The following is a 72,089-nucleotide window of genomic DNA, read 5'->3' as shown; positions in this document are numbered from 1 at the left end:
GTCTGCTGGGCTCTCCAGTTGTGTCTCCAATACCTACGCGTTACAAAAGCAACGCACTAAGCAATTTTGCTTAGTGGTGCCAAATATAAAGAAATACACACTAAAATAAAGTAAATAAAGTGTTTACGAATTTGTAACATCGATATACTTTGCAGTTGCTGATTCTACTTTTATTTGCTAACATTTCAATATTTGCTAATTTTTGGTAGTGTTGTATGTCAGTAGACTGGATTTAGCTATTTGAATTTAATAATACTTGAATTACTGCCCGTGTAGCCTATATACTGACCAGACTAGATAAACGGATATACTGGCACTGGGTACCTAGTACCTCGGGTCGTCATACCATCAGTCACAAAGTGTCTCCCGGTGTGCAAATAGCATGGCTAAAAAGCCATTTAGTCAATCTAGCGATAAGCCAAGAATAAATACACAATATGTATAGCCGTAGGCTATTAAAGTCACAGTGCAGCATAATAAGCCATAAAAACACAGTATGGCATGAAGCCATTTACAGAACAGCTGTCAGAATCCTATTGGCATGCCAACCTATCCAAACTAATCAACTAGGCATACTAGGGCACATTATAAATTAATTGTTTAATTCTTCAATTTTTAGAGTTTACTAACTATTATGTAATTCATAAGTCAATGCATATGTTGACCTTTTTAGGTACTATGGATAAGTTGTTTCTAGCATCAACATGTCACATATTGTAATTCAATATGCTGCCAATATAGTGCAATTTACCATTTTTACAAGTTGTGCCAAATTTCTTCAAGCATCATTGTATGTAAATGTCAAATTCTCAATTTTTGGTGTGCTAGATTGGTCTAGCTTAAAGTCGTATTTCTCTTGGTTTTTAGTTTCTAGTCAAAGAAGCAAAATTGTAACTCTATGTCTTATTGCACGCAGGGCAAAATTTCAAGTCATTCCGAGTTGTATAGACCAAGATATGGTCAATTTACTAAAGCTAGACAGATTGCACCTTTAGTGCAAAATTTGGTCAATTTTAGGTCACTTTTAGTCCTGGCAGTTTTGGTACCCGAACTTGTGCAAGCTATTTGACTTGGTTCTTGTCATTTCTGGGCTTTGGTGTCTTCAGGGTCAGACTGGTACATCTTCTGCCCTTAGTAAGAAATTCAGAGATTCGCCTACTCAGAGTTTCAGTAGAGCACCAAGTCAGGGTCAGTCACAGAGGTATTACAAGGCCTTTGAGGTGCAACAACCTCTTGCAAGTAGCCTTGGAGTTCATCTTGGGCTTTTGATTTTAGGCTTGATCCGCTTTTAGGTCCATATTGCTCCATTTGTGCCTAGGAAGGCTTTTGAACTTCTTAATTGGCTTGTACTATTAATTATTAAAAATAATTAAAATTCTTTAATAAAAGTCCATACAATCAAAATATATAGGAAGAAAAATGAATAAATACAAAAATAAATAAATAAAGATAATTATTAAAAAACATTAAATTTAAATTAAAATAAAACTCATAAAAGAATAGAATTGATGCTTCTCTACAATTAGAATTTAGTTAGGAAAATTTTCCTTAGCCAAACTCATAATATTCTATCTCATCATTAACTCTTTTAGGTCTCCCAACTCATTCAAAATATGAAAAAACAAACAACTTAGCATTGAATTAGGAAATAAAAGAAACATATTCACACTAAAATAATTTAGCAAAAAAAAATGATAGAATTGGGCACTTAAAAAAATAAAAATTTTCAAACAATAAAACTATATTAGAAATTGTGGAAAATTTAATAGGGATTCTAGAAATGAAACAAAAAAATGGAAAAAAGAAACCAAAATTTGCATATTAAAATAACCTAGAAAAATCGTATACACACACACACAAAAAGCAAACTCACAAAATTTGCTAAAAATAGCAAAATTGTCTAGAAAATTATAACATTTTACCAGATGATAGCTAAAAGATCAAGTTAAAATATATAAAAAGAATATTATTTATTCATGTAAGATTTAATACAAAAAAAATAAAACAAGTAGTTTTATGGAAAACTAAATAGATTCTAGTAATAAATTGGTTAAACTTATTCCTATTAATCTATAATTAATTTGAAAAATCTAAAAACACAAGCCAAATGTAGACATCTTAAAGCATCTCAAAAAAATTAACAATTCAAAACATGCACTCTAAGACATGGAAATAAATTTTGAAAAATCAAGTTACACAAATAGACAATCAAACATTAACTGAAACTTTAAAAGTTCATAAAAAATTATAGAAAAAGACTTTTTTTAGGGCATTCAAAAGGCTATTGCACATGAAAAAAGCCAATGAATTCATTAAAATCATTAGATTAAGAAAACATTATCATCTGCATACTGAAAAATTGCAGAAACTAAATATTTATGAGAAAACCATGCAATGGAATTATTGGTACCTAATTAGAAACACGCTTTTTGTTTATTGTTTTCCTTGGAATAGTGAGTTCATCTTGATACCTTGGATGTCTAAGAATGGCAGAAACACGATAAAAGAAAATAATTTTGGTAATTTTTTAATTAATTAACCAAGAATTAGGAACTAGGTAATCTATGGTGATTAGTATGCAATTATATAGAGATTGATCAAATTTCTTTGGAATGAAAATAAAATCACTATGAAGTAGCTCTCTCCATAACAAAATATAGTAGAAAAAACTTTAACAATTTCCTAAAATGAATTTAGTTAACTAAAATTAAATTAGTTAACCAAAATGCATGTGCTAATTCTAAATTATTATATTTTATTAATATGCTTTCCATTCTATAGCCTCTTAAGTGTTATAGGATTCTTCACTATCTAGTGATATTTTCATCACAGGATTCTTTACTGCCTCTACAAAGCATGCATTCTAGGGATTAAAAATAGGCGTTTGCAATTTGCCCCTATTTTTACCAAATTTTGAAAACAGTACTAAAGGTACTTGTATTAAAAATTCATCAAAGTGTTCTAACTCATGTAACGTAAAGAAGTAAGGTTCAAGTCTACCACCTTATATGATATACTCATTGCCTGAGTTAGGTAAGGACTTTAACTATGCTTTATGCTCCTTTTGAGACTGACAGTTACAAAATTTATGGTAAAGTGTGTGATTTTGAAAATGTTTTAAGGCTTTGAACCTATAACATCCAAGCTTCCTATGTATCTCCTTTCAAGGAGAATCAAATCCTCTTATAGTTCGATAAATGCATCTTGATTTGAAAAAGTTGACTTAAGATTTTAGGCTTCACATCTTAGTGATACTTAGACTACCTATGTATCTCATTTTGAGGGAAAATCAAACTTAGCATAGTTCATCAAGTACAATTTGTTTGAGAAAACTTATTTGAGTTGAAAAATGCCATGATAGGAAAAAAATGCCATGATAGGAACTTAGGGATTCAAATTTAAGCACTATTTAAACTTCCTATGTGTCTCCTTTTTAAGGGAGAATCAGACCCTCGTGTAGTTTGGAAAATACAATGCTATGAAATGATATGTACTCACTTGAGTGACATTATGTCTTATGTATGCTTAGATGTATTGCTTGCTAGAGCAATTCCATTTGTTATGCTTGCTTAAGCTATTCCATTCCTCATACCTACTTCGGCATGTTGCTCACTCGAGCTATTCCATTTCTCATACTTGCTTAGGCATTTTGCTTGCTTGAGCTATTCCATTTCTTGTGTTTTATCCTCCATTCATTATAATCATAGTATAAAATGATTCAATATGATCCACAGGATGTACTACAATCTACTTGGATCCACTTAATCAACTCATTCCTCATGCTTGCTAAGTTGCTTAGGTCATTTGCTTGCTTGAGCAATCTCTGATCCTCTCTTGTCTTCTTATTCTTTTCTTATATCAGCACTTATCTAGCCAATCTTGTTGTTCTTCTGACATTTTCTTTTTCCCTCTATCTTCTTTTTTGGTTTTCTACTAAGGAATTTTTTTTCTTATTCTCCTTTCTCACTTTTATTTCACTCATTATTCGTTTGAACAATTTTTTTTCTCCATTCATCGCTTGCATAAGCATTTTCATCATTATGCTTGCTTAAGCATCTTTGCTTTCTTTTAATAACTGCTTAGGTAGTTTACTCGCTTTAAATAGCTTTGATATCTTTACCATACCTATTTGGGCCAGTTGATTGCTTGAGTGATTTCAATTCACATGCTTGCTTAAGCATTTTTTTTTTCTTACTACCTGTTTAGTAGTACATTTTCTCGCTAGCACTTTTCTTTTCCTCATTTTCAATTTTTTTTTGTGCAATTTTACATGATTACTAGATTAATCTTTGCATGCAATGCTAGCCTAACTAGACTCATTACTCTCTATATATGTGATACAAATGCACCTCTCTGTGGGTGATGGGTTTTTACTCCTTCCATTGGTTTAGCTCCTTCTTCCCATAATGCTACCATAGATCTTAGATATTAATGCCTAAAAAGGCAGAAGATTGACTAGAGTTACTACCTGGATGATAATCAGGACAAAATCAACATAAGGGATGTGGGCAACGACTCCATCTCTTGCAAAGGTCTATAACCCTTCTCTTGTCATTAGCCCAATAGCTTACATTTGGGATAGTGGGTACAGAAGAGAGAAGGTGTTTGGCACCCTTTTCACTTGCACTTACCTTAAAGAAGAGCAAACCTCCACTTGAATTTCTTGTAGCCTATCTTGTTATTTCCTTATTAAGGTATTTTATCATAGAATATGCAAATCTAAAAAACAACAATTTCATGTACACTTTATAGCCCTAAGTCATGCCTTGTTTCTATATTAACAATTGCTACCATATTTGTCGTATTACCCTAATTAACATGTTGTTAAGTTATTTACATGCTTCAGGTTTGTTTGCACATAATGAAGAATAATACCACCCACTAAGCATGCATCCCTTTTCTTTAGTATGCATCTCTTATTTTAATTTTACCAAGTTTCCCTGGGTTAATCACTAAATCTATGTACATCATAAGTTAGAAAGTGATAAAATAAAATATCTAAAGAAAGGATGGGAGGAGAAAAGATTACATTCCTTCTTCCCTTATCCTTAATATGCATATCTTATTTTAATTTACCCAAGTTTCCCTAGGTTAGTCACTAAATCTATTTACATGCATAAGTTAGAAGGCAATAAAATAAAATATCCAAAGAAAGTATGGAAGGCGAAAAGATTATATCCCTTTTAACCTACAATTAAAGAATAGAGGAAGGAAAAAAGATTATAACCCAAAATCTTAGAGGAAAGTTTTAAGTCCTATTACATTGCCCATTTGGCCTAATTCCCTATGCAAGAGGCCTTGGAGTCCTTATGCTATGGTCCACCTTTGTGCTCTTAAGGTTGCCATATTTTAGTGATTCTTCTAACCTTCTTATTGCTTATTTGCCTTATTTCAGGAAGGATCTTACTTACCATAGTTGGGGCACTTACCACGTTTTTTTACTTACCATATTTAAAAGTTACCCAAAAATAATAAACATAAACAAGGAAACAAAGAGAGGAATTAGGTAAGAAGAAAAAAAAGGAAGGGAAAATAATTGATGTAATTTTATGATAATATTCCAAGACATCATATAAAAACTTAAAAAAGGACCCGATTGAAAAGAACAATTGAAAAATTAAAATTGAATTTTAAAGCTACTACTTGTTAAATGTACCTAGATTATGCCTAATAATTTTGTAAAACAATTGCATACCAAATTTGAAAAAACTCAAAAATTGAAAAAGTTAGAGTACATCCCAAACTCAATTTTAGGCTCAAGAATCACACTAAAAGGTGACATCTTCATTAAGTTATGCCCCTGTAAAATTTGGATATATGCAGAATCTTGTATAATCAAGTATAAAACTTTGAAAAATCATAACCCATAAACCATAAGTCAGATCAAGATAAGCCAAACATGAAAGTTCCATGGCTAGGAAAAATACTTAGGGGACAAGAAAAATTACCTTAGGCTATCGCAACTTGCCCTTGAACCAAACACAGAGTATATAAGTTTACCTTCAAATTATGCTTAAACCAAATATGAACTATGACTCGAAGAAACTTATAAGTACACAAAAAAGATGGTATGAGATGTTCTACATGTTTATTCCATGTTTTTTTTATGAGTTCTTACCTTTGTAAACTAAAAAAAGAAAAAAAAAAGGTAGAATAATAGAGTAAAAAGAGATGTGCGGTGAGTGTTAAGAGAGGCTAGGCATGTGGTGACATTGTGCAAAATCCCACAAGTGCACGGATCACTAACAAGTAATAAAGTGATAGGTAAGTATCATTCCCATGTGGAATCCGATTTGAGTACCAAACTACACAGCAATTATAATTCTCTAAACTACTGAATTTGAAGGAAGAATTGTAAACAAAACAAATTATAGCTAGAAATTAAATAAGAGCAGACTAACAAAACTGAAGATATCAAATAGTAAAAGCATTCCAAAATTAGGTGCTCTGTGACACCCCTTATCCGTCTACAGTATAGCCGAGTAAGATATGTCACATAGTATACCGGAACACTATATTTTATTTCAATTATTTTTTTATCCTTCCTTAATTTATTTATTTACAGTTATGAAGTGAAATTTGTGAAATTTAACTCATTTAAGTCATTTATATAAATTATAAATTCATTTGAGGTTCCGAAAATTTTGTAAAAAATTCGGCAGAGTATCGGCTAAAAATAGCGAAAACAGTTCTTCGGAACCTGTGAAAAACACTTCCAATAATCATTTCCAATCATCCTCAAACTCCAATAACTATCAACATGGTCTCAACAATTCTCAACATTAGCAATCATCTCAAGTTCTCAACATTAATCCACAATTTCATTCAAATTCAAAATCAACTAAAATTTCATGAAGATATTCTCAAATTATATTAGTTAACAAAATTTTACAAAATATGTACATCAACATATGATTACATAAATTTACTATTTACATGAGTTCATAATTTACAAATCACAAACTGCTACCTATTACAAAATGCAAAAACATAATTTCAAAAGGGACCTGAAGGTCTTACCACTGATGCACTGTAGATGAGAGGTGACTCTGATTCTAGGTAGATCTGTGACTTCACCCAGTCTGTAGTATGCTAGGCTCTCTGTCTGTTTCTCCATAACCAACGCATGGCAAAAAGCGATGCGCTAAGCAATAATGCTTAGTGGTACCAATAATAAAATAAAAAAAAACTAAAATGAAATAAATATGCAGTGAGTGCATTGATGTCTCATGCAGACAAATTTTTTATAATTATTTATAGTCTTTATTTATTTAGTACTTGTTATATTAATTATTTCATTAAATTTATCAACTTTCATTTTTGGTTGCCCAAGTAACCTATACTGGATGACTGACTGGATAAATGGGTAAACTGGCACTGGGTATCAAGTACCTCAGGCCATCACACCATCGATCACATATGCATCTCCCGGTGTGCAACAGAACAGCTGATAAGCTTTATTAAACATTAGGCACAAGGCCAAGTATCATCATAACATCCAAATGGCTAAAAGCCATAAAATCACAGAATGGCATAATGCCATGTGCAGTACTGCTAATTGAACCTTATTGGCATGCCAACCTATCCAAACCAATCACTTTAGGCCTACTAGGGCATGTTACATTTTTAAATTTTACAATTCTTTGAAATTGAAGTTTATTTGTTACTATTCATTTCATTAGTCAACTAAAATGTTGACTTTTTCATAGACAATAAGTATATTGGTTCTAATATCCCCAACATACCACATTTTGCATTATAAAGTTGTTGGTATTGGTTGCCAATACCATTTTAAAGCTTAGTGTTAGTTATTTACAATTTTTAGATTTCAAGCACTAAGTTTACTATTTTATTGGTCATTTGTACAGTAGGAATTTGATAAAATTGTCTTCATAAAAGTTGTTCCTTTATGTTTCTTCTTTAATACCATTTTTGAATCACTCCATTTGGAGTTTTCTAACTTAAGATATGCCCTAAAAACCATAACTGGCCGGATTGAAAATTTTCCAGAATTTCTGGCCAGAACCAATTCTGCAGTTTTTGTACATTAACTGCAGGTTAGTTTTTGGACATGTTATGGTCAAAATTTGGGTTTGTTTTCTTCATGAAAGTTGTAGGGCTATGTCTCAGCTTTCTACTAGTAAAATTTCAGATCACTTGAACTTTTCTACACTGAGTAATGACCATTTGAACAAACACTGTTCATTTGGTCATTTTCCAGGGACAACATGTTGGTCACCCAGATTAGGGTAATTTTTAGGTCAACTTGGTTTGGTTTTCTTATTAGTAGTATGCCTTAGAGCATATCATTTAGTATGTATCTTGTGCATGTTTTTATTAATAAAAGGCATTTCCACTTTTCCATTTACATAATATATTTATGTGCAATAGAAAAGGTCCATTAATATTTTGTTAGAAATTCTATTCTTAAGTTGTTAAGAATATGAGTGACAGTATTTCTAGCATAAAGTATCATAAATAGGTTCACAATCGAGGATACTTCACAATAAGGACATGACTTATCCAGAAAGATTGTATTCATGTTTGTTCCCAAGTTATTTATATGAGATATAAATAAGATGGAATGGTGAGTCTCATGCCATATGACAAATATGATAGGCACTTATAAATGATAAGTAGGTCGAACCAGTGACACTTATGACAAACACATGGAGTTTACTCTTGTGAATGTATTGTCATAAATCATATTAGTGCATATAATCTTTAGACCTGAGATAGCACAGTTATCTTGTATATAGGTTGTTTGAGTTTGATACTGCTTTCATACTTGTACTATGTATGGGTATATGAGCATGTGTTGGCTCCTACTAGTTATATATGAAGGTAGGTGTTGATCAAGATGGAATCTGTTCCTCTAAGTAAATAGAGATAAAATTCAATGTTCATTTAATTATTCTTGATGTTTCAAGTTCCTAGCCAGGATAGATAGATTTAATCAGAAAAGAGTTTCTGATGAGAAAATCTTTTAATCAAGAACTAGAATTAAAAGAGAACATAATATTTATAGCAAATGGGGTTTGACATAAACCATGACACCAGCTTGAGTTGGGATTTTATAACAGAGAGGTTCTAGTGCATGGTAACATATGATTATAGGTTCATTTAAGGTAAACCTTATTACTGATTGGGTGGCCATGGCATGCTATGCTAGGTGTTAACCATGGTCTATGAGGTGCATAAAATGATTTAGAGAAATCATTTATGGTAAGAAAGAGTTCTGATGATATTAAGAGTTGATATCATGTCTAATTGCCAATTAGTGATGAGCCTAGTAAGTCACACACATACACAAGTAATCACCAAATTAAATATGATTTAATTAATTAATTAAAGAATTTAATTGATTAATTAAATAGGTTTGGTTTAAAATTAGATTGCAAAGTCCCTAGCATGGCTTGAAACAAAATCTAGATTATTGGATGTAAAGTATAAGTTAAATTTATATTTAAAGTGTTTAAATATGAATTTAATTAATGAGAAATTAATTAATAGAGATTAGTTAATTAATTTATATTTGATATAAATTGATTAAAAGAAGAGAAATAATTATTTTGGATTGAGAACTCAAAATTAAGACACAGGGGCATTTTGGTCATTTCACAGGGTGACATATGGCACCATGAGATGGTGACACATGGAACTACTCATAAGCTTGCCAAATGTCTTTTAATCATGTAAGATGATTAAAATTAAGATTAAATATAGGTTTGACACTTGGCACAATGTGATTGGGTCAATTAAACCTAGAACCAATCAGAAGGTGACATGTGGCAAGGGTTTTAAGTGGTGACCTAGCTATATAAGTGTTGTTATGAAAAGAAAAAATAACAATCAGCTACTGCCTCCTTTGTGCTGCCACCCTTGAAGCTCCCATTCTCTCTTCTTCATCATCTCTCGTTAGTTCCAAGAGATTAGCAAACAATCTCTTGAATTAAAAATACTAGAAATTATTTCTAGTGTCCTGTTTACATATTTAATCTCTTAAAAGGCAAAACTTGATTTTCTAATTAATAGAAAAAGCTTTAGAAGCTGTTCAAGGGCTGCCATAAGTGAACTTGGTGTGGACAAGCTAGAGGGACAACATCTAGTGTCCTAAAGATGCATCCCCAAAGGTGCCAAACACACTGCAGTGCATCAAGAGGTTAGTGCACTTGTTCTTGATCTAATCTAGGATTCTAAAATTAATCTGATTAATTCTAAAATCTTAAATGGTAAATAAAGATCCAAAAACATATTAAAAGAGTTTTAACATATTGTTTATCATTGAAATCAAATAGATAAAAATAAATCTTGCATGATGCATGTGACCCTAGATGAAAATTTTTGAATTCAATTATATAAACTTGTGTTTTTCATGCTTCCGCTCCTTCATTTCTAGGCAGGGTTTCTTCACCAAAGTTGTGCCATTATGTGTCTAGTTTCATGTCTAATTAGCCTTGCACCAATTGAACCTATACAACTCCAGTTATAGCTGCCCAAACCTGCTGGACTCACACCCAGTCCTACAGGTCACCAAGGGCAGCATGCCTAAGCTCAATTCCATTATCCTTACTCACTTCAATTCCTCCTCACACACATTCAAATGGTCACTAATTGACCATTACAATGTTAATATACTATTACGTGAGCAAACCCTAATGTTGTTCAAATGTCCAAGTTTTCAAGTTCCATTCATGCATTGCACTTGCATTACACTTACACTTACATGTTTAATCACTCATCTCATGCCAAGGGTAGCTCATAAACCACTTTGCTTCAAGTAAATTCATCAACCCTAACTATCCCTAAGCTGCCAAAATTATAGGGATGAACACACATAAATTTTATTTTGTTTTTCTTATAATTTCCACTTATTTCATGGCATTAAACATGAATTAAGTAAAAGAGGTAGGAGATTGGGCACTAACCTCAATTGATAACTCTTCCAAGTTTCCATAACTCCCTTTTTCCTTCTTCTTTTTGCTGGTTAGAGGTTGTTTAAGATGAAAGATCAATTTTTAGTGAAGCAAGTTAGTGGTTTTAGGGTGTTTTAGTGGGTTATTACAAGCTTGCTCAAGCTTCCATGGAGGTTGGGTTAGGGAGAGGGTTTTAGCTGGTTTAAAGGAGGAAGAAGCAGATTGCATTTTGATTTTTTTTGTCTCAATTATCCTCTTTTATTAGTTAATTAAGTGGCTATTAAATGTGATTCATGGAATTTTTTTAAATGACATCATAATGATGTCATAATTGGCATTTTCTTTTCTTTTCTTTTCTTTTCTTCTCTACTTATTTTCAATTTAATTTTTAGCATTATTTATTCATATTTTATGTCATAATAATTATTTACTTAACTGGACAAGTAGGCCAAAAATCATCTCTGAAGACGAAATAACCAAAATGCCCTCCTTTTGGCTTAACAGATTAAAATTGTTTGTACCGATTGAAAATTTTTTTCTAAGCATGTTCTTGGCATTCTAATGCCATAGAAACCTCAATGACTCTTCTCTGGAGTCCCAAAAATTATTTTATGAATTTTCTCCTGGGTTTCGGGCTCCTAGTTGCAAGGACCTCAACTTCCCACTAGGTTACCCATTGCTAGGGCACCGACTCATTTAACTTGGTTGTATTTTATTTCTAATTTTTTTTTATTATTAATATTTGAGTTAATTATGGTTCCTTATTTTAGTTTAAATATTTTTCCAGATGTTCTAGCTATCCGGACAGACACCGGTCACTCGAACAGTAGAATGTACAGAATTGCTACAGTGAGGGCGTTACAACTCTTCCCCTCTAATTTAAATTTTGTCCTCGAAATTTACCTGATGCAAACAGTTGAGGGAACTGTTGCCTCATCGTCTCTTGACTTTCCCAAGTTGCCTCCTCAGTGTTGTGGTGCCTCTAAAGCACTTTCACCAGTGGAATCTGCTTATTCCTTAACTCTTTCATTTCCCGAGCCAGGATCCGTATGGGTTCTTCTTCATATGTCAAATCTGGTTGTACTTCAATTTCTTCCATGGAGATGATATGTGAAGGATCTGAGCGGTATCTTCTTAGCATAGATACATGGAACACATTGTGGATCTTATCCAGCTCTGGTGGTAAAGCTAGCCTGTAGGCCACTAGACCCACACGTTCAATGACTTCATATGGGCCATTAAACCTAGGGCTTAACTTACATTTTCTCCCAAACCTTAGTACCTTCCTCCACGGTGACACCTTGAGGAACACTTTGTCACCAACTGCATATTCTATTTCTTTTCTCTTCAGGTTAACATAGGATTTTTATTTGTCTGAGGCAACCTTCAGATTATTTTTGATTAACTTTGCCTTCTCCTTAGTCTGTTTCACCAGGTCTGGCCTTACTAGTTTATCTTTGCCTAATTTAGTCCAACACACTGGAGTTCTACATTTCCTCCTATACAATGCTTCATACGGGGCCATTTGGATGCTAGCTTGGTAGCTATTGTTGTATGCAAATTCTGCCAGTGGGAGATATCTATCCCAACTTCCCTCAAACTCAATGACACAACTCCTCAGCATATCCTCAAGGACCTGACATATATGTCATGTTATTATTATCATTTTAGTTCAATATTTGTATTAGTTCGATTGGTTTTAATTGTTGACCTGGATTACTCTTTCTGATTGCCCATTTGTTTGAGGATGGAAAGTTGTGCTGAAGTGGAGTTGTGTACCCAAGGATTCATGCAACTTCTTCCAAAATCTTGATGTAAACCTTGGGTCTCGATCAGATATGATGGAAAGTGGAATTCCATGCAGTCTAACTATCTCACTGATATACAATTCTGCTAACTTCTCCAGTGAGTAGTTAGTCCTAATTGGCAGAATGTGTACTGACTTCGTCAATCTATCTACTATCACCCATACTGCATCTTGCTTCTTCTGGGTGAGAGGTAGACCACTTACAAAATCCATGGTGACCCGATCCCATTTCCATTTAGGTATGCGTAAAGGCTATAGCAAACCCAATGGAACTTGATGTTCGGCCTTGACTTACTGACATGTCAAGCATTTAGTCACATAGTTAGCTATGTCCTTTTTCATACCATGCCACCAATAATGAAGCTTCAGGTCATGATACATTTTTGCACTTCCTGGGTGCATAGCATAAACATTGGTGTGTGCCTCTTTTAGAATACTGGCCTTCAATTCCCCATCATATGGTACACACACTCTTCCTTTGTAGTACAAACACCCATCAACTTTCACCTCATATTCAGTTGCCTTTCCTTCTGAGATTTTTCTCATCATAGCCATTAGCTTCTCATCTACTTTCTGCCCATCTAAAATCTATTGTAGCAGGTTTGGTCTCACTTGCAACTCTGCCAAAAATAGCTCCATCTCGAGCCAAGGATAGACGGGCATTCAATGATCTCAAAGCTGTGATGGATTTTCTGCTCAAAGCATTTGCAACTACATTTGCCTTCCCAGGATGGTAGTCTATCACACAGTCATAGTCCTTTAGGAACTCAATCCATCACCTATGTCTAAGGTTAAGCTCCTTCTGGGTTGGCAAATATTTCAGACTTTTGTGCTCTATGTAAATGTAGCACTTTTCGCCATACAAGGAGTGCCTCTATATCTTTAGTGCAAAGATAATTGCTATAAGTTCTAGATCATGGGTAGGGTAGTTTTGTTCATGTGGCCTTAACTGCCTGGAAGCATAGGCTACCACCTTCCCTCTTGCATCAATACACACCCTAGCCCATTATGCGAGGCATCACTATAGACCACAAAGTCCTTTCCCGACACTGGCTGTGTTAACACTGGTGCCTCTATCAACATAGCCTTCAAGTTCTCAAAACTAGCCTGACACTTGTTATTCCAGTAAAATCTGACATTCTTGTGTAACAACTTGGTCATTGGGGCATCTATTAAAGAAAATCCCTTCACAAATCTTCTGTAATACCCAGCTAGCCCCAAGAAACTTCTGACCTCAGTAATATTTCTGGGAGGCTGTGTAACATCCTCCCAGTACGTGTTCTATACGTTCTGTTGCTCCAGTAGCCAAATAACAGTCTAGGCAAGTCAGGATATCTGGAACTACACTTCGGTGATAGTGAACAGACATATAATGATGAAATAAATAAAAATAAAATACAAGAAAAATCAAAGAAAAATGAAAGAGAGAAAATGAAGCTTAGTTAAACGAGCCGACACCGCAGCGATGGGTAACCGCACTGGGAAGGCCGTTGCTGACCCCAGGACCGCTGGGAACCCTCGAAATTTAATTTTGAGGCATAGATAAATGGTTATTGAAATGTAATTGACACTAGAAATATCAAAGAAAAACTAATAAATTAGTACAAAGAAAAATGAAAAATCGAGAAACAGACAAAAATCGGTGTTACAAAAAAATCGGGAATATAATCTGAAGTGGGGCATTTTGGTCATTTGATACCTAGAGTTGCCTTTTGACCTCAATTTTCATTAAAAATAAATGATATTACACTTATAAAATGTCATGAAAAATTAAATTGTGATACATTATAAGAATAGTGAAAAAAATGGGGGATAAAATCCAATTTATGAAACTTCGAATAATTAACATTAAAATCCAAGTTAGTGCCCCACTAACTCTTAATTTGGGACACTTATATATTCCTTTGGGACAGCAGAACCATCATCTTCCACCTTGAGAAATAACCAGCCAAGAGAAATGAAGTTCACCATGGAAATCACCATGGACGCCCCACATGCAACCTCCATGGGTGCATGATCAAGCCACCATTTCTACTTAGTTCCTTCATTAAAGCTTGCTTACTCACCTTGGGGAAGATATTGGCAATAAGAAAAATAAGATTTGGTGAAGTTTGAAGGAAGCTCTCAAGTGGTAGGTGTCCAAAACCTCTCCCTTGCTTTAGTAAACCTTGTGTTTAGGTTGAGGTGAGTATTTTGGTTAAGAAAAATGAAGAAAATCTTGAGAAATGAAATGGTCCATTTTCAGCAGCCATGAATATATGTTGTAGTTGAATTTTTCTTACCTCTAATGGATGGAAACTAAGGTTGAATAACTTAAATGGAGGAAGTAGTAAGTTAAAATCTAAGTATGTGCATGTAGTGCTTGAATTAAGGGTGTGTAATGGAACCTTAATGCTTTGGGCAAACTGCCATGTTTGGCAGCCTATTAAACCATAAATTTGTGTGTGAACATGTAGTTATTAATGAAATATGCTAATGTTAAAATGTGGGCAGCAAGTGTATGAAGGAACGGAAGCGTGAAAAACACAAGTTTATACCATTGAATTCAAAAATTTTCACCTAGGGTCACATGCATCATGCAAGATTTATTTTTATCTATTTGATTTCAATGATAAACAACATATTAAAACTCTTTTAATATGTTTTTGGATCTGTATTTGCCATTTAAGATTTTAAAATTAATTAGATTAATTTTAGAACCCTAGATTAAATCAAGAACGATTACACTAACCTCTTGATGCACTGCAGCGTGTCTGCGCCTTTGAGATTCGTCTTCAGGACACCAGATGTTGTCCCTCTAGCTTGTCCCCACCAAGAACACCTATGGCAGCCCTTGAACAGCTTCTAAAGCTTTTTCTATTAATTAGAAATTCAAGTTCTGCCTTTTAAGAGATTAGAGATGTAAACAGGACACTAGAAACAATTTCTAGTATTCTTAATTCAAGAGATTGATGGCTAATCTCTTTGAATTGATGAGAGATGAAGAAGAATAGATGAAAAGACTCAAAGTGGCGTGAAAAAGGAGAGGAGTGGCTGCTGGTTATTTTTCTTTTCATAACCACACTTAAATAGCTAGGTTAACACATTAAACCCTTGCCACATGTCACCCTTTGATTAGCTCTAGGTTTAAGTGACCCAATCACATTATGCCAAGTGTCAAACCTATATTTAATCTTAATTTTAATCATCTTACATGATTAAAAACATTTGGCAAGCTTATGTGTAATCCCATGTGTCACCATCTCATGGTGCCACGTGTCACCATCTCATGGTGCCACGTGTCACACTGTGAAATAACCAAAATGCCCCTGTGTTTTAATTTTGAGTTCTTAACCCAAAATAATTATTTTTCTTCTTCTAATTAATTTATATCAAATATAAATTAATTAATTAATCTCTATTAATTAATTTCTTATTAATTAAATTCATATTTAAACACTTTAAATATAAATTTAATTTATACTACACATCCAATAATCTAGATTTGGTTTCAAGTCATGCTAGGGACTTTGCAATTTAATTGAAAACCAAACCTATTTAATTAATCAATTAAACTCTTTAATTAATTAGTTAAATCATATTTAAATAGGTGATAACTTGTGTATGTGTGTGACTTACTAGGCTCATCACTAATTGGCAATGAGACATGATATCAACTCTTAATATCATCAGAACTCTTTCTTACCATAAATGATTTCTCTAAATCATTTTATGCACCTTATAGACCATGGTTAACACCTAGCATAGCATGCTATGGCCACCCAATTAGTAATAAGGTTTACCTTAAATGAACCTATAATCATATGTTACCATACACTAGAATCTCTCTGTTACAAAATCCCAACTCAAGCTGGAGTCATGGTTTATGTCAAACTCCATTTGCTATGAATATTATGTTCTCTTTTAATTCCAATTCTTGATTAAAAAGATTTTTCTCATCAAAAACTCTTTTCTGAATAAATCTATCTGTCCTGGCCAGGAACTTGAAACATCAAGAACAGCTTCTTTATCCAAATAGCTTCCTTTGTAGCATCTGATGCAGCAATATACTCAGCCTCTGTAGTGGAATCTGCAGTCGTGCTCTGTTTGGAACTCTTCCAACTGACTGCACCTCCATTACAAATGAACACATATCCAGAGGTAGACTTTCTATCATCGATATCTGATTGGAAATCAGAATCAGTATAACCATCCAATTGCAAGTCTCCACCTCCATAAATCAAGAATAAATCCTTAGTTCTTCTCAAGTATTTAAGGATATTCTTGACAGCTATCCAGTGTTCCAAACCTGGATTGGATTGATACCTGCTAGTCAAACTAACAGCATATGCGATATCCGGCCTAGTACACAACATTGCATACATTAAACTTCCAATAGCCGAAGCATATGGAATCCTGGCCATCTTATCTCTTTCTTCAGGTGTCTTTGGAGACATCTCTTTAGAAAGATGGATACCATGACTCACTGGTAACAATCATCTCTTGGAATCAAGCATGTTAAACCTTTTTAACACCTTTTCTAAGTATAGACTTTGGGATAAACTAATTATTCTTTTCGCTCTATCTCTATAAATGCGAATCCCAAGAATATAGGTTGCCTCCCCTAAGTCTTTCATGGAGAATCTATTTGACAACCATACCTTTATAGTTGTCAACATACCTGTGTCATTACCCATCAACAGTATGTCATCCACATATAAGACAAGGAAAGTGATAGCACTGTCACTAACCTTCTTATATATACATGGATCATCCTCATTTTTGATAAAACCAAAGGATTTAATGGCTTCATCAAAACGGATGTTCCAACTCCTCGAAGCTTGTTTCAACCCATAAATGGATCGCTTTAGCTTGCATACCTTGAACCATCTTGGAATTCAAAACCCCTAGGTTGTTCCATGAAAATGTTTTCTTCAATGTATCCATTGAGAAAAGCTGTTTTGACATCCATCTGCCAAATATCATAATCATAGTATGCAGCTATTGCTAATAAAATCCTAATTGATTTAAGTATGGCAACAGGCGAGAAAGTCTCCTCATAGTCGATTCCTTGCCTTTTGCGAAACCCTTTCGCTACTAGCCTTGCCTTATAGGTCTCTACCTTTCCATCAGAACCAATTTTCTTCTTGAAAACCCATTTGTTCCCTATAGGTACAATACCTTCAGGTGGGTCAACAAGATCCCAAACTTGATTCTTATACATGGAATCAATCTCGGATTTCATAGCATCAATCCATTTTGAAGAGTCTATATCTGATATAACTTCTTCATAAGTAAGTGGATCATCTCCATGATCTACTTCTTCATGAGTAGACAACTCTGGAATTGTGTACAATATATATATATATATATATATATATATGGAAGTGTTATTGATTGAGTATTAAAGTAATGAGGAGGAGAAGGAATATCAAATTGGAAGTGTATGTGCTTTGTGCAGGTTATGTATTGAAGGCAGTACCTAAATTAGGCCATAAGTGCCAAACTATGAACCCAATTGGTATGAGGCCAATGGGGGGTGAAACTAGACACCAAATAGGCCAACTTTCGTGTAGAGATGTTGCCAAAATTCTACCTAGAAACTGACCTTAAAAATGACCAAATCTGGATTAGCAACCTTGCAACCCAGATTTTTGACCATATGAACAGTAGTCCTTTGGATGACCATAACTTACTTAAAACAGGTCCAATTGACTTGAAATTTTTACCATGGTTAGTTTAGACAGAGATATACAATCCTTATGAAGACACCTAAGCCCAGAAATGGCCAGAACTAAGTCAAATGGGTTGCACAAGTTCGGGTACAAAAACTACTGAACCAAAAGTGACCTAAAATTGACCAAATTTTGCACTAAAGGTGCAATCTGTCCAGCTTTAGTAAATTGACCATAACTTGGTCTATACAACTCGGAATGACCTGAAATTTTGCCCCGCGTGCAATAAGACATAGAGCTACAATTTTGCTTCTTTGACTAGAAGCTAAAAACCAAGAGAAATAAGACTTTAAGCTAGACAAATCTAGCACACAAAAATTAAGAATTTGACATTTTACATACAATGATGCTTGAAGCATTTTGGCAATGAATGCCAACTTGTAAAAATGGTAAATTGCACTATATTGGAAGCATATTAAGATATAAATTGTGACATATTGATGCTAGAAACAACTTATCCATATTACCTAAAAAGGTCAACATATGCATTGACTTGTGAATTATATAATAGTTAGTGAACTCCAAAAATTGAAGAATTAAACAATTAATTTATAATGTGCCCTAGTTTGCCTAGTTGACTAGTATAGATAGGTTGGCATGCCAATAGGATTCTGACAGCTGTTCTGTAAATGACTTCATGCCATACTATGTTTCTACGGCTTATTATGCCGCACTATGACTTTAATAGCCTACGGCTATACATATTGTGTATTTATTCTTGGCTTATCGCCAGATTGACTATATGGCTTCTTAGCCGCACTATTTGCATACCGGGAGACACTTTGTGACCGATGGTGTGATGGCCCGACGTACTAGGTACCCAGTGCCAGTATATCCGTTTATCCAGTCTGGTCAGTATATAGGCTACATGGGCAGTAATTTAAGTACTATTAAATTCAAATAGCTAAATCTAGTCTACTGACATACAGCACCACCAAAAATTCGTAAACACTTTATTTACTTTATTTTAGTGTATATTTCTTTATATTTGGCACCACTAAGCAAAATTGCTTAGCGCGTTGCTTTTGTAACGCGTAGGTATCGGAGACACAGCTGGGAAGCCTAGCAGACCTACGACCAGATGAGACATCAGATCTACACAGGAGTCCAGAGTCATCTGCACTGCATTGCATACATGGTAGGACTTAGGATATCTTGTATTTTGTACTTTTATTATATTTTTGAAATTCGGCCTTGTATTTTGTAATATTATGAAAGTCCTAAAGTTTGTAATATCTTGTACATATTAAATAACATGGAGATTTTCTGGATATATTTAAATTATTATGGACTGTAATATGGAACTGTTTAATGACTGCAAAAGTCTATTGACTTTACTGAGAAATGGAGACTGTGAAATATTTGAGATTTTGATATTATCATATTGAACTGTTTTCAACAGGTTTGGAAGGACAGTTTGTTCGAAATACACACGGCACCTTACCAAATTTTTATTATCAATCTTGAAACACTGATTTTATCAAAGTATGAAAATAGTATCAGCATGATATGAATATTACATAAAAGACTTCTTAAAATTAAATTGAGCTCAGGAAATGAAATAATCACAGACTAGGTGTTTCGGCACGCCATGTAGCACGCCTTGCTCGGCTATTCTGTAGACGAGTGAGGGGTGTTACAGGCTGCCATTCCATCACTGCTTCTATTTTCTTGGGATCCACTCTAATCCCATCAGCTGATACTATGTGTCCAAGGAATGCAATCTCATTCAACTAGAAGTCACACTTAGATAACTTAGCATACAGCTTCTTTTCTCTCAGGGTTTGCAGAACAATCCTCAAATGCTCATCATGTTCTTCCCTGGTCTTGGAATACACCAAAATATCATCAATAAAGACCACTATGAACTGATCTAGGTATGGATGGAAGATACAATTCATAAGGTCCATGAATGTTGTTGGTGCATTTGTTAGGCCAAAGAGCATCACCAAGAACTCATAATGCCCATACCGGGTCCTTAATACAGTCTTTGGCACATCTGCATCCTTCACCCTTAACTGATAATACCCTGATCTGAGATCAATTTTAGAAAATACTTTTGCTCCCTTCAACTGATCAAACAGATCATCAATTCTAGGCAACAGATATTTGTTCTTCACAGTCACTTTATGCAACTGCCGGTAATCGATACATAACCTCAAAGTCCCATCCTTCTTCTTCACAAACAGCACTAGAGCTCCCCATGGTGATACACTGGGGTGTATGAACCCCTTATCTAGTAATTCCTGCAACTGGATTTTCAGCTCATTTAACTCAGTAGATACCATCCTATAAGGAGCAATAGAGATTGGTGCTGTACCCTGCAGTATCTCAATAGCAAATTCGACTTCCCTTTCTAGTGGCAAGCCAGGCAATTCTTCACGGAACACATCTGGGAAGTCTCTTATGTGGGTATGTCACACAGATTTGGCTTAGCTTACCTAGTATCCACCACATGTGCTAGGTAGGCTTCACAGCCTTTTCTCATCAGTTTTCTTACAACTGTGGCTGAGATGACATTAGACAAGAAATTTATCCTTTCCCCCACAACTGTAATCTCATTACCCTCAGGAGTTTTCAGGGAAATCCTCTTTAGTTTACAATCAACCATTGCCTGATGACATGAAAACCAGTCCATTCCCAAAATCACGTCAAACTCATGGAAAGGAAATTCAATCAGGTCTGCTAAGAATTCATACCCTTGAATCCTTAACGGGTAACCTTTGCACACCTTGTTCACCACTACACTGTGGCCCAATGGATTAGTGACTAGAATGTCTTGGTCACTCTCCCCTACTAGTATCCCTCTTTCTATGAGTAAGTTGATGCAAATGTATGCATGAGTGGATCTTGGATCCACCAATGCATGCACAGATGTATTGTAGAGGGAGAACGTACCCCTGATGATGTCCGGGGCATCTTGCTCCTCCTGAGCTCTTATAGTATAAGCTCTGGCCTCTTGGCTGGCTCGGATGCAGGTCTCAGTCATGGACCAAGTGCCTCAGATTTACTAGACTTCCTACCCCTTTGAGGTGTAGGAGCAGGTCTATCTACTTGTGTTGGAGCAGCTGTAACAGTTCTACGTGGACAGCTCCTTAACTAATGCTCTGTCGACCCACACCTTAGGTAGGCACCCGTCACTCTCCAACACTCTCCCTTTTGCCACTTCAGGCAGTGTGGACAAGCAGAAGATGTTGGGGTTAGTCCCCTGAACACTGTCCCTAGAGAGCTACCCACTGATAATGTGGACTAGCCTCTCCTAGGTGTAAACTGTGGCCTGCGCCCCTACGACTGACCCTGACCTTGAAGCTTACCTGAACTCTGTGCAGATGGACCTTTGAACTTCTTCCCAGGTGCAGGAGATGAGCTAGACTGACCCGGGCCCCTCTTCTGCTGTCTCTCTCTTCTGGTCTGCTCACTTATTCTGACTTTCTCAACTTTTATTGTAGCTTCCACTAACTTGGTGAAGTCTATAATTCGCAAGGCAGTGATCATTATCTTTATGTTGTCATTTAGCCCCTCTTCAAATCTTTTACACCTCTTGGCCTCATTAGGGACTATCTCCCTTCCATAACGGCTTAGTCTAATAAATTCCTTTTCATATTCTGCCACTGTCAGCTGTCTCTGCCTCAGGTTAATGAATTCTTTTCTTCTCTCTTTTAGATATACATTCCCTACATACTTCTTTTTGAACTCTGAGAGGAAGAAGTCCCAGGTTATTTATTCTGGCTACACTTCACTAGACACTGTATCCCACCATTGATAGGCATCATCTTGCAGTAGAGATACAACAGCTTCTAAGTTTTGCTTTGGGATGTAGTGGAGTTGTTTTAAAACTTTTTTTGTTCTGTTCAACCAGTTCTCAACTGCAACAAAATCATCTTCTCTCTTGCCAAAGAAATCCACTGCTCCAAATTTCCTCAATTTTTCCAGATGGGATTTCTGCTGTGGAAGTGGTGGTGGTGGTGGCATTACCCATACCATTTGTCTGAAAAACTTAGCCATTTGTTGGAATATGGCCTGTGGAGGCTGAGCAAGCTCTGCTGGAGTTGGCGGAGCAGGTTCTCCCCTACCCCCAGTCTCAGCTGCTACAGGTGAAGCATGACTCTCAACTTCCTCCTCAACTGCCCTCTGAGATGTGGGGTCCATATCCTAATCAAAATAACAAAGACAAAAAGATCTGCATTAGTGTTACCTTGACTCTTGCAAATGCAATGCATGGTATGGACTCGATCTAGACCAAGAAACGCCTAAACCATGCTCTGATACCACTAAATGTGACACCCCTTACTCGTCCACAGTATAACTAAGTAAGATATGTAAAACAGTGTACCGGAACACCATATTTTATTTCAATTATTTTTTTATCGTTCTTTAATTTATTTCATTATAGTTATGAAGTGTAATTTGTGAAATTTAACTTATTTAAGTCATTTATAGAAATTATAAATTCATTTGAGATTCTGAAAATTTTGTAGAAAATCCGACAGAGTACCGGCTAAAAATGGAGAAAACGGTTCTTCGAAACCTGTGAAAAACACTTCCAATAATCATTTCCAATCATCCTCAAACTCCAATAACCATCAACATCGTCTCAACAATTCTCAACATTAGCAATCATCTCAAGTTCTCAACATTAATTCACAATTCATTCAAATTCAGAATCAACTAAAATTTCATGAAGATATTCTCAAATTATATTAGTTAACAAAATTTTACAAAATATGTACATCAACATATGATTACATAACTTTACTATTTACATGAGTTCATAATTTACAAATCACAAACTACTACCTATTACAAAATGCAAAAACATAATTTCAAAAGGGACCTAAAGGTCTTACCACTGATGCACTGTAGATGAGAGGTGACTCTGACTCTAGGCAGATCTATGACCTCACCCAGTCTGTGGTCTGCTGGACTCTTTGTTTGTTTCTCCATAACCTACACGTGGCAAAAAGTGACGCGCTAAGCAATAATACTTAGTTATGCCAATAATAAAATAAAAAGAGCTAAAAGGAAATAAATATGCAGTGAGTGCATTGATGTCTCATGCAGACAATTTTTTTATAATTATTTGTAGTCTTATTTATTTGGTACTTGTTATATTCATTATTTCATTAAATTTATCAACTTTCATTTTTGGTTTCCCAAGTAACCTATACTGGATGACTGGACTGGATAAATGGGTAAACTGGCACTGGGTATCAACTTTCATTAACTATATCTCCCGGTGTGCAACAAAACAGCTAATAAGCTGTAATAAACATTAGGCACAAGGCCAAGTATCATCATAACATCCGAATGGCTAAAAGCCATAAAATCACAGAATGGCATAATACCATGTGCAGTACTGCTAACTGAACCCTATTGGCATGCCAACCTATCCAAACCAATCACATTAGGCATACTAGGGCATGTTACATTTTTAAATTTTACAATTCTTTGAAAATAAAGTTTAATTGTTATTATTCATTTCATTAGTCAACTAAAATGTTGACTTTTTCATAGACAATAGGTATATTGGTTCTAATATCCCCAACATACCACATTTTGCATTCTAAAGTTGTTGGTATTGGTTGCCAATACCATTTCAAAGCTTATTGTTGGTTATTTACAATTTTCATATTTCAAGCACTAAGTTTACTGTTCCATTGGTCATTTGTACAGTAGGAATTTGATAAAATTGTCTTCATGAAAGTTGTTCCTTTATGTGTCTTCTTTAATTCCCTTTTTGAATCACTCCATTCGGAGTTTTATAACTCAAGATATGCCCTAAACACCATAATTGGCTGGATTGAAATTTTTCCAGAATTTTTGGGCAGAACCAATTCTGCAGTTTTTGTATACTCAATGCAGGTCAGTTTTTGGACATGTTATGGTCAAAATTTGGGTTTGTTTTTTTCATGAAAGTTGTAGGGCTATGTCTCAGCTTTCTACTGGTCAATTGAACTTTTCTACACTGACTTATGACCATTAGAACAAAAATTGTTCATTTGGTCATTTTCCAGGTATAGCATGCTGGTCACCCAGATTAGGGTAATTTTTAGGTCAACTTGGTTTGGTTTTCTAGGTAGGGTTTCTTTATCAAAGTTGTGCCATTATGTGTCTAGTTTCATGTCCAATTGGCCATGCACCAATTGAACCTATACAACTCCAGTTATAGCTATCCAAACCTGTTAGACTCACACCCAGTCCTGCAGGTCACCAAAGGCAGCATGCCTAAGCTCAATTCCATTAGCCTTACTCACTTCAATTCCTCCTCACACACATTCAAATGGTCACTAATTGACCATTACAATGTTAATATACTATTACATGAGCAAACCCTAATGTTGTTCAAATGTCTAAGTTTTCAAGTTCCATTCATGCATTACACTTGTATTACACGTACACTTACATGTTCAATCACTCATCTCATGCCTAGGGCAGCTCATATACCACTTTGCTTCAAGTAAATTCATCAATCCTAACCATTTCTAAGCCCCTGAAATTATAGGGATGAACACACATAAATTTTATTTTGTTTTTCTTACAAGTTCCACTTATCTCATGGCATTAAACATGAATTAAGTAAAAGAGGTAGGAGATTGGACACTAACCTCAATTGATAACTCTTCTAAGTTTCCAAAACTCCCTTTTTCCTTCTTCTTTTTACTGGCTAGAGATTTTTTAAGATGCAAGATCAATTTTTAGTGGAGCAAGTTAGTGGTTTTAGGGTGTTTTAGTGGGTTGTCACAAGCTTGCTCAAGCTTCCATGGAGGTTGGGTTTGGGAGAGGGTTTCGGCTGGTTTGAGGGAGGAAGAAGCAGATTGCATTTTGATTTTTTTTTATCTCAATTATCCTATTTTATTAGTTAATTAAGTGGCTATTAAATGTGATTGGTGGAATTTTTTTAAATGACATCATAATGATGTCATAATTGGCATTTTATTTCATTTTCTTTTCTTTTCTTTTCTTCTCTACTCATTTTTAATTTAATTTTTATCAATATTTATTCACATTTTATGTCATAATAATTATTTACTTAGCTGGAGAAGTCGGCCAAAAATCATCTCTGAAGACGAAATGACCAAAATGCCCTCTGTTTGGCTTAACAGACTAAAATTGTTTTTACCGATTGAAAATTTTTTTCTAAGCATTTTCTTGGCATTCTAATGCCATAGAAACCTCAATAACTCTTCTCTGGAGTCCCAAAAATTATTTTATGAATTTTCTCCTGGGTTTAGGGCTCCTAGTTGCGAGGACCATAACTTTCCACTGGGTTACCCATCGCTAGGGCACCGGCTCATTTAACTTGGTTGTATTTTATTTTTAAAATTTTTTCTAAATTTTGTTTATTAATATTTGAGTTAATTATAGTTCCTTACTTTAGTTTAAATATTTTTCCAGATGTTTTAGCTGTCCGAACTGACACCGGTCACTCAAACAGTAGAATGTACAGAATTGCTACAGCGAGGGTGTTACAGACTCATACTTCAATTACTCACAAATTCAATCTAACCTATTTAATAAATTAGGAATTATACTTTGAAGGAAATTAATCCTAGGTTACCCTAAGTCCTCTCTTAAGGCACTTAAGTTATATCTTAATCATCTTAATCCCTACTTTTGTGGTGATTAAATTAACTAAAACTCATTAAGATCTTTGGTTAATTATAAATTCCATATAGAATCTTAGCCTATCTCTAATTCAAAAACCTTAAGTTCATAATCTTTTTTGTCCAATATTAATCTTTACCTTTTAGTCCTTCAATTAATACTTAGAATCAATACTAAGTGGAGCTCAACACATAGCATGCATTAAGAGCATAAAAAATTGAATCAAAGAATGAAATCCTAAATTTATTGAAATAGAATTAAATAAAATTCAAAATTGAATTGAAAGTGCTATTTCCCTAATTCCATAATAAAGAAAACTACACACTCATGGTGAGTTTTATAATCAAACTTAAAATAATAAAATAAAAGAAATAGATCATAAGAAATAGAGTGAAGAAACCTAGAATGAGAATTTTGCAGCCTTGAACTTTTATAACTTTAGCTGAGAATCTCTTCCAGAAATCTTACCAACGATCCATCCCGAGGTGGAATTGTTATGCTTGAATGTAAAGGAATTGATCCTTGCTTTGTTTCTAACTTCTTGCATTTATATCTAGTGTAAAAATACTCAATTTAGAGTCTTAGTAGTGTTAGAAGTTCTTTCGAGTCAAGCAGAAAAGAGGAAAAGTTGAATTGGGATTTTCTGCTGATATCTATTACACAGCCCATGTAGCATTGCACAAGGCAGGGCTGTGTAATTCTCTAGAATCCCTAACCTTGCATCTTATGAAGGAACAAAAGATTAAACAGGATGAGGATGGTTGCACAGTCATAGTACGCGACCCTTATCTTGGCATTATTCCATGGCTAAGTTGCACAGGTCATGCTTCACCATTGCACGGCCTATGTAATCCTTTCAGCTTTTTGACTTTTACTTTTTGACTTTCAAGCTCCTTCATACTTGTTCTAGGCATTAAGATTGCATCAAATCACCTGATATAACACAAAAATCAAGAAATTAAGTTATATCAACATAATTTCTAAAATATAATTAAATTAACTTAAAATTATGCAATTGACTAACCAAATTTGAATGAAATCCAATAAATACTACCCCTAAATACCTATATAATACAAGTGCACCAGGTGGCTATAGTGGAAGAGTGTGGCATGTAAGGAGGCTGCCCTAGGTGTTCTAAATGTGTGTTAGTTTGTGTAGATCTCTATTTAAGACTTAAAAGGGTATTTATAGGTATTTTGCTAATTAGAAAGATCAAATATTGGCCTAATTAGGAAGATATTTGACTTTTTGGTCATGCTTCCTATTTAGGTGATTTGACTTCCTAAAGAAAGAGATTCTTTCCCTTTCGCACTCTTCGTAATTCAACTACAAAGGATTTATTGCCCTACTTTTTTTTTCTTTATTTTTTTATTCTTTTATTTACTTCATATTTGGATTTGTTTTCTCCCTAAGACCAAAATTATGTATAGGTTCCCCCCTTATCTTCCTCCTCTGGCCAAATTGGACCTCAAGTAAGGTCCTATTAGGCCTTGCTTTGGTTGGCTTTTCTAGGAGCTCTTTCTAGTCCAGCTTAGTCTAGTGGTGTGCTGGGTTGGGTCTAATGAAGCATAGGAGCCCATGCTGTAACACCCCTCACCCGTCCACAGAATAGCCGGGCAAGGGGTGCTACACAGCGTGCCGGAACACCTAGTCTGTGATTATCTCATTTCTTGAACTCAATTTGATTTTAAGAAGTCATTTACATAATATTCATATCATATTGATACTATTGTCATACTTTGTTAAAATCAGTGTTTCAAGATTGGTAATAAAAATTTGGCAAGGTGCCGTCTATAATTAGGACAAACTGTCCTTCCAACCTGTTGAAAATAGTTTAATATTATGATATCAAAATCTCAAATATTTCACAGTCTCTATTTCTCAGTAAAGTCAATAGGCTTTTACAGTCATTAAACAGTTCCATAATACAGTCCATAATAATTTAAATATATACAGAAAATCTCCATGTTATTTAACATGTACAAAATATTACAAACTTTAAAGCTTTCATAATATTACAAAAACAAGGCCAAATTTCAAATATACAACAAAAGTACAAAATACAAGATATCCTAAGTCCTACCATGTATGCAATGCAGTGCAGATGACTCTGGACTCCTGTGCAGATCTGATGTCTCACCCGGTCGTAGGTCTGCTGGGCTCCCCAGCTGTATCTCCAATACCTACGCGTTACAAAAGCAACGCGCTAAGCAATTTTGCTTAGTGGTGCCAAATATATAAAGAAATATACACTAAAATAAAGTAAATAAATTTATGGCATCGGTGTTCTTCATAATTGTTGATTCTACCTTTATTTGCTAACATTTCAATATCTGCTAATTTTGGTAGTGTTGTATGTCAGAAGACTGAATTTATATATTTGAATTTTTAATAGTACTTGAATTACTACCTGTGTAGCCTATATACTGACCAGACTGGATAAACGGATATACTGACACTGGGTACCTAGTAACTCGGGCTGTAACCCCATCGGTCACAAAGTGTCTCCCGGTGTGCAAATAGTGTGGCTAAAAAGCCATATAGTCAATCTGGCGATAAGCCAAAAATAAATACACAATATGTATAGCCGTAGGCTATTAAAGTCACAAAGGCACAATAGGTCAGAAATACAAGATGGCATAAAGCCATTTACGTAATTGTCAGAATCCTATTGGCATGCCAACCTATCCGTACTAGTCAACTAGGCAAACTAGGGCACATTATAAATTAATTGTTTAATTCCTCAATCTTTGGAGTTTACTAACTATTATATAATTCACAAGTCAATGCATGTGTTGACCTTTTTAGGTAATATGGATAAGTTGTTTCTAGCATCAATATGTCACAATTTAAATCTCAATATGCTGCCAATATAGTGCAATTTACCATTTTTACAAGTTGGCATTCATTGCCAAAATGCTTCAAGCATCATTGTATGCAAAATGTCACATTCTCAATTTTTGTGTGCTAGATTGGTCTAGGTTAGAGTCCTATTTCCCTTGGTTTTTAGCTTCTGGTCAAAGAAGAAAAATTGTAGCTCTATGTATTATTGCACGCGGGGAAAAATTTCAGGTCTTTCCGAGTTGTGTAGAGCAAGATATGGTCAATTTGCTAAAGCTGGACAGATTGCACTTTTGGTGCACAATTTGATCAATTTTTAGGTCACTTTTGGTTCGGCAGTTTTTGTGCCCGAAATTGTGCAAGCCATTTGACTTGGTTCTGGTCATTTATAGGCTTTGGTGTCTTCATAAGACTTGTAGATATAGGTCTTAAATATTCATGGTCAAAATTTCAGGTCAATTGGACCTGTTTTGAGTGAGTTATGGCCTAAACACTAACTGCTGCCCAAATGGTCAGTTTTCAGGCCTCAAATGCACTAATCCGGATTTGGTCACTTTTTAAGGTCAGTTTCTAGGCAGAATTTTGGCAACCTTTCTACATGAAAGTTGGCCTATTTGGTGTCTAGTTTCATCCCATATTGGCCTCATACCAATTGGGTTCATAGTTTGGCACTTATGGCCTCATTTAGGTGCTGCCTTCAATACACAACCTGCACAAAGCTCATACACTTCCAATTTAATGTTCCTCCTCCTCCTCATTACTACAATATTCAATCAACAACACTTCTATACATATATTGTACACAATTCCAGCAAAAATTCTGGGTAGAATACTCAAGTCCACAAGGCACACAATACACCATTAAACTTCAATATTTACATCCACCCAAATTCAACAAACTTCAATGTTAATATTACACATATACTTCAACATATTCATACTTCAATATCATTTACACTTGCTGCCCACAAATTGATATTAACATATATCATTAATAACCATATATTCACACACAAATTCATGCTATTAAGGGCTGCCAAACATGGCAGTTTGCTCAAGGCTTCAAGGTTCCATTTCACTCCTTAAATCTAAACAATACATGTACATACTTATGCACAAACTTACTCTAACTTTCATTTGAATCAATCAACCTTCATTTTCATTTATTAGAAGTAAAAATAACTCAAGCACAACAAGGGTTCATGGCTGCCAAAAATGGACAGATTCATTTCTCACTATTTTTTTCATTTCTCTTCACCAAAACACTCACCTCAAACTAAACACAAGCTTTACTAAAGCAAGGGAGGGATTTTGGACACTTACAACTTTTGGAGCTTATCAAAACTTCACCAAATCTGGTTTTTCTTATTGCCAATATCTTCCCCAAGGTGAGTAGGCAAGCTTTAATGAAGGAAAGAAGTGGAAAGGATGGCTTGATCATGCACCTATGGAGGTTGCATGTGGGGTGGCCATGGTGATTTCCATGGTAGAATTCATTACGGCAAAGTAAAATGGGCTGATGAAGAAGATGATGGTGAGTGCTATCTGCTGTCCCAAGGCTGTGATAAGGGTCCCAATATCGAAGTTAGTGGAGCACTAACTTGGATTTTAATGTTAATTATTCAAAGTTTCATAAATTGGATTTTATCCCCCATTTCTTTCACTATTCTTATAATGTATCACAATTTAATTTTTTCATGACATTTTCTAAGTGTAATATTATTTATTTTTAATGGAGATTGAGGTCAAAAGGAAACATTATGTGTCAAATGACCAAAATACCCCACTTCGGTTTATATTCCTGATTTTTCGGTAACACCGATTTTTGTCTGTTTCTCGATTTTTCATTTTTCTTTGTACTAATTTATTAATTTTTCTTTGATATTTCTAGTGTCAATTACATTTCAATAAATCTTTATTTATGTCTCAAAATTATATTCAGAGGGTTCCCCACGGTTCTGGGGTCGGCAACGACCTTCCCGGTGTGGTCACCCATCGCTGTGGTGCCGGCTCGTTTAACTTAGCATCATTTTCTCTCTTTCATTTTTGTTTGATTTTTCTTGTATTTTCTTTTTATTTACTTTATCATTATATGTCTGTTTACTATCACCGAAGTGTAGTTCCAGACATACTGACTTGCCTGGACTGTTATTTAACTACTGGAGCAATAGAACGTACAAAATATGTACAGTGGGGATGTTACAACTCTTCCCCTCTAAATAAAAATTTCGTCCTCGAAATTTACCTAATGTGAAGAGCTGAGGGAACTGTTACCTCATTGTCTCCTCGCTCTCCCATGTTGCCTCTTCCGTGTTGTGGTGTCTCCATAGGATTTTCACTAGTGGAATTGTCTTATTTCTGAGCTATTTTATCTCTCGTGCCAAGATTTTAATTGGTTCTTCTTCATATGTCAGGTCAGGTTATACCATAATTTCTTCTGCTGAGATGACATGTGAAGGATCTGATCTGTATCTTCTGAGCATCGAGACATGGAACACATTATGTATCTTGTCCAGCTCAGGTGGTAAGGCTAATCGGTAGGCTACTGGTCCCACACGTTCAATAACTTCATATGGGCCAATAAACCTAGGGCTTAGTTTTCCCTTTTTTCCAAATCTCAACACTTTCTTCCACGGTGATACTTTGAGAAATACCTTCTCGCCAACTTCATACTCAATGTCTTTTCTCCTCAAGTCAGCATAAGATTTCTGTCGGTCTGAGGCAACTTTCAAATTGGCCTTTATCAGTTTCACCTTTTCCTCTGTCTGTTTTATCGTGTCCGCCCCACTAGCTTATCTTCACCCAATTCAGTCCAACATACAGGTGTTCTGCATTTTCTCCCATACAGTGCTTCATAGGGTGCCATTTGTATGCTAGCTTGATAACTATTGTTATATGCAAATTCTGCTAGTGGAAGGTATCTGTCCCAACTTCCCTTAAACTCAATAACACAACTTCTCAGCATATCCTCGAGGACCTATCACACATATGCAGTTATTACTATCATTATTATCATTATCAGTTTGATTTATTGTCTACAATAACTCAATGAGTTTCAAAATTTACCTGGATTATTCTTTCTGACTGTCCATCCGTCTGAGGATGAAAAGCCATACTAAAATGGAGTTGTGTGCCCAAGGATTCTTGTAATTTCTTCCAAAATCTAGATGTAAACCTCGGGTCTCTATCAGATATAATGGAAAGTGGAATTCCATGTAGTCTAACTATCTCACTGATGTACAATTCTGCTAGCTTTTCCAGTGAGTAGTCAGTTCTAACTGGCAGAAAATGTGATGATTTGGTTAACCTATCCACAATCACCCATACTGCATCATGCTTCTTCTGAGTGAGAGGTAGACCACTGACAAAGTCCATAGTGACTCGGTCCCACTTCCATTCAGGTATGTTTATGGGCTGTAACAAACCTGATGGAACTTGATGTTCTGCTTTGACTTGCTGACATGTCAAGCATCTAGTTACATAGTCAATTATGTCCTTCTTCATACCTGGCCACCAGTATTGGAGTTTCAAGTCATGGTACATTTTTGTGCTTCCTGGGTGCATAGCATACACACTATTATGTGCTTCTTTCAGAATACTGGTTTTCAACTCTTTATCATCTGGTACACATACTCTTTCTTTATAGTACAGGCACCCATTTTCCTTCACTTCATATTCAGTTTCCTTCCCCTCAGTGATTTTGCCCATAACAGCCATTAATTTCCCATCTGTCTTCTGCCCATCCTGTATCTGTTGTAACAGATTCAGCTTCACTTGCAACTCAGCCAAAATAACTCCATCATGAGTTAAGAATAGTTGGGCATTCAAAGATCTTAATGCTACAATAGATTTTCTGCTTAAAGCATCAGCGACTACATTTGCCTTCCCAGGGTGGTAGTCAATCACACAATCATAATCTTTCAGGAACTCAATCCATCGCCTCTGTCTCAAATTAAGTTCCTTTTGGGTTGGCAGATACTTCAGACTCTTATGGTCTGTGTATATGTAGCATTTTTCTCCATACAGGTAATGCCTCCATATCTTCAATGCGAAGATAATTGCTGCTAATTCCAAATCATGAGTAGGGTAATTCTTTTCATGTGGCCTTAACTGCCTGGAAGCATATGCGACCACTTTCCCTTCTTGCATGAGTACACACCCTAATCCATTGTTTGAGGCATCACTGTAGACTACAAAGTCTTTTCCAGACATTGGCTATGTTAACACTAGTGCCTCTGTCAACATAGCCTTCAGCCTCTCAAAACTGGCTTGACACTTGTCATTCCAGTCAAATTTCATATTCTTGTGTAGTAATTTGGTCATTGGAGCAGCTATCAGGGAAAATCCCTTTACAAATCTTCTATAATATCCAGCTAACCCCAAGAAACTTCTGATCTCAGTTGTATTTCTGGGAGGCTTCCATTCCATCACTGCTTCAATCTTCTTGGGATCCACTCTAATCCCTTCAGCTGATACTACATGTCCAAGGAATGCAATCTCATTCAACCAGAACTCACACATGGACAATTTAGCATACAGTTTCTTCTCTTTTAGAGTCTGCAGAACAATTCTCAAATGCTCATCATGTTCTGCTTTATCCTTCGAATACACCAGGATGTCATCAATGAAGACCACTACGAACCGATCTAAATATGGATGGAAGATACGGTTCATAAGGTCCATTAATGCTACTGGAGCGTTTGTTAACCCAAATGGCATCACTAGGAATTCATAATGCCCATACCGGGTTCTAAATGCAGTTTTAGGCACATCTGCATCCTTAACCCTTAGCTGATGATACCCTGATCTAAGATCAATCTTAAAAAACACACTGGCTCCCTTCAACTGATCAAACAAATCGTCAATTCTAGGCAATGGATACTTGTTCTTCACTGTTACTCTGTTTAGCTGCCGGTAGTCAACACATAACCTCAGTGTCCCATCTTTCTTCTTTACAAATAATACCGGAGCTCCCCACGGTGACACACTGGGGCGTATGAACCCCTTGTCTAGTAATTATTGTAGTTGGATTTTTAACTCTTTCAATTCAGCAGGTGCCATCATATATGGAGCAATTGAAATTGGAGCTGTACCCGGCATAATCTCAATAGCAAATTCAACTTCCCTTTCTGGTGGTAAACTAGGCAATTCCTCTGGAAACACCTCAAAGAAATCCCTTACTGTGAGTATGTCAGATAAGTTAAGTTTACCCTGCCTAGTGTCAACCACGTGCGCCAGATAGGCTTCACAGCCTTTTCTCAACCATCTCCTTGCAACTGTAGCTGAGATGACATTGGACAAGAAATCTGTCCTTTCACCCACAACTATTATTTCTTCATTCTCAGCAGTTTTCAGAGAGATTCTCTTCAATTTACAATCTACTATTGCCTGATGATGGGATAACTAGTCCATTCCCAAAATCACATCAAACTCATGGAAAGGCAATTCGATTAAGTCTGCTAAGAACTCTTTCCCTTGAATCTTCAATGGACAGCCCTTATACACCTTGTTTACTATCACACTGTGGCCTAGCGGATTTGTGACCAGGATGTCTTGGTCACTTTCCTCCACTAGTATTCCCTTTTCTACGGGCAGCTTGATACAAATATATGAATGAGTAGATCCAGGATCCACTAATGCATGCACAGAAGTATTATAAAGGAGGAACGTACCCTTGATAACATCTGGAGCATCCTATTCCTCCTGTGCCCTTATAGCATAGGCTTTGGCTGGTTTTCTGCCTTCTGCTCTCTCCACAGACTCTGACACAGGTTTCTGTGAAGTACCGGCTGCCTCAGCCTTACCCAGCCTTCTACCCCTTGGAGCTGGAGGGGCAGGCCTATCAGTTGATACCGGAGTGGATGTAGCAGTTCTGCGTGGACAATCTCGGACTAGGTGGTCTCAGAGATCCACACCGTAAACAAGCACTGTCATCCTCCAACATTCACCCTTATGCCATTTTTGGCAATGTGGGCAAGCAACAAAATCTTTGGGCTGGTCCTCAGACTGCTCCTCGGAGAGCTAGCCATTGAAGGGGTGGACTGCCTCTCCTTGGTGCAACCGAGATTTGGGCCTCGTGGATCGACCTGACTTGGTGCTCTCTTGAAACTCGAGTAGGCGAACCTCTGAATTTCTTGCTAGGGGAAGATGTACCGGTCGACCACGACCTCTTCTGTCTGCCTTCCTGCTCGCTCATTCATTCTAACTTTTTCAACCTTCAGTGCAGCTTCCACTAACTTGGCAAACTCTGTAATCCCCAAGGCTGTAATCATTACTTTAATGTTATCATTGAGTCCTTCCTCAAATCTCTTACATCTCTCTGCCTCATTAGGGACTATTTCCCGCCCATAGCGGCTCAGTCTGACAAATTCTCTTTCATATTCAGCCATTGTCAGCTGTCTCTGGCGTAGGGTAATAAACTCCCTTCTCTTCTCTTCCAAATATACACTGCCCACATACTTCTTTCTGAACTCAGTGAGAAAGAAATCCCAAGTTATCTGTTCTGGTGGCACTTCACTAGTTACTATATCCCACCACTGGTATGCATCATCTTGCAGTAGTGATACAGCAGCTTCCGACTCGCTCTGAGTACAATGAAGTTGTTTCAAGACTCTTCCATTCTGTCCAACCGTTTTCACCGTGATGTAATCATCTTCTCTGTTGCCCAGAAAGTCCACTGCTCCAAACTTCCTGAGTCTCTCCATATGAGATTTTTGATGTGGAGGTGGTGGTGGTGGCATAACTCCTGCCATCTGTCTAAAGAACTCAGCCATTTGCTGAAATGTGGCTGATGCATTTGGTACTGGTGGAACAGGTTCCCTCCTATCTCCTGGTTCCATCATAGATGGAGCATGACTTTCCACTTCCTCATCGACCGCTCTCTGCGATGTGGAGTCCATATTCTGATCAAAATAACAAAACAAATCAAAAGATCTGCATTAAAGTCATCTTAACACTTACAATGCAATGCATGATGTGCAATCTATCTAGGTCCAGAAATGCCTAAACCGTGCTCTGATACCACTAAATGTAACACCCCTCACCCGTCTACAGAATAGCCGAGCAAGGCGTGCTACACAGCGTGCCGGAACACCTAGTCTGTGATTATCTCATTTCTTGAACTCAATTTGATTTTAAGATGTCATTTACATAATATTCATATCATGTTGATACTATTGTCATACTTTGTTAAAATCAGTGTTTCAAGATTGGTAATAAAAATTTGGCAAGGTGCCGTCTATAATTAGGACAAACTGTCCTTCCAACCTATTGAAAACAGTTTAATATTATGATATCAAAATCTCAAATATTTCACAGTCTCTATTTCTCAGTAAAGTCAATAGGCTTTTACAGTCATTAAACAGTTCCATAATACAGTCCATAATAATTTAAATATATACAGAAAATCTCCATGTTATTTAATATGTACAAAATATTACAAACTTTAAAGCTTTCATAATATTACAAAAACAAGGCCAAATTTCAAATATACAACAAAAGTACAAAATACAAGATATCCTAAGTCCTACCATGTATGCAATGCAGTGCAGATGACTCTGGACTCCTGTGCAGATCTGATGTCTCACCCGGTCATAGGTCTGCTGGGCTCCCCAGCTGTATCTCCAATACCTACGCATTACAAAAGCAACGCGCTAAGCAATTTTGCTTAGTGGAGCCAAATATATAAAGAAATATACACTAAAATAAAGTAAATAAATTTATGGCATCAGTGTTCTTCATAATTGTTGATTCTACCTTTATTTGCTAACATTTCAATATCTGCTAATTTTGGTAGTGTTGTATGTCAGAAGACTGAATTTATGTATTTGAATTTTTAATAGTACTTGAATTACTGCCCGTGTAGCCTATATACTGACCAGACTGGATAAACGGATATACTGGCACTGGGTACCTAGTACCTCGGTGTTAGTAGTATGCCCTAGAGCATATCATTTGTATGTATCTTGTACATATTTTTATTAATAAAAGGCATTTCTACTTTTCCGTTTACATAATATATTTATGTGTAATAGAAAAGGTCCATTGATATTTTGTTAGAAATATTATTCTTAAGTTGTTAAGAATATGAGTGACAATATTTCTAGCACAAAGTATCATAAATAGGTTCACAATCGAGGATACTTCATAATAAGGACATTACTTATCCAGAAAGATTGTATTCATGTTTGTTCCCAAGTTATTTATATGAGATATAAATAAGATGGAATGGTGAGTCTCATGCCATATAACAAACATGATAGGCACTTATAAACGATAAGTAGGCCGAACCAGTGACACTTATGACAAGCACATGGAGTTTACTCTTGTCAATGTTTTGTCATAAATCATATCAGTGCATATAATCTTTAGACCTGAGATAGCACAGTTATCTTGTATATAGGTAGTTTGAGTTTGATACTGCTTTCATACTTGTACTATGTATGGGTATATGGGCATGTGTTGGCTCCTGCTAGTTATATATGGAGGTAGGTGTTGATCAAGATAGAATCTGTTCCTCTAAGTAAATAGAGATAAAATCCTATGTTCATTTAATTGTTCTTGATGTTTCAAGTTCCTGGCCAGGATAGATAGATTTATTCAGAAAAGAGTTTCTGATAAGAAAAATCTTTTTAATCAAGAACTGGAATTAAAAGAGAACATAATATTCATAGCAAATGGAGTTTGACATAAACCATGACTCCAGCTTGAGTTGGGATTTTGTAACAGAGAGATTCTAGTGCATGGTAACATATGATTATAGGTTCATTTAAGGTAAACCTTATTACTAATTGGGTGGCCATGGCATGCTATGCTAGGTGTTAACCATGGTCTATGAGGTTCATAAAATGATTTAGAGAAATCATTTATGGTAAGAAAGGGTTTTGATGATATTAAGAGTTGATATCATGTCTCATTGCCCAAAATTGAAGGAACGGAAGCGTGAAAAACACAAGATTATACCATTGAATTCAAAAAAAATTTTGCCTAGGGTCACATGCACCATGCAAGATTTATTTTAATATGTTGTTTATCATTGAAATCAAATAGATAAAAATAAATCTTGCATGGTGCATGTGACCCTAGGCGAAATTTTTTTTGAATTCAATGGTATAATCTTGTGTTTTTCACGCTTCCGATAATTAAATTGGTATCAGAGCCACTATATTTGCCATTTAGATTGTTGATTATATGATTTAATTGTGTGATTTGATCATGAGATGATTGATTCATTGCTGGTTGGATCAAGAGGTGTGGCGGCACACATGGTGAAGCCACCATTGGTGGCGGCAACAATGGTTCCATGGGTGGTTCAAGGTTTGGCTTTTAATTATGCAATTGTTGTATGATCTAAGGCCTATTCTTTGACTAATTAAAGTGTTTAATTAGTAGTTTTAATCACACAATTAAATTATGATTCAAATCAGAATTTTAAAAAATTGTTTGAATGTGATTCAAATCTGAATTTTAAAAGTTGTTTGAATGTGATTCAAATCTGATTTTTTAAAATTGATTCAATAAAATTCAGATCTGATTTTTTTAAAAAATATTTGAATGTGATTTAAATCTAATTTTTTAAAAAATGTTTGAATGTGATTCAAATCTGAATTTTTGAAGTTGTTTGAATGTGATTCAAATCTGAATTTTTAAATTTGTTTGAATGAGATTCAAATCTGAATTTTTAAATTTATTTGAATCATATTCAAATCTGGATTTTTAAGTTGAATATGAGATATTCAATTTAATTTAAGTATGTATATTTTATTTAATTGTTAAATAGTGATATGCATGATGGATGATCATGGACTATAAAAGACCAATGTGATTGGATTTATTTCTTTTATGTTTCTTTGGGATTGTAAATTAATTAATTTATTTTAATTTATTTTGGGCATGTATTATTAAGTTTGTAATATTTTTGGGTTGTAATTTCATTTATTTAAGTTCTTGTAAAATTCGCCTTGGTATGCCAAGGATTACTATGTAATATTGGATTGCAAGAAGTTCAAGGAGGTCAAGAGCATTGGTGGGACCAGTGGGAGGAATTCAATATCAAGTGTTGATTATGTACTCCTTCAGCAACTCTTGTAAAATGAATGAATGAAATGCACCTAGAATGCCCGATTCAATTCTCTGGCTCGAATTGAATCCCTTAGAAAGTCCATGATCATACCATATTTACTGCTTATCCATGAATGCATGAGATGTATGGGAATGTATGCAATTATATGATATATGCATGCTAAATGGATAATGTGCAAAGTGAGACCTTAATAGTAATAAGGATGGCTATAAAATCTTCCAAACAAATGATTAAGTTGGAAATGCTATAATTAAAGTAATTATAACATAAGCCCTCCATTGGGGCAATTATTTTAAGAAATTTTAAATAGTTGCATGAGATGCAATTAATTTAAGAGATTTTCTTAAGAATAATTGTTAAGCATGAGATGTTGTAAATATGTAAATGGTTTGGTGGCCAATATTGGATGTACTGAGGACATTAAAATTATTTGCATAATTATCGACTCAATGGGATCAACTTAACTAATGCAAGATAAGTCAATAATGGATGTACCGAGATTTTGAGCATTAGGGGCTAGGTAAAGGATTGAACCTCACATGAGATGTGATGGGCAAGGAGTTGCTCACTTATAGTTTATTGTAATTCCAATAATGAATGTACCTGAGGATGATCAATAGAATTATAAGAATTCAATCACCCACTAGAAATCCATCCAACTAGGATTTCCGTTTTCTACTCTGGAAGTGTAGGATTCGCTAAGTTAGTGGGAGGACCAATTTGATTAAAAGACCATAATCATTTTGGTTAATTACATGATACATTTACTAATTAATCTGGTTATTTTCTGCAGTTAATTTTTTGATAAAAATGAGCACAAAACAACCACCACCATCCAATATCCTTGCAAGCATACTTGATCACAACAGTTGACAGACCTAATCATGCGATTGGCTAAGAAATTTGAAACTTGTACTGAACCTTGAACATATAGGATATGTTCTAGATTCAAATGTTCCTGGTCCCTTACCTCCAGAGGCCACACAAGAGGAACATGAAACTTTGGACAAGTGGAAGGAGCATGATATGAGAGCTAAGTGTTACATGCTTGCTTCCATGAGTAATGAGTTACAGAAGCCACATGAGAACATGCAGAGTGCGAGTGAGATCCTGCTTCACCTACAAGAGTTGTATGGTGAGCACAATAGAATGCTAGGTATGAGATATCTAGACAGCTATTCCGTATGAGGATGTCCGAGGGATGTAATGTTGGGGATCATGTCCACAAGATGATTCGGCTGATTGAGCGGTTGGAACATCTTGACTTCAACATGGATTTCCAACTACAAACGGATTTGATCCTTCATCCTTCACGAGTCTTTTGGGAATTTTGTGACAAATTTCCATATGACTAAACAGGAATGCACCTTAGCTGGTTTACTCAACATGCTGGTTATTGCCCAAAAGAATATGCCAGGCAATAAAGGAAAAGAGGTAGCTTTGGTTGCATCTTCTTCTGCTGGAAAGTCCAACAAGAATAAGGGCAATAAGAAAAAGAAACCTCAGATTCCTGGTCCTTCCAAGAAAATAGCTAAACAGAAAGGGAAGACCAAAGCTAACAAAGGCAAAGGAAAGTGTTTCCACTGCCAATAGGAAAGTGTTTCCATTGGCAACAGGAAAGTGTTTCCATTGCCAGTAAGAAAGTGTTTCCACTGGCCAGAGTATAGCAATCTAAATAAATGCAATGCCATGGTGAAAACCAACTCAAGTTCAAAATATATTTGGCACTTAAGGTTATGTCATGTTGCAGAAGATAGGATTGCAAAATTGGAGAAAATGGGGATTCTATCCTCATTGGGCTCTAAGCCTACTCCAACTTGTGAATCTTGCCTTCAAGGCAAAATGACTAGATCACCCTTTGTTGGACAAGGGCTAAGAGCTGAAAATATTTTGGAGCTAATACATAGTGATGTATGTGGTCCATTTAAAGAAATGGCTAGAGGGGGTTTTCATTATTTTATTACCTTTACTGATGATAAATCAAGGTTTGGGTATTTGTATTTGATGAAATACAAACATGAATCTTTTGAAAAGTTCAAAGAATTTAAATCTGAAGTAGAAAATCAAACAGGAAAGAATATTAAAGCTCTTCGATCAGATCGTGGAGGTGAATATTTGAGTCTCGAATTTGATGAATACTTGAGAGAGCATAGCATTGTTTCTCACCGACTCCTCCAGAACGCCACAACCGAATGGTGTATCTGAAGGAGAAATCGTACCCTATTGGATATGGTACGTAGTATGATGAGCTATCTTGATATGCTAATCTTCTTTGGGGATTTGCATTAGAATCACTTTGTATATTCTGAATAGGATTCCATCAAAATCGCTTTCTTCCACACCTTATGAGATATGGCATGGAAGAAAACCAAGTCTAAAGCATGTTAAGATTTGGGGTTGTCTAGCTTATATCAAAAGTGAACACCGATAAATTGGAGACCAGATCGTAAAAGGTCGATTTGTTGGATATCCAAAAGATAGTTTTGGATATTATTTTTATTTGCCTACTTCACAAAAGGTTGTGATAAGTAGAGATGCCACATTTCTTGAACAACGGTTTGTTCAAGAAGGAGGCAAAGGAAGGCAAATAGAGTTAGAATTGGAGAATTCGACCAACCAATGCATCGATGGATATAAATCCATCTAGTCAACCTATACCCATTGATGAAACATCTACACTGTTCCTCGTAGAACAACCGTATCTCACCCACCGGTGAGATATGGTTTTCTTCATGAAGAAGAACAAGAGTTGTCTACTCATGAAGAAGTAGATCATGGAGATAATCCACTTACCTATGAAGAAGCTATATCGATATAGACTCTTCAAAATGGATTGATGCTATGAAATCCGAGATTGATTCCATGTATAAGAATCAAGTTTGGGATCTTGTTGACCCACCAAGGTATTGTACCTATAGGGAACAAATGGGTTTTCAAGAAGAAAATTGGTTACGATGGAAAGGTAGAGACCTATAAGGCAAGGCTAGTAGTGAAAAGGTTTCGCCAAAGGCAAGGAATAGACTATGAGGAGACTTTCTACTTTGTTGCCATGCTTAAATCAATTAGGATTTTATTAGCAATAGTGCATACTATGATTATGAGATTTGGCGGATGGATGTCAAAATGCTTTTCTCAATGGATACATTGAAGAAAACATTTTCATGGAACAACCTAGGGGATTTGAATCCCAAGATGGTTCCAAGGTATGCAAGCTAAAGCGATCCATTTATGGGTTGAAACAAGCTTCGAGGAGTTGGAACATCCGTTTTGATGAAGCCATTAAATCCTTTGGTTTTATCAAAAATGAGGATGAGCCATGTGTATATAAGAAGGTTAGTGACAGAGCTATCACTTTCCTTGTCTTATATGTGGATGACATACTGTTGATAGGTAATGACACAAGTATGTTGACAACTATAAAGGTATGGTTGTCAAATACATTCTCCATGAAAGACTTAGGGGAGGCAACCTATATTCTTGGGATTCGCATCTATAGAGATAGAGCGAAAAGAATAATAGGTTTATCCCAAAGTCTATACTTGGAAAAGGTGTTAAAGAGGTTTAACATGCTTGATTCCAAGAGAGGATTGTTACCAGTGAGACATGGTATCCATCTTTCTAAAGAGATGTCTTCAAAGACACCCGAAGAAAGAGATAAGATGGCCAGGATTCCATATGCTTCGACTATTGGAAGTTTAATGTATGCAATGTTGTGTACTAGGCTAGATATCGCATATGCTGTTAGTTTGACTAGCAGGTATCAATCCAATCCAGTTTAGAACATCGATAGCAGAATATCCTTAAGTACTTGAGAAGAACTAAGGATTTATTCTTGATTTATGGAGGTGGAGACTTGCAATTAGATGGTTATCTTGATTCGACTTCCAATCGATATTGATGATAGAAAGTCTACCTGGATATGTGTTCATTTGTAATGGAGGTGCATCGGTTGGAAGAGTTCCAAATAGAGCACGATTGCAGATTCCACTCATCGAGGTTGAGTATATTCTTTGCATCGAATCTTGCAAAGAAGTCGTTTGGATAAAGAAGTTCGTGATGTAACTTACAAGAGTTCCTTCCATTGAGTCAGCCCACTACTTTGTGACAATAATGGAGCATTCATACAAGCTAAGGAACTAAGGTCTAACCAAATTCCATACACATAGTAAGGCGCTAACACTTTATCAGAGATATAGTTGGGCAAGGCGATATAGCCATGCAGAAAAATAACATCAGCTGAAAAATCCAGCTGATCCATTCACTAACCTTTTGTCACAAGTTCAGTTAGACCGACATCTTGAGAAGATGGATCTAAGGTATTGTAATGAATGGCTCTAGTGCTAGTGGGAGATTGTTAGTAGTATGCCCTAGAGCATATCATTTAGTATGTATCTTGTACATATTTTTATTAATAAAAGGCATTTCCACTTTTCTGTTTACATAATATATTTATGTGTAATAGAAAAGGTCCATTGATATTTTGTTAGAAATATTATTCTTAAGTTGTTAAGAATATGAGTGACAATATTTCTAGCATAAAGTATCATAAATAGGTTCACAATCGAGGATACTTCATAATAAGGACATGACTTATCCAGAAAGATTGTATTCATGTTTGTTCCCAAGTTATTTATATGAGATATAAATAAGATGGAATGGTGAGTCTCATGCCATATAACAAACATGATAGGCACTTATAAATGATAAGTAGGCCGAACCAGTGACACTTATGACAAGCACATGGAGTTTACTCTTGTCAATGTTTTGTCATAAATCATATCAGGCATATAATCTTTAGACTGAGATAGCACAATTATCTTGTGTATAGGTAGTTTGAGTTTGATATCGCTTTCATCCTTGTACTATGTATGGGTATATGGGCATGTGTTGGCTCGCTAGTTATATATGGAGGTAGGTGTTGATCAAGATGGAATCTGTTCCTCTAAGTAAATAGAGATAAAATCCTATGTTCATTTAATTGTTCTTGATGTTTCAAGTTCTGCCAGACAGATAGATTTATTCAAAGAGTTTCGATGAGAAAAATCTTTTAATCAAGAACTGGAATTAAAAGAGAACATAATATTCATAGCAAATGGAGTTTGACATAAACCATGACTCACTTGAGTTGGGATTTTGTATGAGAGAGATTCTAGTGCATGGTAACATATGATTATAGGTTCATTTAAGGTAAACCTTATTACTAATTGGGTGGCCATGGCATGCTATGCTAGGTGTTAACCATGGTCTATGAGGTTCATAAAAAGATTTAGAGAAATCATTTATGGTAAGAAAGGGTTCTGATGATATTAAGAGTTAATATCATGTCTCATTGCCAATTAGTGATGAGCCTAGTAAGTCACACACATACACAAGTTATCACCTATTTAAATATGATTTAATTAATTAATTAAAGAGTTTAATTGATTAATTAAATAGGTTTGGTTTGCAATTAAATTGCAAAGTCCCTAGCATGACTTGAAACCAAATCTAGATTATTGGATGTGTAGTATAATTAAATTTATATTTAAAGTGTTTAAATATGAATTTAATTGATGAGAAATTAATTAATAGAGATTAATTAATTAATTTATATTTGATATAAATTAATTAGAAGAAGAAAAATAATTATTTTGGGTTGAGAACTCAAAATTAAGACACAGGGGCATTTTGGTCATTTCACAGTGTGACACGTGGCACCATGAGATGGTGACACATGGGATTATACATAAGCTTGCCAAATGTTTTTTTTTTAATTATGTAAGATGATTAAAATCAAGATTAAATATAGGTTTGACACTTGGCACAATATGATTGGGTCACTTAAACCTAGAGCTAATAAAAAGGTGACATGTGGCTAGGGTTTAATGTGTTAACCTAGCTATTTAAGTGTGGTTATGAAAAGAAAAAATAACCAGCAGCCTCTCCTCTCATTTGTCACGCCACTTTGAGCCTCTCCAGCTATTTCTCTTCATCTCTCATCAATTCAAAGAGATTAGCCATCAATCTCTTGAATTAAGAACACTAGAAATTGTTTCTAGTGTCCTGTTTACATCTCTAATCTCTTAAAAGGCAGAACTTGAATTTCTAATTAATAGAAAAAGCTTTAGAGGCTGTTCAAGGGCTGCCATAGGTGTTCTTGGTGTGGACAAGCTAGAGGGACAACATTTGGTGTCCTGAAGACGAATCTTAAAGGCGCAGACACGCTGCAGTGCATCAAGAGGTTAGTGTAATCGTTCTTGATTTAATCTAGGGTTCTAAAATTAATCTGATTAATTTTAAAATCTTAAATGGCAAATATAGATCCAAAAACATATTAAAAGAGTTTTAATATGTTTTTTATCATTGAAATCAAATAGATAAAAATAAATCTTGCATGGAGCATGTGACCCTAGGCGAAAATTTTTTTGAATTCAATGGTATAATCTTTTGTTTTTCACGCTTCCGTTCCTTCACTCGGGACGTCACACCATCGGTCACAAAGTGTCTCCCGGTGTGCAAATAGTGTGGCTAAAAAGCCATATAGTCAATCTGGCGATAAGCCAAAAATAAATACACAATATGTATAGCCGTAGGCTATTAAAGTCACAGTGCGGCACAATAGGCTCTAAAAACACAGTATGGCATAAAGCCATTTGCAGAACAGCTGTCAGAATTCTATTGGCATGCCAACCTATCCGTATTAGTTAACTAGGCAAACTAGGGCACATTATAAATTAATTGTTTAATTCTTCAATCTTTGAAGTTTACTAACTATTATATAATTCACAAGTCAATGCATGTGTTGACCTTTTTAGGTAATATGGATAAGTTATTTCTAGCATCAATATGTCACAATTTAAATCTCAATATGCTTCCAATATAGTGCAATTTACCATTTTTACAAGTTGGCATTCATTGCCAAAATGCTTCAAGCATCATTGTATGCAAAATGTCACATTCTCAATTTTTGTGTGCTAGATTGGTCTAGGTTAGAGTCCTATTTCCCTTGCTTTTTAGCTTCTGGTCAAAGAAGCAAAATTGTAGCTCTATGTCTTATTACACGCGGGGCAAAATTTCAGGTCATTCTGAGTTGTGTAGAGCAAGATATGGTCAATTTGCTAAAGCTGGACAGATTGCACTTTTGGTGCACAATTTGGTCAATTTTTAGGTCACTTTTGGTTCGGCAGTTTTTGTGCCCGAACGTGTGCAAGCCATTTGACTTGGTTCTGGTCATTTCTGGGCTTTGGTGTCTTCATAAGACTTGTAGATATAGGTCTTAAATATTCATGGTCAAAATTTCAGGTCAATTGGACCTGTTTTGAGTGAGTTATGGCCTAAAAACTACCTGCTGCCCAAATGGTCAGTTTTCAGGCCTCAAATGCACTAATCCGGATTTGGTCACTTTTTAAGGTCAGTTTCTAGGCAGAATTTTGGCAACATTTCTACATGAAAGTTGGCCTATTTGGTGTCTAGTTTCATCCCATATTGGCCTCATACCAATTGGGTTCATAGTTTGGCACTTATGGCCTCATTTAGGTGCTGCCTTCAATACACAACCTGCACAAAGCTCATACACTTCCAATTTAATGTTCCTCCTCCTCCTCATTACTACAATATTCAATCAACAACACTTCTATACATATATTGTACACAATTCCAGAAAAAATTCTGGGTAGAATACTCAAGTCCACAAGGCACACAATACACCATTAAACTTCAATATTTACATCCACCCAAATTCAACATACTTCAATGTTAATATTACACATATACTTCAATATATTCATACTTCAATATCATTTACACTTGCTGCCCACAAATTGATATTAACATATATCATTAATAACCATATATTCACACACAAATTCATGCTATTAAGGGCTGCCAAACATGGCAGTTTGCTCAAGGCTTCAAGGTTCCATTTCACACCTTAAATCTAAACACTACATGTACATACTTATGCACAAACTTACTCTAACTTTCATTTGAATCAATCAACCTTCATTTTCATTCATTAGAAGTAAAATAACCCAAGCACAACAAGGGTTCATGGCTGCCAAAAATGGACAGATTCATTTCTCACTATTTCTTTCATTTCTCTTCACCAAAACACTCACCTCAAACTAAACACAAGCTTTACTAAAGCAAGGGAGGGATTTTGGACACTTACAACTTTTGGAGCTTATCAAAACTTCACCAAATCTGGTTTTTCTTGTTGCCAATATCTTCCCCAAGGTGAGTAGGCAAGCTTTAATGAAGGAAAGAAGTGGAAAGGATGGCTTGATCATGCACCCATGGAGGTTGCATGTGGGGTGGCCATGGTGATTTCCATGGTGGAATTCATTACGGCAAAGTAAAATGGGCTGATGAAGAAGATGATGGTGAGTGCTATCTGCTGTCCCAAGGCTGTGATAAGGGTCCCAATATCGAAGTTAGTGGAGCACTAACTTGGATTTTAATGTTAATTATTCAAAGTTTCATAAATTGGATTTTATCCCCCATTTCTTTCACTATTCTTATAATGTATCACAATTTAATTTTTTTCATGACATTTTCTAAGTGTAATATCATTTATTTTTAATGGGGATTGAGGTCAAAAGGCAACACTATGTGTCAAATGACCAAAATACCCCACTTCGGTTTATATTCCTGATTTTTCGGTAACACCGATTTTTGTCTGTTTCTCGATTTTTCATTTTTCTTTGTACTAATTTATTAATTTTTCTTTGATATTTTTAGTGTCAATTACATTTCAATAAATCTTTATTTATGTCTCAAAATTATATTCAGAGGGTTCCCCACGGTCCTGGGGTCGGTAACGGCCTTCCCGGTGCGGTCACCCATCGCTGTGGTGCCGGCTCGTTTAACTTAGCATCATTTTCTCTCTTTCATTTTTGTTTGATTTTTCTTGTATTTTCTTTTTATTTATTTCATCATTATATGTCTGTTTACTATCATCGAAGTGTAGTTCCAGATATACTGACTTGCCTGGACTGTTATTTAACTACTGGAGCAATAGAACGTACAAAATATGTACAGTGGGGATGTTACACATGCCTTACTCAGAGGCCTGTTACACTCCCTAAGCTAATATATCTTTTAATTAATTGTATTTTTTTTTCTTTTGCTAGCCTATTTTATTTTTATTTTTGGTATGTAGAACATCTCATTTCATTTCTTTAGTACCTTCAGAGTTCTTGAACCATTTTGAAGCCATCATTTGGCTCCTCACTACATTAGATGTGTAGATTCTGTATGGTACCAAAATTAGGGTTCTATACTAGCTATGCATGGAATAACAATGCTTGATGATGTGTACCTGTCAAATGCTCATGCTCATATTTTCTAGTCCTTATGTTATGAAAAGCCCCCATTAGGGAGATGATGCTAGTGCCAAAATTTAACTAGGGATTTTGGAATTCCTTGAAAATTTGGTTCCACTTAAGGACAATTTTGTTAAAAAAAAAAAAAAAACTTCACAATGGTTGAAAATGTAATTTTACATTTTTTTTAAAAAGAAATCCCCATTTGCAATGCCAAGAATGCAAAATTTGAACTCAGATCTTGAACCATAGTAAAAATTCATTTTGTTTAGAGATCATTTTGTAATTTGACTCCCCCAGGGATGAAAATGAAATTTTATTTCTAATATTATGCATGATATGCTATGACTTGCCTAATACATGTACACCATATCTTTACCTTTATTCCTTAGAATATTTCATATCCTTATTTGGCAATTCGACTTTTTCTTTTTGAGATGTATGTATGCAATCCACTATTACCATGCCCCCTAGCTTTATGGTACTCAATTCCATTACCCCCAATGACTTACATTGTGTTTGACATCATTGCCCCCAGTTATCCTGACCCAAGGTTTTGCTTTCCATTATCATCCCTTTCATTCTTGCTTTAACATTTCCCTAAGTTGCCTTTTAGGTTTTCAACTTGAAGAGCTTCTTTTTTAGTCTTCTTTTCTTCTTTTTCTTTTTTTTTTAATTTATTTTTTCCACATATATATTGACTTCTTCACTTTTGTTTTTCTTTTCCAATCATAAGCAAAACACCTAATAGTTTCATCTAATAGTAATATGATTTCATCTATTCATAATTAATTTTAGGCACAATTCTTACTCTTTATTAGTGCAAAATTAGACCATTAAATCCATTCGCTAGCCGTTGTGGGATTTCTAACCAACTCTCTCCTCTCATTTTCCATTTTTTATTTTTTTTATTCCTTCTTTTTTTTTCTCGTTTTCCATTTTTTATTTTTTTATTCCTTCTTTTTTTTTCTTTCTCTTTTTTTTTTTTTTAACTTTTTTCCCTTTTTATTTGTCACATCTTATCCCTTTTAAGGCATGACATGTTCCCGTAGCATACCTAATGAATTACCAAACTACACCTATTGATAACCCATTAGTTATGCTACAAGGGATTTTAAACAAATCATAGCTTTTTATTTTATCAATTCTTTTGCGGAAAACTGCATTGGAATAGTTAAAATTCAATGTAAACATTCATTGGAAATAATGATAGACTAAATATTGCAAAGGTTACATTTTCATAAATCTCAAAATAAAATACAAATAGTTACAAACTCAAAATACTTTAGTAATGCAGTGCTTTTTAATACAAACTGCTCAATATACGTACATCCATACATATAAGTACAAAATACATCTAAAAGAATCACAAGGGTATACCTAACGTAAATACCCACAATCAATACCAAAATACTGCTTTCAAGTCTCTCACTCGGCAGCCTTCTCCTTTCCCTTACCTGCGATAACATAAAGAAGCTATCGCTGAGTATATCACTCAGTGGTGCACAACAAATAACTTTAAAACTTAAGATAAAACACAATTTGTCAAAGCATAATAAATCACATTTTTCTTAAGCATGAAAACTTCACAATAGTTCTAAGTCCATAAAAGCCATTTATTGGAATAACATTGCAAATAAGAAATCACACTTCATAAATCACAATTCACAAAGCATTAGTGTTGCCAACATCAACACACAGTTCAGGCCATGACACAAAATTTCACAATCAATGCTGTGTTGTACACTACAATAAAGCAATCTCAACCTCCATAACCGTTATTAATGAGGGAAGGGCTAGCTAGCTAATGAGTACTCATGTAGTCTTATCCCACTAACCGTTATTAATGGAAGACATAATCAATATCAATTATCAACCCAAAGTAGCCATTACTATAAGGGAGTTCCGAAAGGGACTGTCATGCTAACTGTGGTTTCAAAACAGTTTCCGAAAATTTCCCACTCAACAATCACATTTATAAACCAATAAACACATTTAAATTCACCATAATATCCATATAGAGGTGGCAACACCCAAATTTCTCAAATACAAGAGAAAAACCATATTTCAGTCAAAGTAAACTTGTTCAAAGTGAACTCATTCAAATAAACACATTCCAAACAATTTGCAAGTTTAAAACGAAGAAAAAGGTTAGTTATGCACAAACTTTCAATGCTCTCCTTTCTCTTTACTCACTATTCCTTGTCCGTCCCAACCTCTTTCTCTACTGAAAATACACAAATAGAATGCCTCAATACGCATTTCAATCGCTACCAAGAACTCATTACATGAATGTCTAATGCATTCCATGTGACACCCCTTACCCGTCTACAGTATAGCCAAGCAAAATATGCCACACAGTGTGCCGGAGCACCTTATCTTATTCCATAACAAGTTATCCTTCTTAATTTATTTATTTATTTATTTACTAAGTGCAAAATTTTTCCAATTATATCATTTATTTATAAATTTGGTTAATCTAATTTTTTCATAAATTTTAATAGAAAATCTGGCAGAGTGTCGGCTGTAAATTGGAAAAACAGTTCTTCCGAACCTATTAAAAACACTTCCAATATGATTTTCAGATCTAGAACTCCAATATACATACATATCAACTCAATCTCCAAATCTCAACACAATTTTCAAAATTTTTGTTCACATCACAATTTGAATTAATTTCATGAATAACTCCTCAACATTTTATTTTTCAACAAAATATACTGATAATTTCAGTAACATGAAATTTCATATATTTACATTATTATATGATTTCATGAGTTTGTAATTATAATCAAGAACTAGTACAAAATTCAAAGTACAAAATACAACCCAAAATCCTAATATCCTACTAAGTGCACTACAACTATGAGGTGACTCTATACTCTGTGCAAATCTGACTAATCACCCAGTCTGAGGTCTGCTGGACTCCCCAGCTATGTCTCCAGTATCTGCGTGTGGAAAAAGCGATGTGCTAAGCTATTCTGCTTAGTGGTGCCAATATAAAACAAAATAGCTAAAATAAAATGGATGTGTAGAATGTATGCTAACATTTTTATAGACTAAGTTCCTGGCAATTATTGTAGTATTATTTGATTAAAATTTGGTAAGATTTATTTAGATTGCCTAAGTAACTTATACTAGTCGACTGGACTGGATAAATGGGTAAACTAGCACTGGTTACCAAGTACCTCGTTCCATCACACCATCGGTCACATTGTGTCTCCCGGTATGCAACAGAACAGCTAATAAGCTGTAATAAATATTGGGCACAAGGCCAAGTATCACACTGATATCAGAATGGCTAAAAGCCATAATATCACAGAATGGCATAATGCCATGTGCAGTACTACTAACTGAACCCTATTGGCATGCCAACCTATCAAAACCAATCTTACTAGGTGTACTAGGGCACATTATCCAGTTATTGATTGAATTTTCATGCTTTGCATGTAAGGTTATTATTCATTTTACTATTTAAGTTAAATTATTGACTTTCCAATGCATAATAGCTACATGAGTCCTAATCACATGAATTTACCAAATTTTGGTTCCCAAAAGTGTTGGCATTATTTGCCAATCCATACTCCTAACCAATGGAGAATAAATCAAAATTTCAGTTTTTGGTACTAGAGTTCACTGTTCCATTAACATTTTACAGTGAGAATTTGGCCAAATATTCTTCACCAAAATTGTTTCTTATTGTGTCTAGTTACATTTCTTTTTTTGAGTCACTTCATTTGGAGTTTTGTAGCTCAAGTTATGGCCTAAACACCATAACTGGCAGGATTGCAATTTTTCTAGAATTTCTGGGCAGAATCAATTCTGCAGTTTTTATACATTGAGTACAAGTCAGTTTTTGGATATGTTATGATCAAATTTGGCTTTATTTTCTTCATGAAAGTTGTAGGGCTATGTCTCAGCTTTCTACTGATAAAAATTTAGGTCAATTGAACTTTTTTACACTGAGTTATGACCATTTGAATAAACACTGTTCATTTAGTCATTTTCCAGGGACAGCATGTTGGTCACCCAGATTAGCGTAGTTTTTAGGTCAACTTGATTTGGTTTTTTAGGCAGGGTTTCTTCACCAAAGTTGTGCCATTATGTGTCTAGTTTCATTTCCAATTGGCTCTACACCAATTGAACCTAAACAACTCCAGTTATAGCTGCCCAAACCTGCTGGACTCACACCCAGTCTTGCAAGTCACCAAGGGCAGCATACCTAACTTCAATTCCCATGGAACAAATCACTTCATTTCTTAATCACACATAACCAAATGGTCACTAATTGACCATTAAAACTTTTATTCACAAATTTGTGCCCAAACCCTAACACATCCATTTCAAATTATGCATTTACTTATACTTCATTATCCTAATCAAGAGATTAGTGTTAAGGGCAGCTATAGTATCATTTTAACTCAAAGAAATCTTCAAAGCCCTACCAAGTCCAAGGCTGTTGAAATTTTGAGGAAGGTATACATATGATGTTTATTAAATTTTCTTGTAAATTTGCACTTAATTCCACTCCCTCAACATTAATTTAAAGAGGAAGAAAGAGTTTGGTCAATAACCTTTAATGGAGTCAATCCCAAGCTTGTAAAAGCTCTTTTTTGTTACTTCTTTTTGCTCCCAAAAGCTTCACTAAGAGGAAATATTAAGGTTTTGTGTTGACAACTTAGGGTTTTGTTAAAAGACGACTAAGGAAATGAAGCTTGGTGCCATGAAAATGGAGGAGAGAAGGAGTGGGATAAGGTGCGGCCAAGGAAGGAGATGAGGATGGCTGATGACTTTCTTTCCAACTTTGACTTCTTCTTTTCATTTTTGATGTATTATAATGATTTTATTGCATTTTGATTGGCCAAAGGTTTTTAATGACCCCATGCTTACTTCATAAATAAATTTGTCTTTATTTCTTTTCTTCTCTTTACTACTCACTTTTAATTTCATTTTTAGCAATGTTTATTCATATTTGATATCATATAATTTATATACTTAATTGGAAAAGTTGATAAAAAAATCATCTCTAAAGACAAAATGACCAAAATGCCCTCTGTTTAGCTTAACGAGCTAAAATTGTGTGTACCGATTGATTAAATTTTCCTTGTGTTTTCTTAGCATTTTATTATCATTTAAACCCCAATAATCCTTCCCTGAGGTCCCAAAAATTATTTAATGAAATTTTCCCCGGCTCTAGGGTTACTAACGGCCTTCGCCATCACTTCCCATTAGGGTCACTCATCACTGGGGCTATGGCTCATTTAACTCGAGTGCATTTCGTTACATTAAATTTTCCTTAATTTTTCTTGTCATTATTTGATTTATTTATAACTCCTCACTCTAGTCTAATTATAATTTCAGATATTCTAGCTGTCCGAACTGACATTGATCACCAGAACAGGAGAACGTGCGGACCAGCTAAAGTAAGGATGTTACAGCTCTTCCCCTCTAATAAAAATTTCGTCCTCGAAATTTACCTGATGTAAACAGTTAAGGGAACTGTTGCCTCATCATTTCTTCACTTTCCCAAGTTGCCTCCTCAGTATTATGGTGCCTCTAAAGTACTTTCACCAGTGGAATCTGTTTATTTCTCAGTTCCTTCACTTCCCTAGCCAGTATCCGTATGGGTTCTTCTGCATATGTCAAGTCCAGTTGAATTTCAATCTCTTCCATGGAGATGACATGTGAAGTGTCTAAGCGGTATCTTCTTAGCATAGAAACATGGAATACATTATGGATCTTATCTGGTTCTGGCGGTAAGGCTAGCCGATAGGCCACTGGTCCCACACGTTCAATGACTTCATATGGGCCAATGAACTTAGGGCTTAACTTACCCTTTCTTCCAAACCTCAGTACATTCTTCCACGGTGAGACATTGAGAAACACTTTGTCACCAACTGCATACTCTATCTCTTTTCTCTTCAAGTCAGCATAAGATTTCTGTCTATCCGAGGCAACCTTCAAATTAGATTTGATTAACTTTACTTTTTCCTCAGTCTGTTTCACCAGGTCTGGTCCTATCAGCTTATCTTCACCCAATTCAGTCCAACATACTAGGGTTCTACACTTCCTCCCATACAGTGCTTCATACGGGGCCATTTAAATACTAGCTTAGTAGCTATTGTTATATGCGAATTCTGCCAGTGGGAGATATCTATCCTAACTCCCCTCAAACTCAATGACACAACTCCTTAACATATCCTCAAGGACCTATCACATAATTCACGTTGTTACTATCATTTCAATTTATTAGTTGTAAGAATTCAATTAGTTTTTTAGGTTTACTTAGATTACTCGTTTCGACTGTCCATCCGTCTAAGGATGAAAAGCCGTGCTAAAGTGGATTTGTGTGCCCAAGGCTTCTTGCAACTTCTTCCAAAATCTTGATGTAAATCTTGGGTCTTGATCAGATATGATGGAAAGTAGGATTCTATGCAGTCTAACTATCTCACTGATATACAATTCTGCTAACTTCTCCAGTGAGTAGTCAGTCCTAACTGGCAGAAAATGTGCTGACTTCATCAATCTATCTATTATCACCCACACTGCATCATGCGTTTTTTGGGTGAAAGGAAGACCACTAACTAAATTCATAGTGACTCGGTCCCATTTCCATTCAGGTATGCTTATAGGCTGTAGCAATCCTGATGGAACTTAATGTTCTACTTTAACTTGCTGACATGTCAAGCACTTAGTAACATAGTCAGCTATATCCTTCTTCATATCAGGCCACCAATAATGAGGCTTCAAATCATTATACATTTTTATGCTTCTCGGGTGCATAGCATAAACACTAGTGTGTGCCTCTTTCAGAACACTAGTCTTCAATTCCCCATCATCTGGTACACTCACTCTCCCTTTATAGTACAGACACCCATCTGCTTTCACCTCATAATCAGTTTCCTTCCCCTCCGAGATTTTACCCACAATAGCCATTAATTTTTCATCTACCTTTTGCCCATCTTGTATCTACTATAGTAGGTTTGGCCTCACTTGTAACTTAGCCAAAATAGCTCCATCTTGAGCTAAAGACAGACGGGCATTTAGTGATCTTAAAGCTATGATGGACTTTCTGCTCAAGGCATCAGCAACTACATTTGCCTTCCCTGGGTGGTAATCTATTACACAATCATAGTCCTTTAGGAACTCAATCCATCCCTCTGTCTAAGGTTGAGCTCCTTTTGGGTTGGCAAATATTTTAGACTTTTATGGTCTGTATAGATGTAGCACTTTTCACCATACAAATAATATCTTCATATCTTCAGTGTGAAGATAATTGCTGCTAGCTCCAGATCATGAGTAGGGTAGTTTTGTTTATGTGGCCTTAACTGCCTGGAAGCATAGGCGACCACTTTCCCCTCTTGCATCAATACATACCCTAACCCATTATGTGAGGAATCACTGTAGACCACAAAGTCTTTTCCCATCACTAGCTGTGTTAACACTAGTGCCTCTATCAACACAGCCTTCAGCCTCTTAAAACTAGCTTGCAACTAATTGTTCCAGCCAAATTTCATATTCTTGTGTAACAACTTGGTCATTGGAGCAGCTATGAGAGAGAACCCCTTCACAAATCTTCTGTAATAACCAGTTAGCCCCAAGAAACTTCTGACCTCAACTGTATTTCTGGGAGGCTTCCATTCCATCACTGCTTCTATCTTCTTAGGATCCACTCTAATCCCCTCAGCTAATACTATGTGTCCAAGGAAGGAGATCTCACTCATCCAGAAGTCACACTTGGACAGCTTAGCATACAGCTTCTTTTCTCGTAGGGTTTGCAGAACAATCCTTAAATGGTCATCATGTTCTTCCCTGGTCTTGGAATACACCAGAATATCATCAATAAAGACCACTACAAACCGATCTAAATATGGATGGAAGATATGATTCAGAAGGTCTATGAATGCTGCTGGTGCTTTTGTTAACCCAAACGGCATCACTAGGAATTCATAATGCCTATACCGGGTTCTGAATGCAATTTTTAACACATCTGCATGCTTTACCCTCAGCTGATGATACCCTGATCTGAGATCAATTTTTGAAAATACACCAACTCCCTTCAACTGATCAAACAAATTGTCAATTCTGGGTAACGGATATTTATTCTTCACAGTTACTTTGTTCAACTGTCGATAATCAATCCACAATCTTAAGGTTCCATCCTTCTTCTTCACAAACAGCACCGGAGCTCCCCATGGTGACACATTGGGGCGTATGAACCGCTTATCTAGTAACTCCTACAACTAAATTTTTAACTCTTTCAATTCAGTGGGTGCCATCCTATAAGGAGCAATAGAAATTGGAGTTGTACCCGATATTACCTCAATAGCAAATTCGACTTCCTTTTCTAGTGGTAAACCAGGCAATTCTTTAGGAAACACATTTGGGAAGTCTCTTACTATGGGTATATCACACGAGTTTGGCTTAGCCTGCCTAGTATCAACAACGTGTGCTAGGTAGGCTTCACAGCCTTTTCTCATCAATCTTCTTGCAACTGTGGCTGAGATGACATTGGACAGGAAATCTGTCCTTTCACCCACAACTGAAATCTCATTACCCTCAGGAGTTTTCAAAGAAATCCTCTTCAATTTACAATCAACTATTGCCTGATGATGTGATAACAGTCCATTCCCAAAATCACATCAAACTTGTGGAAGGGTAATTCAATTAGGTTTGCCGAGAATTCATACCCCTGAATCCTCAACAGGTAACCTTTATACACCTTATTCACTACCACACTGTAGCCTAGCGGATTTGTGACCAGAATGTCTTGGTCACTCTCCTCTACTGAAACTCCATTCTCTACGGGTAGCTTGATGCAAATATATGAATGGGTAGATCCTGGATTCACCAATGCATGCACATGTAAAGTGTAGAGGAAGAATGTACCCCTGATAACATCTAGGGCATCTTACTCCTCTTGGGCTCTCATGGCATAAGCTCTGGGAGGTACTCTGGCCTCTGGTTCTTGGCTGACTCAGATGCAGGCCTCAGTGATGGACTAGCTGCCTCAGATTTACCAAACTTCCTACCCCTTTGAGGTACAGGGGTAGGCCAATCTGCTTGTGTTGGGGCAACTATAGTAGTCCTCTTTGGACAAATTTTAATCTGATGTTATGTAGACCCACACTGTAAGCAAGCACTAGTCACTCACCAACACTCCCTCTTATGCCACTTTTCACAGTATGGACAGGCAAAAGATGCTGGGGCTGGTCCCCTGAACACCGTCCCTAGAGAGCTGCCCACTGATGGTGTGGACTGGCCTCTCCTAGGTGTGAACTGTGATTTGGGCCCCTGGGACTGACCTTGACCTTGAGGCTAACTCAAACTCTGAGCAGGAGGACCCTTAAACTTCTTAATGGGAACTGGACTGACCTAGACCCCTCTTCTGCTGTCTTTCCCTTTTATTTTGCTCATTTATTCTGACTCTTTCCACCTTCAATGCAGCATCAACTAATTTGGCAAAATCCATAATCTCCAATGTTGTTATCATGACCTTGGTATTGTCATTTAGCCCTTCTTCAAACCTTATACACCTCACAGCCTCTGTAGGGACTATCTCCCTCCCATACCGGCTCAGTCTGACAAATTCATGCTCATATTCTACCACCGACAGCTGCCTTTGTCTCAGACTGATAAATTCTCTTCTTCTCTCTTCTAGATACACTTTACTAACATACTTCTTCCTAAACTCTGTGAGGAAAAAATCCCAAGTAATCTAATCTGGTTGTACCCCACTGGATCATGTGTCCCACCACTGGTATGCATCATCTTGAAGTAGGGACACAGCACCCTCCAAGTTCTGCTCGGGGGTGTAATGAAGCTGTTTCAACACTCTACAGTTCTATCCAGCCAATTTTCAGCTGTTATGGGGTCATCCTCCTTCTTCCCAAAGAAATATATAGCCCCATGTTTTCCTAGTTTTTCCAGATGGGACTTCTGTGATGGGGATGAAGGTTGTGGCTGTGGTTGTGGTGGTGGAATTGCCCCCATCATTTGTCGGTAAAATTCAGTCATTTGCTAGAATAACGCAAACTGAGGTTGGGCAGGTGCCTCAGCTGCTGGTGGAGCAGGTTCTCCCCTGCCTCCTAATTCAGCCTTTGGTGGAGCACGACTCTCCACCTCTTCATCAACTGCTCTTTGAGAAGCAGGATCCATAACCTAATCAAAATAAGAAAACAAACAGATCTGCACCAGTGTCACCTCAACACTTACAAATGTAATGCAATGGCAGACACTCTATCTAGGCCCAGAAACGCCTAAACTGATGCTCTGATACCACTAAATGTGACACCCCTTACCCGTCTACAGTGTAACTGAGCAAGATATGTCACACAATATGCCGGAGCACCTTATCTTATTCCATAATAAGTTATCCTTCTTAATTTATTTATTTATTTGCCAAGTGCAAAATTTTACCAATTATATCATTTATTTACAAATTTGGTTAATCTAAATTTTCCATAAATTTTTATAGAAAATCCAGCAGAGTGCCAACTGAAAATTGAAAAAGCAGTTATTCTGAACCTATTAAAAACACTTCCAATATGGTTTTCAGATCCAGAACTCTAATATACATACATATCAACTCAATCTCCAAATCTCAACACAATTTTCAAAATTTTTGTTCACATCACTATTCGAATTAATTTCATGAATAACTCCTCAACATTTTATTTTTCAACAAAATATACTGATAATTTCAGTAACATGAAATTTCATATATTTACATTATCATATGATTTCATGAGTTCGTAATTACAATCAAGAACTAGTACAAAATGCAAAGTATAAAATACAACCCAAAATCCTAATATCCTATCAAGTGCACTACAGATATGAGGTGACTCTGGACTCTGTGCAAATCTGACTAATCACCTGGTCTAAGGTCTGCGTATGGCAAAAGCAATGAGCTAAGCAATTCTGCTTAGTGGTGTTAATATAAAATAAAATATCTAAAATAAAATGGATGTGCAGAATGTATGCTGACATTTTTGTAGACTAAGTTCCTGGCAATTATTGTAGTATTATTTGATTAAAATTTAGTAAGATTTATTTAGATTTCCCAAGTAACCTATACTAGTCAACTGGACTGGATAAATGGGTAAACTGGCACTGGGTACTAAGTACCTTGGGCCATCACGCCATCGGTCACATTGTGTCTCCCGGTGTGCAATAGAATAACTAATATGCTATAATAAACATTAGGCATAAGCCCAAGTATCACACTGATATCAGAATGGCTAAAAGCCATAAAATCACAGAATGGCATAATGTCATATGCAGTACTTCTAACTGAACCCTATTGGCATGCCAACCTATCCAAACCAATCTTACTAGGTGTACAAGGGCACATTATTAAGTTATTGATTGAATTTTCAGGCTTTACATGTAAAGTTACTATTTATTTTACTATTTAAGTCAAATTATTGACTTTCCTATGCATAATAGCTACATGAGTTCTAATCACATGAATTTACCACATTTTGGTTCCCAAAAGTGCTAGCATTAGTTGCTAATCCATACTCCTAACCAATGGAGAATAAATCAAAATTTTAGTTTGGGTACTAGAGTTCACTGTTCCATTAGGCTATTCTACAGTGAGAATTTGTCCAAATGTTCTTCACCAAAATTGTTCCTTATTGTGTCTAGTTACATTTATTTTTTTGAATCACTCTATTTAGAGTTTTGTAGCTCAAGTTATGGCCTAAATGCCATAACTGGCTGGATTGCAATTTTTCCAGAATTTCTGGGCAGAATCAATTCTGTAGTTTTTGTACACTGATTGTAGGTCAGTTTTTGGATATGTTATGGTCAAAATTTGGGTTTGTTTTCTTCATGAAAGTTGTAGGGCTATGTCTCAGCTTTCTACTGGTGAAAATTCAGGTCAATTGAACTTTTCTACACTGAGTTATGACCATTTGAACAAACACTATTTATTTGGTCATTTTTCAGGGACAGCATGTTGGTCACCCAGATTAGGGTAGTTTTTAGGTTAATTTTTTTGTTTTTTTGGGCAAGGTTTCTTCACCAAAGTTGTGCCATTATGTGTCTAGTTTCATGTCCAATTGGATCTACACCAATTGAACCTATACAACTCCAGTTATAGCTGCCCAAACCTGTTGGACTCACACCCAATCCTGCAGGTCACCAAGGGCAGCATACCTAATTTCAATTCCTGTGGAACAAATCACTTCATTTCTTAATCACACATAACCAAATGGTCACTAATTGACCATTAAAACTTTCATTCACCAAACAAAGTCTCAAATTTATGCCCAAACCCTAACTCATCCATTTCAAATTATGCATTTACTTATACTTCATTATCCTAATCAAGAGATTAGTGTTAAGGGCAGCTATAATATCAATTTAACTCAAAGAAATCTTCAAAACCCTAACAAGTCCAAGGCTACCAAAATTTTGGGGAAGGTATACATATGATGTTTATTAAATTTTCTTGTAAATTTGCAATCAATTACACTCCCTCAACATGAATTTAAAGAGGAAGAAAGAGTTTGGTCACTAACCTTTAATGGAGTCAATCCCAAGCTTGTAAAAGCTCTTCTTTGTTACCTCTTTTTGCTCCCAAAAGCTTCGCTAAGAGGAAATATTAAGGTTTTGTGTTGATAACTTAGGGTTTTGTTGAAAGAAGACCAAGGAAATGAAGCTTGGTACCATGAAAATGGAGGAGAGAGGGAGTGGGATAAGGTGCAGCCAAGGAAGGAGATGAGGATGGCTGATGGCTTTCTTTCCAACTTTGACTTCTTCTTTTCCTTTTTGATGTATTATAATGATTTTATTGCATTTTGATTGGCCAAAGGTTTTTAATGACCTCATGCTTACTTCATAAATCAATTCATCTTTATTTCTTTTCTTATCTTTACTACTCGCTTTTAATTTCATTTTTAGCAATGTTTATTCATATTTGATATCATATAATTTATATACTTAATTGTACAAGTTGGTCAAAAATCATCTCTAAAGATGAAATGACCAAAATGCCCTCCGTTTGGCTTAACGAGCTAAAATTATATGTGCCGATTGATTAAATTTTCCTCGTGTTTTCTTAGAATTTTATTATCATTGAAACCCCAATAATCCTTCCTTGAGGTCCCAAAAATTATTTCATGAAGTTTTCCTCGGGTCTAGGGTTACTAACGGCCTTCGCCATCACTTCCCGTTAGGGTCACTTATCACTGGGACTGCGACTCATTTAACTTTAGTACATTTTATTACATTAAATTTTCCTTAATTTTTCTTATCATTATTTGGTTTATTTATAACTCCTCACTCTAGTCTAATTATAATTTCAGATATTCTAGCTATCCGAACTGACATTGGTCACCAGAACAGTAGAACGTGCGGACTAGCTAAAGTGAGGATGTTACATCCCAAGTTAGCTTTGCAAATTTTAGAAAATTTTGATTTTGGATAGCTTGGTGCCCCAATTTTTGAACCCAACTTTTACTTAGTTTTGATCATAATTTGATGAGGTGTTCTCCATGAAAATTGTTCATCTAGGTCTTAACTTTATTTTCCTTTTCGAATCGCCTAATTCGGACATGTGTAGCTCAAGTTATGACTAAAAAACGGTTACTATTTATGTTACTGTTCACCCTGCAATTTCAGTTCTAATAGATTTAATGATCCAAATTCGTTCAGCAATTTGATCAAGTTAAGTCCATAATTTGGTCTAATGTTCTGCATACAAAATATTCTACTATGTCTTAGGTTTCCATCGGTTCAAGAATCGCCTAATTTGAAGTTTTCTAGAGAGAGTTATGGCCATGCAAAGTTTACTATTTATATGATCAATCTGCAGATTTCCAGATTTTCTGCAAATTTGGTGATTCAAATTTGCTTAGCAATTTGATTAGGTTAAGTCCATAATTTGGCCTTAAGTTCTTCATATGAAATGTTCTACTATGTTTTAAGTTTCTATCGGTTTAAGAATCACCTAAATAGGAGTTTTCTAGAGAGAGTTATGGCCATGCAAATTTACTGTTCATATGGTCAATCTGCAGATTTCCAGAATTTTGTCTCCAAGTTCAAGCCAAGTTTTAGGCAATTTTTGTGCAGTTTCTGGGTTGGGTCTCTTCATGAAAATTCTAACCCTATGTCTTAAGTTTCATTTCCAATTGGTTTCACACTAATTAGAGTTGTGTAACTCAATTTATGGGCTGTCAAACACACTGAACTCAGTGTGAAAATTCTGCCCTAGGTTTAAATTTTCATTTCTTCAATTATTCCCACTAACCAACCTCAATTCACATTTAATTCACCCAAAATGACTATAATTTAGCATTGACACATCAATGGCACTTCCTAGCACAAACCCCACAATTTTCAAAAACCAAAGTTTGTAATTTTCCCTAATCCTACCATTTAATTACTTCCATTCATCAACCCAATGTCAATTCAAACTAAATAAACTTCAAATTATCATAATTTAACACTACACACACCAATTTCACTCTCTAGCACCCAAGCTCCAATTTTCCCATGAACCCTAATCTCCCATAAATAAATTTATACACATTTCATGCAATTTCTTTGCCTCAATCATGTATACTACTTCAACTAAGCTTAATCTCATCATCAATTTCATTCAAAGACATCAAACCCTAACTTTTTTTCAATTTGGCCAAAACCCTAGTTTAGATTCCATGCATGTTTACTTTCAATTTCTCATGAAATTTCATCATAAGTTAACTTCATTTAAAGCTTATACAATTAATCTAACATGAAAAGAAACCTACTTCAAGTTGATTTCTTTCCAACTTTAATTTTTCTTCCAATTTCTTTTGCTTTACTTGCTCCAATGCCTCAATCAAAGTTCTCTTTGATATTTTTCTTTTAGTGGTTATGGGATTTATGAAGGGAATTCAAGTGAATCAAGACTTGAAAGGGAAAAAAAATGATGGAAGAAGATAGGAAAAGAAGAGAGAGGGAGAGTGAAGATGGGTGGCGGCGCATAGGGAATAAAAGGGAGGGGTTTATCTTCTTTCATACCTATTTTATTTTTTTTAATTAATTAATTAATTAAGTTTAATTATCAAAAGCCCATTGGTCCCTTAAATTTTTATTAGGTCAAAAATGGAATTTAAATTCTAGATTTTCGCCTCTTTTATTTTCTTTTCACTTTTACTCTAATTTTTCCATCAATATTTCTTAATAATTCAATATTTTATTTTCATTTAATTAAATTGAAATTTTGGTCAAAAATCAACTCTTAAAGTGAATTGACCAAAATGCTCCTTATCGGGTCATAATTTCTTTTTTACAATATACCCGATGAGTCCTTATATTTTTGGGTCACTTGAATTTTTATTGTGTATATCTCAATTAATTTTCTATTTATTTTTGGTCCTCAAGGTGTCTTTGAATAGTACTAGTTACGGACCAAAAATGGTACTATTCATAACTCGGAGGTTCGGGGCATTACATTATTTATTATTTTTATTTGGCTCTAACTTTTGCCTATGCCGCTCTTTACGGGTTTTCAACCTAGTGAGCTTTTTTGCTTTAATTTTTGCTTAGACTACCCTTTGTGGATTTTCAACCTAGCAAACATCTCTTAAACAAATTACTTGTTTTAGGTTAATGGGATTACTGGATTTGTTGCCCCCTTTAAAAAGATTTTAAATAACCCCCCCCCCCCCTCTCTCTCTCTCACTCTCTCTCTCTCTCTCTTCGTTTGATAGTTTTAATTGATTCCTGATTTCCAAGTTAAATTACTTTTGTCACACCTTATCCCTATATAAGGCATGACATGTTCCCGTAACATATCCAATGAATTACCGAACTTCACCTACCGATAATCCATCAAATATATTATAAGGAATTTTAAATAATTTCAATTCCTTTTTAAGTGTAAAGAAATGATAAATAATTGTTAAAGAGCTTTTTAATGAGATTTATATCAGAAAACTAAAATTTTAATTAATTCAGAATTTTCAAAATTTTGCAGAAATTTCGACATAGTTTCGTCTAAAAATTGAGAAAACAGTTCTTCAAAACCTGTTAAAAATACTCCTAATAATTATATTATCCACAACTCCATTAAATTCAATACAACTCAATCTCATCAAACTCAATCAAGGGTAGCAATTTATTAATTTAAAATTTCAAAAAGAAACTTAAATATTGTATTAATTGGAATAAACAAGTTTACATTACAAAAATTTACATGAACCAAAAATAAAATCTCAAACTTTTTATACACCTGCTCAAATCCTTTACATACATACATATAGATACATATACATCAAAAGAAAATTTACAAGGGTATAATCTATATACCTGGTATCAACTCTAAAATAATGCTCACTTTACTCTACAAGCAGCTCACTCTGCTGCTTTATCTATCTCCTTACCTGCGATAGCATAAGCAAGCTATCACTGAGCCAAAACTCAGTGGTGCACAACTAAAAAAAATAACACATCAATATAAATCACAATATTCCAAAACAAAATCAATTTTAATGTTAACACATGTAAAATCATACCTTATTTCTAAAATAAGAGAATCATTTAGTAAAAGCGAATTTTATTCCAACAATCATAAAATAACAATTTTTGAAAAGTTACACAGTTTAGATCATGACACAATTGTCCAATTCATCTCAATAACCAAAGGCTAATAGGGAATGCAAGGGCTAGCTAGCACATATATATATGAGTACTTATTTAATTCATCCTCAACTGACAGACACCTTAACACTTCAGCTAGAGAGGGAATATAAATGCAATTCGTCCCACTTGGCAAGCTAGTGAGGAATACAAAACACATAGTCATGTCAACTGTGATTTCAAACCATTTCAAAAATTTTCCATTCCTCAATTGCATTTGTTAACTCATAATCATATCCCATTGAAAACAATTATCCAAAATGGGTTAACAACACATAATTTCGCAATTAAGATTTTTCAATACCATAAAAGTCATAAATCATTCACACAACTCATTGAAAATAAAATTCAATTTGAAAAACAAAAAGGTAATAGTTATTGTGCACAAACCTCTTTATCTTCTTCTTACTTAGTTCATCTTCTCCTTATCCTTTGATATTTCTTTCTCCACTGAAAATACACAATGGAGATGTCTTAATAATTAATTCAATTACCACTAATAGCTAATTAATTAAATGCCTAATGTATGCCTAAGTTACTTAAGCAATTTCAAGGTGTTTGGGCCATAGATAGGTTTATGCCCTAATTTTGAAACCCCGTTTTAACCTAGTTCCAGTCCTCATTTGATGAAATGATCTTAATGAAAGTTGTTCCTTTATGTATTAAGTTTTATTTCCAATTTGAATCACTTAATTTGGAGTTGCGTAACTCTAGTTATGGTCAATTTACTATTAGGGTATCAAGTGGTCAATCTGACCAGATGTAGGAATTTCCAGAATTGGAATCCCTAAATTGTGCTAGCAATTTCTCTAAATTGCATTTGGTTTTGGGTTCTGGTCAAAGCATCAAAGTTGTAGTTCTAGGTCTTATAGAAATTTTTGTTTGGTTTCACTACTTTTTTAGTTTTTTGGACCAAGTTATGGCATTTTTGCCAAAACTGATCGGATGGCAATGTCCAGGATTTCAAGTCAGTTTTGGTTCTAGTCAGATTTGTTAACCTAACTTGTTCTAGCAAATTGGTTGAGTTAGAGTCAGAATATGGGCTCATGATCTGCATAAAAAATGTGCTCCTATGTCTAACCTTTCTAATGGTTCAAGAATCAGGTTATTTTGACCTTCCTAGAGTGAGTTATGGCCATTTGAACATGTACTCTTTATTTAGTCATTTTTCCAGGTCCAGCATTAGGTCACCTAGATTCAAGCCAGTTTTTGACCAACTTATGGTCATTTTTTGGGTAAGGTTTCTTCATAAAAAATGTTGCAATATGACCCTAATTTTATCTCCAATTGGCCTCACACTAATTGGAGCAATACAACTATTCTTATGGCCATTTAACCTTACTGGACTCATTGGTCCAGAATTCAGCAACTCAACAATCATTACTTCTCTCAATTCCACTCATCAATCCATGTTAATTCTCAACTCAAAGTACACCAAATGATGAAAATTAGGCATAATAACCCCAATTAATCAACATTTCATCAAAAACCTAATTTCCACTTGAAGGAGCGAAAGCGTAAAAAATACAAGTTTATACCATTGAATTCAAAAATTTTCATCTAGGGTCACATGCATCATGCAAGATTTATTTTTATCTATTTGATTTCAATGATAAACAACATATTAAAACTCTTTTAATATGTTTTTGGATCTGTATTTGCCATTTAAGATTTTAAAATTAATCAGATTAATTTTAGAACCCTAGATTAGATCAAGAACAAATACACTAACCTCTTGATGCACTGCAGTGTATTTATGCCTTTCAGATGCGTCTTCAGGACATCAAATGTTATCCCTCTAGCTTGTCCACACCAAGAACACCTATGGTAGCCCTTAAACAGCTTCTAAAGCTTTTTCTATTAATTAGAAAATCTAGTTTTGCCTTTTAAGAGAATAAAGATGTAAACAGGACACTAGAAATTATTTCTAGTATTTTTCATTCAAGAGATTGTTTGCTAATCTCTTGGAATAGATGAGAGATGAAGAAGAAGAGAGGGAGAGCTTCAAAGTGGCGGCACAAAGGAGGAGCAGCTGCTGGTTGTATTTTTTTCTCTTCATAACAACACTTATATAGCTAGGTTAACACATTAAATCCTTGCCACATGTCACCCTCTGATTGGTTCTAGGTTTAATTGACCCAATCACATTGTGCCAAGTGTCAAACCTATATTTAATCTTAATTTTAATCATCTTACATAATTAAAACATTTGGCAAGCTTATGTGTACTGCCATGTGTCACCATTTCATGGTGCCTGTGACACCCCTTACCCGTCTACAGTGTAGCCGAGCAAGTTATGCCACTCAGTGTGTCGGAACACCAATTCATGTTTCAATTTCAATTAATCCTTTTTAATTCATTTATTTATAATTTTTGATAAATCTAAATTTTTCTGCAAATTTTATAGAAAATCCGGCAGAGTATCGGCTATAAATTGGAAAAACAGTTCTTCTGAACCTGTTAAAAACACTTCCAATAATATCATCACATTATTCTCAATCAACCTCCAATATATTCTCAACAATTTCTCAATTCACTTCAATATCTCAAAAATTCAATTCAATTCAAAACACAATCAACTCAATGAAAAATGCTCAATTTATTACTGAACATATTCCATAGATACTTACATCAAAAGCATAATTACATTAATTTATAATATACATTACAGAGGGTTACAAAATACAAAATATCAAAATATCAAAATATCAAAATTGCCTAATATCCTATCAAATGCACTGCAATGTGAGGTGACTCTGAACTCTGAGTGCAGATATGAAGGCTCACCCTGTATGAGGCCTGCTGGACTCCCCAGTTATGTCTCCAGTACCTGCGCGTGGCAAAAGCGATGCGTTAAGCAATTCTGCTTAGTGGTGACAATATAAAATAAAATAAAATAAAATAAAATAAAAACATGTGTACATAATGTATGTTTACATTTTTGGGTGAACTAAGTCTCAAATGTTTATTGCAATATTATTCAATTGAAGTTTGGTAAGATTTATTAATACTGCCCGAGTAACCTATACTAGTTGACTGGACTGGATAAACGGGTAAACTGGTACTGGGTACTAAGTACCTCGGACCATCACACCATCGGTCACATTGTGTCTCCTGGTGTGCAATGTAATGCCTAATAAGTCGTGATAATTATCGAGGATTAAACCCGAGTATCACAACTCAATATCATAGCCAAAGGCTATTATGTCACGAATGGCATGGGAAGCCATGAAATACGTAATGGCATGAAGCCATATGCGATCGCTAATAGAACCCTATTGGCATGCCAACCTATCCAAACCAATCACATTAGGCCTACTAGGGCATTTAATACTTTCATTTATGTAATTCTTTGAAATTGAATTTTTATGATTACTATTCATTTCATTGGTCAACCAAAATGTTGACTTTTGCATTGACAATAGTTAAATTAGTTTAAATATCATCAAAATACCACATTTTGCATTTTAAACTTGTTGGTATTGGTTGCCAATACCATCTCCAAGTTTAATGTGAATTGGACAAAATTTTCATTTTTCAAGCTTTGGGTTTACTGTTCCATTAGTCATTTTTGCAGTGGGAATTTGGAAAAATGCTCAGCATGAAAGTTGTTCCTCATTTTGTCTAGTTCAATTTATTTTTTTTGAATCACTCCATTTGGAGTTTTGTAGCTCAAGTTATGGCCTAAAAACCATAACTGGCCGGATTGGACAGATTCCAAAATTCTGGGCAAATCTGTTTCTGCCTGATTTGGTAACTCAAGTTTGGTTGGCAATTTGACTAGGTTATGGTCATAATTTGGGTCAGGTTTCTTCATGAAAGTTGTTGGTCTATATCTCACATTGTTTCTGGTAAAATTTCAGGTCAATTGGACCTTTCTACATTGAGTTATGGCCAAATGACCAAACACTATTTATTTGGTCATTTTGCCCAGGCAGATTACAGGTCACCGGGATTAGGGCAAACTTTTGGTCAAGTTTGTTTAGTTTTCTGGGCATGGTTTCTTCACCAAAGTTGTGCCATTATGTGTCTAGTTTCATGTTCATTTGGCCTTGTACCAATTGGACCTCTATATTTCAAGTTATGGCTGCCCAAACCTGCTGGACTCATGTCCAATTCTGCAGGTCACCTAGGGTAGCCACACTAATCTCAATTCCCACAACCCAATTCACTTCATTTTTGATTCAAACCAAACCAAATGGTCACTAATTGACCATTAAAGCCTAATTCCATTATCACATGATCAAAGTCTCATTCCTCAACCCAAACCCTAACTCAACATTTCAAAACCATGCATTATCATTGCATTTATCAATTCCCTTATGACATACTCATTAAGGGCAGCCATACTAGCATGTTAACTCCCCAAAAATCATCACCATATTAGCCTAACCATGGCTGCCAAAATTTAGGGTTGGCATACCAATGGTGTTTCATCAAATTTCTTTGTCATTTACACATATTTATAGTTCTTAAACATGAAATTAAAGTGAAATTCAATGTTTAGGTCACTAACCTCTTAGGGAGCTAATCCAAAGCTTGCAAGAACTCTTTCTTTTTAATTCTTTTTGCTCCCAAAAGTTTCATTAGGATGTAAGAACAAATTTTTATGTTGCTAGGTTAGGGTTTTATTGAGAAAAGACTAAGGAATTCAAGCTTTGCAAGCATGAAAATGGAGGAGGGCAAGGAGGAGTGTGGGGCGTCTCTTTTGGAAAGATGAGTAGCTGCAGAATTTTTTCTAGAATTGTCTCTTTTTCTGCCCAATTTATGTATTATAAATGTCTTCCTTTAATTTGATTGGCCATCCCTTTTTAATTACCTCATGCTTACATAAGCATGAGGTAATAAATCTCATTTTCTTTCCATTTCTTATCTAATTAATTTCAATTAAATTTTTAACAACATTTAGTCATATTTTATGTTATATAAATTATTTATTTAACTGGAAAAGTTGGTCAAAAATCATCTCTGAAAACGAAATGACTAAAATGCCCTCCGTTTGGCTTAACGGGCCAAAATTGTCTGTACCGATTGAAAAATTTTTCTAAGTATTTTCTTGGCATTCTAATGTCATAAGAACCTCAATAACCCTTCTCTGGAGTCCCAAAAATTATTTTATAATTTTTCCCCTGGGTCTAGGGCTCCTAGTTGCGAGAACCGCAACTTTTCACTAGGTTACCCATCGATAGGGCACCGGCTCATTTAACTTAATTGTATTTTATTTCTAAAATTTTTGCTAAATTTTTCTTATTAATATTTGAGTTAATTATGATTCCTTACTTTAGTTTAAATATATATATATATATATATATATATATTTTTTTTTTTTTTTTCGGACGTTCTAGTTTCATAATCGGTCACCTAGCAGTAGAATGTTCGGAGTTGCTACAGGGAGGGTGTTACAACTCTTCCCCTATAATTTAAATTTCGTCCTCGAAATTTACCTGATGCAAACCGTTGAGGGAACTGTTGCCTCATCGTCTCTTCACTTTCCCAAGTTGCCTGCTCGGTGTTGTGGTGCCTCCAAAGCACTTTCACCAGTGGAATCTTCTTATTCCTCAACTCTTTTACTTCCCGAGCCAGGATCCGTATGGGTTCCTCTTCATATGTCAAATCCGGTTGTACTTCAATTTCTTCTATGGAGATGACATGTGAAGGATCTGAGCGGTATCTTCTTAGCATAGACACGTGGAACACATTGTGGATCTTGTCCAGCTCTGGTGGTAAAGCTAGCCTGTAGGCTACTGGTCCCACACGTTCAATGACTTCATATGGGCCAATAAACCTAGGGCTCAATTTACCTTTTCTTCCAAACCTTAGTACCTTCTTCCACGGTGACACCTTGAGGAACACTTTGTCACCAACCGCATATTCTATTTCTTTCCTCTTTAGGTCGGCATAAGACTTTTGTCTATCGGAGGCAATCTTCAGGTTAGCTTTGATTATTTTCACTTTTTCCTCAGTCTGTTTCACCAGGTCTGGCCCTACCAGTTTGTCTTCGCCCAATTCAGTCCAGCACACTGGAGTTCTACATTTCTTCCCATACAGTGCTTCATTTGAATGCTAGCTTGGTAGCTATTGTTGTATACGAATTCTGCCAGTGGGAGATATCTATCCCAACTCCCCTTAAACTCAATGACACAACTCCTTAGCATATCCTCCAGGATCTGACATATATTTCATGTTATTATTATCATTTTAGTTCAATATTTGCATTAGTTCAATTGGTTTCAGTTGTTTACCTGGATTACTCTTTCTGATTGCCCATCTGTCTGAGGATGGAAAGCCGTGCTAAAGCGGAGTTGTGTGCCCAAGGCTTCTTGCAACTTTTTCCAAAATCTCGATGTAAACCTTGGGTCTCAGTCAGATATGATGGAAAGTAGGATTCCATGCAGCCTAACTATCTCACTAATATACAATTCTGCTAGCTTCTCCAGTGAGTAGTCAGTCCTAACTGGCAGAAAATGTGCTGACTTCGTCAATCTGTCCACTATCACCTACACTGCATCATGCTTCCTTTGGGTGAGAGGTAGACCACTAACAAAATCCATAGTGACCCGGTCCCATTTCTATTCAAGTATGTTTATAGGCTGTAATAAACCCGATGGAACTTGATGTTCTGCCTTAACTTGCTGACATGTCAAGCATTTAGTCACATAGTCAGCTATATCCCTCTTCATACCAGGCCACCAATAATGAGGCTTCAAATCATTATACATTTTTGTGCTCCCCGGGTGCATAGCATAAACACTCGTGTATGCTTCTTTCATAATACTAGTCTTCGCCCCATCATCCGTACACACACTCTTCCTCTGTAGTATAGACACCCATCTGCTTTCACCTCATATTCAGTTTTCTTCCCCTCAGGAATTTTAGCCATAATTGCCATCAGTATTTCATCTGCCTTCTACCCATCTTGTATTTGCTGTAGTAGGGTTGGCCTCACTTGCAACTCAGCCAAAATAGCTCCATCTTGAGCTAAGGACAGACAGGCATTGAGTGATCTTAAAGCTGTGATGGACTTCCTGCTCAAAGCATCAGTAACTACATTTGCCTTCCCAGGATGATAATCTATGACACAATCATAGTCCTTTAGGAACTCAATCCATCGCCTCTGTCTAAGATTGAGCTCCTTCTAGGTTGGCAAATATTTTAGACTCTTGTGGTCTGTATAGAAGTAGCATTTT

The sequence above is a fragment of the Hevea brasiliensis genome, chromosome 1, assembly GCF_030052815.1.
Source record: "Hevea brasiliensis isolate MT/VB/25A 57/8 chromosome 1, ASM3005281v1, whole genome shotgun sequence".
Classification (NCBI taxonomy): domain Eukaryota; kingdom Viridiplantae; phylum Streptophyta; class Magnoliopsida; order Malpighiales; family Euphorbiaceae; genus Hevea; species Hevea brasiliensis.
Note: the sequence above shows the minus strand (reverse complement) of the source record.